Source organism: Chlorocebus sabaeus, chromosome 8 (genome assembly GCF_047675955.1).
Source record: "Chlorocebus sabaeus isolate Y175 chromosome 8, mChlSab1.0.hap1, whole genome shotgun sequence".
NCBI lineage: Eukaryota > Metazoa > Chordata > Mammalia > Primates > Cercopithecidae > Chlorocebus > Chlorocebus sabaeus.
The window spans coordinates 52,814,689-52,886,777 of NC_132911.1; the positions used below are offsets into that span (position 1 = coordinate 52,814,689).

The window sequence follows — 72,089 nt, forward strand, 5'->3', positions numbered from 1 at the left end:
CGTGTGTCTGGGTCTGTGATTACCAGAGGCAACTCGCAACAGGTCCAGACTCGCCTGTGTGCATAGCACTGAGGGTAATGACAACACCTCTGCGTGTGCAGGTGCCTGTTGGAGACATAGAACTCCACAGCAGCAGGTGAGCCAATGCTGCAACCTGCTAAACATCGTTGCTGCAGAGCACCAGGGCCCAGAGTGCACACGGCTCTCAGGCTCCATGAAAAGCTTGCAGCAAGCTTAGCCACTGAAAAGGCACTATGAAGATGGAAAGCAAAATGAAAACCAAGTCCTTGGCACCCTATGTTTATCTGTCTCTAAGAGAACATCCTCAGGTTTATTTTTGATGTGAGTACTTCATAAGAAAAGTAGTATAAAATAGAAAATAATGTGTTGATGTCCTATATAAGTGAATCTACTCAGTACAATGTATAAAGCATATGCTTCTACAGAAATGTCTTTGTACTTAGAAATGACACTTTAGTTAACTTCTTAGCCAATCCTTGGACATTTGAGGATAAAACAAAATGAAAGTGGTTCCAGCCAGCACCCAGAGGCCCGGGGAGGTTTGCACTGTGTGCTCTGCGAGGGCCAGGTGTCCTTCATCACAGTGGCAGCGTGTATGGCGCAGCACAGCCTGCAACTGCAGAACCAGATCTCACCATGGCTGTTCCCCATTTAGAGTTTATGCCAAAATCTAGGTCACTTGAGTTCTCAAGTGACTTCTTAATCAGAGGGTACATGGATACGGCTTATTTTAATATTTTTCTTTAATCCTATTTAGTTTTGTGTACTTACAGCATTATTCTGAGAAGGAATTTTGTAGGTTTCATAGGAGCCAACATGGTTCACTCACAAAGACAGGCCAAGAACCCCCAAACATGCCATCGGAAGGGCAGCCAGGGTCCCCAGGGTTGACACTAATCCCTTCCTCTCTTCAGGCCACTGCCTCCCCCAACCCCAGGATACCTCAGGCCTGGCACTTAGGCCCACAGCAGAGGGCATGTTCCTCCACTTCATCCTGCCCCAAGACTGGCCTCTCCCTGGGAATACTGACAATGGAAAATGTTTTCTTCTGCCAAGGGAATCCCGTGGCCCTCACAGGAGTGTGGGTTTGGCCTTGGGTCTGAACAGATGGCTGCATGACTGCTTGCGGTCATGCCGCTCAGAGGCTGAGCGCTAGTCTGCAGGAATAGTGGGGGTGGGGTCTACACACCAAGCCCTGGTGGGCTCTGTTGGATGGGGCATTGTCTTCCTCAGTCTGTCTTCAAGGAGGCTGTAAAAAAACTGTGGCTCAATCTCATCCATGGCTACAGAGCTGCATGCAGAAGCCAAAGGTGCCTAGTTTTGCCTTAGTGTTTTTCATGTAGAAAGAGATAAGTACGTTCATTTAGAAGAAACTCACCAGGAAAAGCAAGCACGGTTTGACTTTGTAGGAGCGTGAGCTGGATGGGAGGAGAGGCAGTGGTTGGGTGGAGGAGGGGGTGACTGTTTTGCTCAGAGCCTCCTTCAGTTCAATTAGTCTATCTTCCATCTTCACCTGCACCTGTAGACACCGCTTCCTGGAACTGTTCTGTGCAGAAGCTGAGTGAGGTACTGTAGCGAGCCCTGGATCCAAAAGCCTGTGTGCTGACTCTAGACCCACTCCTCAGCCCCAGGAAAACCAGGATTCTAGCACAACACATACCCTCATTCTTTTCAGTACTGCACCCACCAGCGAGCTGCAAGGCCCAGGAGCTGCTGGCCCTGTTTTCCTGTCTCCAGGACTAGCCTTTGATTTATGAGGTGTCCCCTGTCTCCCCCGATTCTGACCTCCCAGGATGGCATTTGGTGATTTCTTGATATTCTCTTGCTTTGGCATTAAAATATGGATGGGAGTGTCATTTCCAGATCTTTTCCAGACCTGTGCAATTCTTTCCATTCTTCGTAACAGGCCGTGACCCACCTTCCTCTGTTTCAGCCACAAAGCTAGCCATGCCTGTGTGCGCACTGCTGCTTCTCATTGTTAATATTTTAACTGTTATTAAAAAAAAAAAAAAAACTTTTTAAACTGTGTGTGTGTGGTTTTAAAAACTGATGCACTTCCAGAGCTCTCAACTTCTGCAGTCTTTCTGAGGTCCATGTTCCTTTTCTTCAGCTGGGAAGCAAATGCTTGACTTAATCCCTTCCCAGGTTTTCTTCTACAACTCCACATGGAAAAAAAGCAACACACTGAGCCGGAAATGCCTCACCCAGGAGGATTTGCTGCCAGGCTGCATGGAGGGGCGTCCTTAGAACCTGGGCAGCCTTCACCTCTCCATTCCCGTCGCTCCCACGCAAGTCTTCCTTGGATGGCAGGTTGGGGCATTGTTCAAAGAAAGTCCCTGCTAACGAACAGAAGATGGCTTCCCTCATTATTATGGCAGATTTCCCCCTCACTTTTTTCTTTTGTAAAATGGAGAACTCTTCACACTACAATTTTTATGGGAGATATTCCTTCTACCTTGGGTGGATGTGTGAAAAGCAGCCAGAGGAAAATGTAATTAAAGAACACGGTGGCAAAAATCTTGGTCAAGCGAAATATTTCCTGAGAGCCCTGTCTCTTCTTTCCAGGTCTCCAGTCTCCGGGCAGGTTGCATGGGAGAAAGGGAGGTGTGTTTGTGCATGCAAGGAAAGAGAACAAAGCCCGAGGGACCTGACTTCCAGGAAATCCCTGCTGTGGCTGGTGCAAAGGAAAAATAACCCCTGTTCTCCTCTCAACTTAGATTTTTTTTTTTTTTTTGGTTTTAGTTTACAGAAGTCTAAATATTAAGCAGTTTCGTGGTGATAATGATGCAGTCACTTTTTAGATAAATTCTTTGAACTTTTTAAAGCCCTTTGTGTTTTCCTAATAGTTACTCATAGAAGGGCTGGGATAGGAAAAATGCAGGCAGGCCAGCGCCTGCTCCTGAATGCCCGTTTGAGCAATCGTATACCCTACAAATTCGGCTCGTCACTTTTTTTTTTCCCTGGTGGTGGCGGCAAGAAGTTGGACAGGTTTCTGGGTACATCTCGTCCTGTGGTGAAATGAATGATTTCCTTTCAGCCTTGTATGTTTGAAATGGGTTCCTGACACGGTGTCTGCCCTGATGGGAGCTGCTTGTCTGTATGAAGACAGCCAGCAGGACACAGAGGGTTCCGGACAGCCGGGGTCACTCCGCTTCTAGCAGGCTTGCCTGCACCTCCCTCACCTGGGGGCCCTGGAGGGAGGGGCTCACACGGCCCCCTTCCCTCCAGATGTCTCAGGTCAACTCTGGGCTCTGATGTCCTGGGCCATGTGCTGCGTGCTCCTGGCAGGAGCTACTGTCGCGTATGAAGTGTCCCTGTGGCTGGGGCTGGCAGGCAAAGGGCCAAGAGATGTTATCTTTATAATGTCTGCCGTCATCTCTGCTGTGTGGGAACTAATGACTGCGTTTGAATAATTAGGCCTTTGCACCGTAGCACAACAAAAGCCAGCATTGCTCCATTAAAGCAAACATAATTATTGTAGCTCACACATTCAGAGCCCCTTTCATCCCTCCAGAAACTGCAGAGTTGGGAGGATCTGAGTCTCTTGCTCAGGTCCCATGGAGCTGGTCCACTGGGTGCAGTGTGGGCATCAGGGCAGTCTGTCTTTTTGTCTCCTGTGTGCTTCCTGAGCACTCATGGCAGACCTCTGCTTTGGCCTTCTGCATGCTTCCATTTGGTCCCATAGGCTGTTGTCTCTTGGGCCCAGCGCTGCATCTTGCTCACATTCATTTCCCTTAGGCAGATGTCGGGGCTGAAGTCTCCTGACCTCTCTGTGCCTCAGTCTATTAATCTGATAATCACGATATCTGCCCCATCAACTTCCAGGATGGTTGTAAACATCAAATGAAGTCATAGATATAAAAGTGATTTGCAAAGTATAAAAATGCCACACAAATAATAAAAATCTTACCGTCACTCAGGTTAGGGCATGGATACTATTTAACCAGTCACCAGTCCTGGGACTCAGCATGTGGCCCTTCCACTGACAGCTTTTGGAAATTAGGCTTCATTTTCATGGTGGTCAGGATAACCCTAAAGACTGATGGTCATGTTCACTACAAACTCTGGCCTTCAGCTTCCTGGGAGATGTTTCCTTTCTCTCAGTGATCAGTGTGTTCTTTTCATTAGCCAATTAATCAATATTTTTGAAACACCTACATCAAATAAGACACTGTGCTAGTCAATGTTGCAATATGAACATGTGTGAGGGCAATGGTTAATACAAATCTCTCAAGTCTCCTATCTGAAAAAGTTGTGCCAAATTGGTGATAAAGACAAAGATGGCTCTGGATTTGGAGAAGGGAATTCCTTCATCCCTCTCTTATTTTCAAGTTCTGTTTTTTTTTTTTTTTTTTTTTTTTTGATGAATCTAAGGTTGGGGATGTGTCATGGAAGAAGTGGAAGTTGACGTACACCTTCAAAGAGGGATACACTCTTAGTCGACAAAGGAAAGATAGACTCGTAACATCATTCATTGAGAGTTCAGATGGGAATCATATTTTGGAATTTGCCCTAAGACACCCAGCCACCCATTGCTTTCCTGGGTGGCACACCTCTCACAATGGATGGGTGAGAATCCTGCAGGCTGTCAGTTGTAAGAAAACCCAAGATTAATCTGACATAGTCTTTAAGGAGCAGTGATTGCATTGTGGGCGAAAGGGGAAATATGGGTAAACTCTTCACACCAACTTCTGAATGGAGATGTGTTGGGTTCTCCCATTTGAATTTCAAGCCTGTAGAGAAGGACACACATGGGTTTGGTTTTCTTTACTTAGCAATCTTCCTAGAGTGCTCTAACTTTCCAAGGATCCAGCTCTCTAGCCTCTGCAAAGCCCTCCTCTTTACAGACCCGCCCCAGGCAGTTTGTAGAATCTTCACACACGGCGGGGAGCTTAACTGTCATGTATTGACATGGAAATTGCAGGTAAGTGAGATCTATTTTGTCCCTTGAGGAGTTTATATTTTGTAGAGTATAAAGATACACTAACAGGAAATTGCACTTTACAGGGCCAAGTACAGCAATAGGGTAACTGGGGAGTGTGCTAACCCTACTAAGGGAACACAGCACACCAAGAGCCACCAGAGAGAGTTTCTGGGAAAAGACAACACCAGGAACATGTCTGGTGCGTGAGAGGGAGTCACTCAGATGGAGAAAAGGCACAAGGAATGCCCAAAAGGGAGGAGGGAAAGAGGCCAGTGCAGGCTGGAAAACCGGGAGAAAATGTCAGGACTGAGGTAGGTAGTAGGGGCGATTACGACATGGAAGACAAAGTGCAGTTTGGGAGGAAGAAATTGAGGAGATGGTGTTCAAGGTTTAAAATAATGAAGATTCAGATTCTGGAGGGGAACTCATTCCAAAAGTGGCCAGGTCGATGGGGTGCATGCTTTCTGAGAGGCCCTGGCACTGTAAGGCTCCCACAGATGGTTTGCTACAGGACATTTATCATTTGCAAAGGAAGAGCTGAATTCTGGGGATGTATGGGGAAATTTCTGAGATTCTAGCATCACAAGTTTGAGCTGAGCACGCTCTTCATTTGTCATCAGTTTAATGCGGGCTTATTATATACCAGAAAAAGGCTCTATGGAGAATGTGAGTCCCAGGCTTCATGACATCAAAGTTGATAGTAAGTGTGATGCTCTCCCAGGCTGTAAGAGATGCCTGGACAATGCATTCAGGGTGGTAAGACTTCTTGGCAGAGGCTGGAAGGGCTTCACAGGGGAGGGAGAGCAGAAATTTGCCAGGCAGAAGGGAGAAAAAGGGAAGGAAGTCCATTCCTGCAAGAGGCACGGAGGTGTGGGAGCATGGACAGGCCTAGGGTTGCAGCATCATGGCAAAGGTGACTTAAAGGATCTCCAGAAATCCATTGTCTTTCAGAGAGTTGTAGTGTGTGCCAAGAACCTGAACAGCCTTTCAGAAGCACCAAGTTGCCCTAACACCCTCTCCTAACCTCCTGACCAGCTCAGAACCTATCCTGTCTAAGAATAACAGTGCCTGCTGAGGAAGGGAGAGAGTTTCTCAGTCAGTGTAACGTTTACCGTATAATTTCCTATCCTGTTGACCTGCACATTTGCCTCCTTTGAAAGTTACGGTTTTGTGGTTAGCCGAGTGCTAAAAACCTATAGGTTTCAAACCCCTCATCAACTTTACCAGGAGGCTGAAGATGAACAGAATCATCACCCTAGTGAAATCCTTCAGTTACCTGTGCCTACAGGGGCCCATCTTAGGAATCATAGAATATCTCATAGCTTGATTTTTAAGTTTCACATGATGCTTATTTCTTAATGCATTGTCACAGTTTGTTATAACCTTATCAATATAATAATCTATTTAAATCAAACCAAACTTATGATACACTTCAGTTAGATAGTCTGTTTACTTTAGTTCCATTTTTTGGAGGATATATTCAAAGTAATAAAATTCCACACGCAGAGTTCAAATAAAGGCATTGAATCAGCCCTCGCTGTTCTCCAGGCAAAGACATGTTATTCCAGTAACTTTGCCAGGTGTGCGAGTGTCTGCGGTTAACTCCCTTTTGTTCTCCAAGGGTCTTGCTTTATCACCCAGCCTGGAGTGCAGTGTTACGACCTTGGCTTACTGCAACCACGACCTCTTAGGCTCAGTGATCCTCCCACCTCAGCCTCCCAGGTAGCTGGGACTATAGGCGAGCACCACTGCGCCCGGCTAATTTTTGCATTTTTTTTGTGACACAGGGTTTCACCATGTTGTCCAGGCTGGTCCTGAACTCATGGTCTCAAGCAATCCTCCAGCCTTGGTCTCCCAAAGTACTGGTATCACAGGTGTAAGCCAGCACACCCAGCCTACAGGGGCATTTTTAATACCAAATGAAACACGACCAAAACGAACGGGCTGCTACTGCAGCTATGCATGGATGAGTAGAATGGAGACATTCATTTCTGCTCTTGGTTTCACACAGCACATCAAAAACTGTCAGAGGTGTAGGCCGTGGAGAGCTACCGAGCCCTGCAATTTATATTTGTTGGGTGTACAATGGCGTCACATCCGCTTTCTTGAAAAACAACATTGCCTTGAGCACACACACTCCATTGACATCCAGGTCAAAATAAGTTTTCCACTAATGCTGTACTGTGGGGTTCGATCCTTCACTCATTAAGCAAATATTGACTGAGTGCCCACTACCATATGGGAAGACAGCACTGAAGAGGACTGACTAGGGCCATGTTTTCATGGATTTACATTCTATAGAAGGGAAAAAGAGAGAAACATAAACAGAAAAAATGCAGCAGGGCATGGCATCAGGGGTGCGTGACTGAGGCCAGCCATGCGCAGTCCCCTCTGTGGGCATGGGTCAGACCCGGTTCTCCCTGCGACCACACTGACATGGCTTGTCATAGCAAACTGTGGTGATGGCACTGTTAGTGTCACATTTATCTTCTAAAGTGTTGCGAGCTTAACATGTCTTCCTTTTTTTCCACAAAATAATGGAGGGAAATACTAAATACTGGCCAAGGACTGAAGCCTGTTGCAGACAGTGAGGACTGGATCTGAAGGTGTGTAGGGCTCCCCGTCTAACTTTCCCAGACATCAGGAGAGAGGGGTACCCTCCTGGGGGAAGAGGAGCTGCCCCAGGACTGGCAGAGGAGTCCCTACCCCGCCTCCTCTGGCACAGGGTCAACCAGCCCACACCAGCCCATTGGGATCACCCCACCTCCTCCCACTGCCCCTCACTTGGAAACCACCCCATGTGTCATCAAAGCTACCAGAGCAGGAGACTCCACACACCACTCCCTCCCTCTCATCACCTCCCAATGCACACCACCATCTTGCAGCCAGACAATGAGTATAGGACAGCTATTCAGAAAAGCGCATGGCTTGGGAGGCTCAGGACATGTCCTGACGGCACCTGCAGGTTTTCTTTTCCTGGGGCCGCAGGCACTGGCGGTGCTGCACCTGCCGTGGGCCAGCGCCCTGCCTGTCAGCCGCATACCTGGGCACTGGTGCAGGCCCTGGCCTGCTCTACATCCTGCCCTGCTGCGATTCTGTCTCCCCACTGCACCACCTCTCAGTAGACTCTGTGGAGCAAGGCTGTCCCTCCTAGACCTGCCATTTGATTTTCTAGAATCCTGTGGCCATGAAAGGAGAGAAAAACACCGCCCTTTTTGCCTCTCCCTCCCGGCCGCAGGCCAGGGCGAGACCTTGCTTGCCTTCATTCAATCTGTTGTCAATTTCTTTCCTTATTATGGTGTTTCAAGACCATAATAAACCCATCTCACATATATGGGCTCATGCTGTGTTTATACTAGTGGGTATCTCGGAAGAGAGGTGAGACCCATCGTTTGGTGAAACAGGCATTTGTTGACATGAGAAGGCCAGTGTTCATCAGAATCAACTTGTAAGCTTTTTGTAAAATCAAAGGCTGTGTGCTACTGGATCTTGAAAAATTTATATAATCTTTTAAAGCTGTAAGAGATGTCTGCAGAGATGAGCCTGTTCAGAGAGACAGGGAGATGCAGACTCAGAAGTAAGTGGCAGCAAACAACTCCTGAGCAGGGCCCTGGCTGAGAGCAGAGGAGGGGTATCCCTGCCGGTGCGGGAGGCCCATCCTCTGCCCCGGGAGCTGCGTCTGGCTTGCAAGGCTGGACTCCAGGGTCTGCAGTCTTCGCACCCCTGTGATTTGTTCCTCGGTGCTGGAACAATGAGGAAATTTTGCTATTAGTGGTGGAGCAGGTGCCACTGACTTTGTGACCACAGCAGTGATTGAAATACTCCAAGTATTCTCCAGTGACAGGAGTGAAAAATCTCGTTTTCTGCTTTATTGGACCTCTTCACACAGGCTGTGCATTTCATGTAGGGTACGAGAATGTTCTGTCCACTGCACAGGTGACAGGCAGTTAAGTGACCATCGTCTAGTCAGTGGATGTCTGGTGGCAAAGGGAGGGAGGCGGTGACAGTGCACTTCAGTGGGGAGGGCACTCGAGTTTCATCCATGTAGACTAATGTCCTCTCACCTGGCAAACTGCGCAGGCCCAGAATTCTGTGTGAGTGGCTGAGGCCCCATAACAGGGGCAGTGTGGAGCAAAACAGGCAGGAGGGAGGCAGAAATAAACAAGGGGATGTGTGTTAGGGGGAGGAATGTTTTCTTCAGGTACTAAGTGGCAGCATGAGGTGCACAGCAAGCCATAAATTACAGAGGAAGGGGCCACGCCGTGTAGCACCCATGCTGGGGCGTTGGCGTGCCGATGTGAGAACACATGGGGGGTGGTCTGGCAAGTCCTGGGCCCTCCCCGTGCTGCCCCTGAACTTTCTAGTCAGAGACCCATGTGTGGCAGTGCATGTGTGGGTGAAAGGTGGTGAGGAGGCCTCTGTCCACTTGATGGGCACAGTGGGGATAAATCTCTTTTTAATATTAGATGTACTGACAGGCCTTCCAAAGCAGATCAGTCTTCTCTTCCCAGCCAGCAAACCCACTCAGCCCTCCAGGACTGCTGCAGAGGGATGCTGAGGAAGGTGGTCTGCTTTACTGCTGGCAGGGCCCATCAATGTTCTTCCTCATTGTGACTGGCCACTTTATTTCTAGCTGCCAAAAAGACCATTTGCTTTACTTTCCTTGCTTTCTGCTCATGCTCATCCAGCTTGATGCTGTCCATCAAAGGGCAGTTCTAGGTGCTACTAGATGGGCTTGTATAGTGAGTGCTACTGTGGTTCTATATTCGCACTCTTTCTTGATTGTTTATAAGGAACCAACTTAGTATGACCACATAGAGTTTGTGTGGCTTAGGGGACTAGGGCATTACTTTTCTACCCTCTCAGCTGTCAGCATCAGCCAGCTGGTCTGCTCACCTGTGCCTGCCCACCTGGGTCTGCCCACCTGGGTCTGCTCACCTGGGTCTGCTCACCTGGGTCTGCTCACCTGCACCTGCCCACCTGCACCTGCTGCCATCAGAGCCGAGAGCAGGGCTGCTTTTGTAGGTCAGCCTTCAGGAGCCAGTGGGCAGGAGCAACCTGTGGCCTGAGGCTGTCATCAAAGGCCTGAAGGCAAATCTGCTGCTCATGATCTCAGGACTGTCCAGCTCACCTTTACCATGAACTCCATTTTCCCATAACCCTCCATGACGTGACTGGAATAGTCATAGGGTGAGTAGAAAATCATGTGCATTAATCTAGAGGCTTCCTCAGCAGGACATGCAAGTAAATGCAAAACCAAGTGGAGCGGAGGATATGAGAGATCCAGAGAGGAAGTCTCACTGCATGCGTGAGCTCATGCATGCATGTACGTGTGCATGGAGGAATACACAACACACGTGCATGCACACACAATCCAAACTTAAGACTAGATAACAAAGTGCTCTAAAACTCACATAGCAATAGGTTTCAGTTGGGTGGTTAGTAACAGGTATAGGAAAAGATTTCTTCACAGTAAACTGTGAGTTTATGGGGCACTGTTTTCCTAAAGAGGACACCCCTGGATGCTCAGCCAACAAGGATACTGATTTGACCAAGAGTCAGCATTCTGTGGAAGTAGACACTGCATTCTTAGCTTGGCAGTTTTGCAGGGAAGGTATTTGTGTATTATACAATGAGGAATCTCTTAATCACCTACTTGTGGCAGCTGAACTGCACCTTGGCTCCTGCCAGGCCTGCCCACTTAGGACGCGGATCTCTGGAGGAATTCCAGTCCTGCCCTGGAATAACTGCAGGTGGGCTGGCAGCCAGCAGCACGCACTGAGCGTTGCCTGAACACTGGGAGGTGTGACCCAGGTGGCATGCAGGACCAGCATGGCTGTTCTCGAGAGTGTGACACTGAACAGGAGAACACAGCAATGCATACAGACTTTTGCATTATGTCATAATCACGAGAGTTGGCAAGTACTGAACATCTCCTATGTGCTGGGCACTACTCTAGGTGCTTTCAGTCTATTCACCTAAATCTTCCCCACTCTGCATGGCAGGTGTTCTGAGGAAACCCCCACCCCCCAAAGACTGTGTAAAGTGAAGCACCGAGTGCTCCAGGCACCCAGGGTGCAGTCCCACCTCGCCGCCTCCTCTGCGTGTAGGGTGCACTCAGGGGCATGGTGGGTCCTGGAGGAGGGATCCCCGGCATGGCGCTGAGTTCTTGCTCAGTGGCACAAGCAGAGGTGTACTTGCTCCATCCAGGGGGATCAGCTGTGAGAGCTGGGTTCAGAGCACACAGCAGGGTGCAGGGCTCAGAGCCCCTTTCCAGGGGGCTGCAGCAGTGGCCCTCTGAGGCTGGAGAAGGAAGGAAGGGCTTGGGTTCACCTCTAGCTGGGGATCAGTACTCCTGTCCCTGGGTCTAGGTGGGAATCACTGCCCCTGTCCCTGGGTCTAGCCGGGAAGCACTGCTCCTATCCCTGGGTCTAGGTGGGAATCACTGCTCCTGTCCCTGGGTCTAGGTGGGAATTACTGCTCCTGTCCCTGGGTCTAGCAGGGAAGCACTGCTCCTGTCCCTGGGTCTAGCTAGGAGCACTGCTTCTCTCCTGGGGTCTAGCCAGGAGCACTACTCTTGTCCCTGGGTCTAGCTGGGGAGCAGCTTTTCCCTGGATCTAGCTGGGAGCACTACACCTGTCCCTGGATCTAGCTGGGGAGCAGTGCTCCTTTCCCTGGGCCCAGCCGGAAGCACTGCCCTGCCTTCATGCCTGCCTCCTTGCTTCTTGGCTGCAGTCAGTACGACAACCGCCACAACACAGAGTTAACTTTCCACAAAGGCAAAATGCCCTTCTATTCCCCACTCCCCCAAAATGTATGCCAGCCCTTTCTGAGGAGGGTGGGAGATCCCCTTGATCAGGTATTCAGAGCTGGCAAAAGACAAGTGGCTACATTGCAGTCTCCTGCATCCAGCTGAACGTGATAATTGCTTGTTTTTAGAACTGCCTCTGGTGACAGGTCATGAGCAGGCTGAGAGGTAACTCCACAGAGAAGCTCCGGAGCACCCACAGTGTGTGCTAACCCATGTGCGCTCATGGGATGTGCAGGGACTCAGGCAGCATTTGGAAATTCTTGGGACTGTGAGCACTGAACTGAAATGCTTAGAGCCACTGTGCTGCAGATGGCTGAAGGTGGACAGAGGAGAGTCCCGGGCATGTAAGGACAGTAGGTCATACTCACAGGGGTGCTCCGCAGCCAACAGACTGCCCACGTCCATGCAGCCTGGGAGAGAGGGCAGGGAGGGGCGCTCTCCTGGGGGAAGAGGAGCAGCCCCGGGACTGGCAGGGGAGCCCCCACCCTCGTTCCTCTGGCACAGGCTCAGCCAGCCCACAACAGCCCCCTAGGATCCCCAGTGCCTGCCCCACCTCCTCCCACTGCTCCTCTCTCTGAAGCCGCCCCTGTGTGTCATCAAAGCCACCGGAGCAGGAGACTCCACACACCACTCCCTCCCTCTCGTCCCCTCCCAATGCACACCATCATCTTGCAGCCAGACAATGAGCATAGGACACCTATTCAGAAAAGCGCGTGGCTTGGGAGGCTCAGGACATGTCCTGACGGCACCTGCAGGTTTTCTTTTCCTGGGGCCGCAGGCACTGGCGGTGCTGCACCTGCCGTGGGCCAGCGCCCTGCCTGTCAGCCGCATACCTGGGCGCTGGTGCAGGCCCTGGCCTGCTCCACATCCTGTCCTGCTGCGATTCTGTCTCCCCACTGCACCACCTCTCAGTAGACTCTGTGGAGCAAGGCTGTCCCTCCCAGACCTGCCATTTGATTTTCTAGCATTCTGTGGCCATGAAAGAAGAGAAAAACACCAATCCCTTAACTCTCTGCTTACCTGTTTCCTTTTATAAAAAAATTCATGGCATGAAAACTTTTTTCTCCACTCAGTTAATCTTTTTCTTTTTCCACCTCCCCCTCGCCCCACTCCGTGGTTTTGTTTTCCTCGTCCTTTTTTCCTTTCCCCTCCTCTTCCTCCTCCTTTCGTTTTCAAGACAGCAAACAGCAACTCTGTTCTTCTAGACTGAGTGCTCTATGCAGGTAGGGGCAGGACCGCTTCTGCGCAGCGCTGTCCTTGTCTGAGATGGGGTCTGCTGGCGCTGACTGCAGGGGCTGCACACATCACGCACACATCCCACGGCATAACCGTCAGGGTCCCCGGAAATACGGAGGGTGCACCCACTTCCTGGTTAGCGACTAACTTGAATTCCTGGGGCTACTATGCTCTTTTCTGTGTTTACATGGATCAAAACACAGTACCAAGTAATGAGAGATATGAAGAGGGAAGCAGCTTGCCTTGCACTTAGTCAGATTCACACTATCCCAATTAAGAACGCAGAAAGTGGACCACGGCATGAATGTGGCTTGTTGGAGCTCTCGTAACTTGGATGTAAATTCATGTTTATCTAATGGGATTTTAGACTTTTATGTCTTCATACAAATCATATCTCATTAATTTCCCTTTGATATTTTAGCACGTTAGAGCCAGCATAACAAACACATTAAATCTTGCATGTGGTTAATCAGAATCTTAGACGTGATCAGTGTGATGCCAATTGCTTTAGAATTAGTGAACTCTTGATGGGATGAGAGAGAAACTCTACTGCATGTGGTAAACAGGATACACTATGGTTTGTATGTCTGTATGTTCTGAGTGTGTTGTGAGGGAGATGTGTATGTGTCTGTGTGTGTGTGTGTGGAGGGGGGAGGTAGTTGCACTAATGCTGACTCCAAGAGGGTAGCATTCAGGAGCGTTCTCGTGATGTTTACACCAGCACTTTACCCGACTTTCATGAAATTTGGTTTTCTAAATTCAATTATTAAAGATATTTTAGAAATATCCTACAACTTCCTTATACTAGTAAGAGACTTAAGCAATGCCATGTGGGTTCCCCATTTCCAGACTTTTGATGCCCATACTTAATCATTACACATGAACACCTATGAAGAACCTAAGCACGCTCCAAGATAGGGCACACATGTCACTGTCCTGACACACCTACCATAACCGATGCATTCAGATAATACTTACAGTTTGTTCAAAGGGGGAAACAGCTTCCCTCTTTGTAACATGATGTAACAGACATTATCTCATTCAATCCTGCCTTACAGAAACCCTGTGAGGTAGAGGCAGAGAGAGCAGGTGTTATTCCCATTTTACATAAATGTAATTTGTGGAGTAATTCATAACCTATAAATAGGGTGACAATACATCCTACTTTGCCTGGGACAATCCCAGATTACACTGTGCTTATGTAACTATGAGCATCTCCTTTCACGACAGCATCCCATTTGGGATGATAAATGCCATGGTTCCTACCAATCTATAATCACTTTTCACTTATATCAGACTTTCAAAGTTCATGTGACCTGTGCCATGCCAGGTGGTATCTTGTAACAGTAAGAGGCAGTCAGGGCTAGAACATGGGTAAGGGCCTGGGTTGCAGGTCAGATCTGGTGCAAATCCCAGCTCTACCATGTCCCAGCTATCTATTCTTGGGCTAGGGACTGGCACCTGAAAAGCACCACATTATAATTTATTATGTTTGCCACTTCATCTCATGATCCCTTATCATTGGCATCTTCTTCTTCTCTAGGTAGAAGCCTTTCCCTGACATCATCCAAGATGGCTCAAAGAAGCATTCCTTGTCCCTCTCTAGTTGAGGAGTCCAGCTTCCACTATTCTCCTCACAAACAGGCGGTGGTCTCCGCCTCTCCTCCCTCTTAGCATAGTCTGTTGACACTCCTCTCACTCTGCCTCCCTTGGTGCCAACAGAGTTTTCCAGCCTACTGACCACTCCATGTTCTCCACTACATCTGAACTCTTGGTAACGCCAGGTCCCAGCCTAATGTCCAGATTCTTACTAGCACCAAACATGAAAGGCATTACATCCAAGCCGGAAACTCCCACTAAAGAAAGCAAATCCCAAGGTATGTTCAGATGAGAAGAGTGGATAGGAGAGGAATCGATGATCTCACAATACATGTATACCACATAGCAACTCTGCCTGCAGCCACGAGGGTCCGTTGGGAGATTCTGGAGCTGGAGACACTCACTCACTCTACAGGAGTAAGTGGAGGATATGTGGCGAGAAAGGATTTGCTTTAGACAAAGGTCTTCAGCATTAGAACTAGATAAGGTTCTTGGCTTTTGCCCTTTTCCAGGTGAGACACATCGGAGGTTCCTGATTTTCTTAAATCCAGTTTGTAGGTTGAAAATAGTAAGAAATGTTTACTTCTTAGGATAATTGGGAGAAATTAGTGAGATAATGCATGTAAAATGCTTAGCCCGATATTTGGAACAAAAGCGCTCATTGGATTTTCGTATCATGTATTATTGAGATTATGAGGATCTTAAAAATTTCATTTATTCCATTTTCTGACTTTATCATGTTTCTGAAGGATTCATGAAGGAAGACATGACTAAATGGTTTTAATTAACCTCCCAGACTTCCCAGTTTTTGGGCTAATTATTTCTGCTGGGAGGCAGTGACTCAGGCTCTAAATGCCACTCACAGAAGATTCCTAAATCCTTCCACTTACTTCCACACTGTTCTCTGTCTTCGGGCTGTGTGGCTCCGAGTGGTGGTGTCCTCCCTCAGGGAACAGGCTGCTCAGGTACCCTTCATCCACATGAGGCCTTGGAAATGCAGATGGGAGGTGGACAGGTGCAGCTCAGGCTAGGAGAAGGCAGCCTGGGTTTCAGCCAGTGCATCCAAATGTCCTCCATGCTGACAAGATCTCACCCCAGGGACCTCTGTGGGCCTAGCTGGGACCACATAATAGGGGCAGTGTGGAGCAAAACGGAAAAGAAGGAAGTAAAAAGAAATGAGAGAATGTGTGTTTTAGGTGGAGAATATTTTCTTGATGGGTTAGGTAGGAAGCTTGAGGTCCACAGAAAGCCACAAATGACCAAGTGGTGGAGCTGGGTTAGTGAGCTGCTGCCCGGGCAGTGATGCCGATAAAGGTACTTCAAATGCTGACATATGCCCAGCCTCACTGAGGATGCCTTCATTAGATTTCCTGCCTTTTTTACTTTCCCATGAAACTGAGCAAGTTTGGCCGGATGCGGTGGCTCACACCTGTAATCCCAGCACTTTGGGAGACCAAGGAGGGCAGATCATGAGGTCAGGAGTTTGAGACCTGCCTGACCAACATGGTGAAACCCTGCCTCTACTAAAAATACAAAAAATTAACCGGACATGGTGGTGCGTGTCTGTAATCTCAGCTACTCAGGAGGCTAAGGCAGGAGAATCGCTTGAACCCGGGAAGCGGAGGTTGCAGTGAGCCGAGATCATGCCACTGCACTCCAGCCTGGGCGACAGAGTGAGGCTCCTCTGTCTAAAAAAAGAAAGAAATAAATAAAGAAAGAAAGAGAAACTGAGCAAGTTTACTTGAGATATATCTGTGAGAAGTGTGCTTTGATTTACTTGCTACGTGTTTGGGAGGGCTTCTCCCTCAATGGCAATTTGGACTGGAAAACACTGCAAGACACCATCTGCCTCAATCTCTGACAGACAGGGCAGTCACTCCATCAGAAAATGCAGATCTATTACTTCTGCCTCTTTTGGAAATATAACCATACCATCCTCACAACTTGCTAAATTGTAATTTGTATATATGTGGGTTAAATTTCTATTTTATTATGTATCTTTTGTAGTCTATGTCTAATGCAGTTCACAATCCTCCCTTGGTCGCACTTGGTGAGATTGGTGAGAACTAACCACTAGCTGTGAACGACTGGGTGAGCGTCAGAGGTGACTCTGGGAGGAAACGGCCCCCTGAGATAAGACACAGGGTCAGGAAAAGCATAGGAGCTACAGAGCAGCTCAAAGGAACTTTCTCCAGATGGTTGTCTTCATAGTTTCAAAGTAATTGATTTGAATCCCCTTTAACAACCTTCTTTAATACAAATGATACAACTTTGTGAGGGGAGGCAGGAGAGGTGCTATTACCATGAATCCAAGCAGTGACAGGTGACGACACAAGTGGCACATGGAATTATCACTTTACATGGTGAATGGGGTTAGGGCAGGGATAACTGACTTAGACTATATTAACCCTCATGGTGTTGCACAAAGTGGGAACTTAGTGAGTGTTTTGGATGATTTTATGGTGCAAGCAATTGCAGGCCTGGTTTCTTACAAGTGCAGTCTTGTACACAGAGATATTTGCAGGTTAAGAATGCAGGACTACCAGTTTTCAGCGGTGGTTTTAAAATCCTGCAGTTAAAAAAAAAGCACTTAATTGTTTCCCAAATAGAATCTCTCCATGCTGCTTGCGAGGTGATGTCTACCTCTCCTAAAGGAGCCTAACCTGGCTTTCTGGTACTCCACACAGCGTGCTGGGAGGAGAAGGGGAAGCCAATGAGAGGAGCCAGTTAGAGGAAGACTATCACTAATCCCCAAAATTATAACTGCTCATCCACATTCTTAACCCAGCCCCCTGCAAACCCAGGCAAAGACCAAGGTCAGCCAGTTTGGCTGTACTGAGAGGGGAGAAAAGTCAGGCCAAAGCCTAGCAGTGCGGAGGCGAGGGCATAGAATGGGCAAGAGGGGAGAGACAACTCTTCCTTTAAGCTACCTCAAGGGTACTCAGATACCCTTACTATGTGGTGAGTGAATTTTCAGCGTTACAATCATTTCTGAGTTGGTACAGTAGTGAAATTAAGAGAATCCATCAATCTAGATATAGCAGCACAAGGAAGTGATTTGGCAGTTTATGATGAACAGCAGAGGAGACATGTTCTAGTTATATTGAGAGGTTCTTGGACAGAGCTTATGAATTCTTAGAGTCAAGTGCCATGATCATCTTAGGCCAGATTAAAATTATTTAGGATTTTTCTTGTTGTTAACATCTTTTAGGTTTAAATAATGGCAAGTAATAAAAGAGGGTTATTCATAGGGAGGTCAGTATACACTCAACATACAGTAAAAAGTTTAGGTACAGATGTCTAAGATTAGTACTTTAAATGATAAATTAAAATCATGCTCATGATGGTCCGTGATACTGGTAAGGAAATTAAAAGAATGTATATTGCAGGGAAAGGGAGTCTCATACATTGGGGATGATAGTTCAGTTGGAAGCCTTTCCTGATGAGTGATCTGGCAACATGTGCTAGAAATCTCAGAATTATGCAGAGACTCTAATCCAATAATTCTACTTTTACAAACTTACTCTAAAAAAGTAAGCACTGCATTATGTGAAAAGGTTTATCTATAGGAGGTGTTCAGTATTAGAATTATTTATAACAGCAAAAATGTGGAAATACCTGACATGTCAATGACAGGAAAGTGGTTTAATAAAGTCAGTCATGATGGAATACCAGGCAGCCATTACAAATCAAGCTACAGACAAATAATGACCTCAAAAAAGGTTGACAAAATAGTACTACAACAAGACAAAAGCGAATTTTCAATATAATCATCTGAAAAATATAGTATTCTCTTTGCAAAAATGTAGGTGTACTTACAAATGCATTATAAAAGTCTGGAAGGATATACACCAGAATATTAACCAATATTTTCATGTTATTTTAAATAACTTCCTAAATATCTGAAATATTCTTCAGGGAACTTAAATTACTTTGTAATCAGAAAAATTAGTTAAAAAATTAAAAGCATGCAAGTAATATCAACAAGATGATACACTAGGAGATCCCAGCTCTTGTCTCTCCAACAAATGCAAGAATTTAACAATTAATTGCCAACAAAAATAGCTCTGGGAATACTTCAGAGTACAATGAAGAAGCTGTAGGAACCCATTAAAGCAACCCCAAACCAAGGACAGCTGTATATAAATGTGTTGGAAGCATTTTATCTGCATCACCCCATCTTCTACCCTGGCACAGCTTGGAAACAAAGGGGATCTTTTTAGCTGTGACCTCTCTCTGTGGGGAAAAAGAAGAGCAGAAGTCTAGCAGCCTTCACCTCTGAGGACCACAGCAGTTTTTGTCACCATCATGGACACCCACAGTTTTTATGACTGATGGTGCCCACAGTCTTCACTGATGTTGATCCCAGCTGATTAAGCTGCCCAGAGTCCAAGTTGTATCCACCTGGAGCTAGAGCTGTCACACCCCAGCTGGTGACTTCATACTCACCAATAGGTGAAGGTCCTTCCCTACCAAAGCCAGCCCATAAAAGTCTGGAAGAGGTGACTGCTCCTTTGTGTGCAGATATAAATGCAAAGCTACAAGAAACATATAAAACCAATGAAACATGACAGATTTTCCAGTAACCAACCTCGAGGAAATGGAAATCCTTGAATTTCCTGACAAAGAATTCACAATGATTAGTTTAAAGAAGCTTAGTAAGCTGTGAGAGAATATGGTCAGACAACTCAACATAATCAGGAAAACAACATATGAACAAAACTAGAAGTTCAACAAGGAGACAAAAGTCATTAAAAAACCCAGAATTTCTAGAGCTGATAAGTACAGTGAATGAAACAGAAATTGCAACAGACAGCCTTAAGAATAGATTCAATCAAGCAGGAAGAGGAATCTGTGAATTTGAAGACAGGTCATTTGAGATTATCCAGTCAGGCGAGAAAAAGGAAAAAAAACAATAAAAAAGAATGATGAAATCATACAGGATTTATAGTCCATAATCAAGTGAACCAATGTAAGCATTGTGAAAGTATCAGAAGGAGAAGAGAAAGAGTCAAGAAGTTTACTTAAATAATTAATGACTGAAAACTTCCCAAATCTTGTGAGAGAAATGAACATCCGGATTAAAGAAACGCAAAGGACCAGCCTGACCAATCAACATGGAGAAACCCCATCTCTACTAAAAACACAAAATTAGCTAGGTGTGGTGGCATGTGCCTGTAATGCCAGCTACTTGGGAGGCTGAGGCAGGAGAACCTCTTGAATCCGGGAGGCAGAGGTTGCAGTGAGTCGAGATTACACCATTGCACTCCAGCGTGGGCAACAAGAGTAAAATTATGTCTAAAAAAACCCAAAAAAACAAAAAAAGAAACACAAAGGGCCTAAAATAGGGTCAACCCAAAGAAGGGTACAATGAGATACATTATAATTAAATTGTCAGAAGTCAAGAACAAAGAGCATTTTGAAAGCAGCAAGAGAAAAGTGACATCACATATAAGGCAATGTGAATAAGACTATCAGTGGATTTCTCAGCAAAAACCCTATAGACCAGGAAAGAGTGAGATAACAAATTCAAAGTACTGAAAGAAAATAAAAAACCCTGCAAATCAAGAATACTATACCTGCAAAATTATACTTTAAAAAGGGAGAGATAAAGTCTTTCCCCAATAAACAAAAACTGTGGAAGTTTGTTACCACTAAACCTCACTTACAAGAATGGTAAAGAGAGTTCTTCAATTTGAAATAAAAACATGGTAAGCAGCAACATGAAAACACATGAAAGCATAAATCTCCTTGGTAAAGATAAACATGTAGACAAATACAGAATAATGCAACACTGTAGTATGTAAATTACTGTTAACCCTAACATAAAAGTTAAAAGATAAACATTTAGTAAGAGACACACAATGTACAAAGAAGCAAACTGACTACAAGAACACAAAATGTGTGGGAGGATTAAAAGTATACTTTTTGTGTATAATCAAAGTTAAATTGTTATCAACTTAAAATAAACAAGATATTTTATGCAAGCCTTGAAATAACTACCAAAACCCCTATAATTGATATATACACAAAAAACCCAAAACCAATCATTACAAAACATCAAATCAAAGAGAAAACAACTGCCAAACAGAAAACAATAAACAAAATGACAATAATAGGTACATATTTATTAATGGTTGCTTTAAATGATTATAGATTAAACTGCCCAACCAAAAGGCATAGAGTGGTTGAACAGATTTTAAAAAGATCCAGAAATATGCTGTCCACAAGAGACTTGCTTTAAATGTAAAGGTACATATAAGAAGAAAGTTAAAGGATGGAAAAAAATATTCCATGCAAATGGCAACCAAAAGAAAGCAGAGGTGATTATGCTTATATCACATAAAAGAGATATTAAGTAAAAAATTATCTTAAGACAAAGGACTGAGAAATGGTCAATTCAACAGGCACATATAATAGTTTTAAATATATATGCAACCAATATCAGAGCACCTAAAGTATATAAAGCAAATATTGACAGATCTGAAGGAATAAATTTATAGCAATACAGTAATAGTAAGGTACTTTAATATCCCACTTACAATAATGGATAAAACATCCAGACAGAAAATCAGTAAACAGATGACTTGCACACACTATGGACTAAAAAGACCTAAGAGACATGTACAGAACTTTCTATCCAACAACAAAAGAATACAATCTTCTCAAGCACACATGTAAGGTTAGATCACATGTTAGGCCACAAAACAAATCTTAACAAATTTAAGAAGACAGAAATCATTACAAGTATCTTTTCCAAGAGTAACAGAATGAAACTAGAAATCAATAAAGTAAGAACATGGGCAAATTCACAAATATATAGAAACTAAACACATTTTTGAACAGCTATTTGTTCAAAGAGGAAATCAAAGGGAATTTAAAAATTATCTTAAGACAAACAAAAACAAAAGCACAACACAACAAAACTTATACAATGCAGTAAAAGTAATACTGAGCAAAGTTTACGATGATAAATGTCTACATTAAAAAAGAACAGAGATCTCAGGTGAACAAACCTAACTACATACCTCAAAAAACCAGAAGAAAAGAACAAACTAAGCCCAAAGTTAGCAGAAGGAAAGAAATAATAAAGGTAAAAGCAGAGATAAAACAAATAGAGAACAGAAAAAAATTAAGAAAACTAAGACTTGGTTTTTGGAAAAGATAAACAAAATTAACAAACTCCCGGGCAGACTAAGAAAAAAAAAGGAGCCAAAATCATAAATGAAGGAAGAACCATTACAATGGATGCTTCAGAAATAAAAATGATCATAAAAGACAATGAAAAATTACTATGCCCAAATTGGATAACAAAATAAATGGATAAATTCCTAGAACTATATAACCTACCAAACTGAATTAGAAAGAAACAGAAAGTCTGAACAGGCCAATAACAAATATGGAGATTGAATCAGTAATCAGAAAGTTCCTAACAAAGAAAGGTCCAGACCAGGTGGCTTTCTAGGTGAATTCTACCCAACATTCTAAGAAGAATGAATACCAATTATTTTAATTTTTTAACTCCTCTAAAAATTAGAAAAAAAGGGCACACTTTCAAAAACTTCTTTCTCGAAGCCAGTATCACCTTGATTCCAAATCAGACAATAATAGCACAAGAAAAGAAAACTACAGGCCAATATCCCTGATGAACATTGGAACAAAAATCCTCAATAGAACACTAGCGAACTGAATTCAACAGTGCATTAAAAAGATCATAACGCCATGACCAGATGGAATTCATCCCTGGGATGCAAGGATGCTTCAGCATATGCAAATCAATTAATGTGATACAACACAATAACTAAAAGGAAAGCAACCTCACGATCATCTCAACAGATGCAGAAATAAAGCATTTAGCAAAGTTCAACAACCATTCATGATGAAATCTCTCAACAAAATGAGTACACTAGGAACTGACCTCAACACAAGAAAGGCCATGTATGAAAAGCCCACAGCTAACATCATTATTAAAATTAAAAAACTTTCTGTCAAATATCTGGTAGAAATGGTGCTCATTCTTGCCATTTCTATTTAACATAGTACTGGAAGTTCTAGCCAAAGCAATTAGACAAGTAAAAGAAGTTAAAGCATTGTTGTGGGAAGTCAGGGACCCCAAATGGGGGGACCGGCTGGACTCACTGCAGAGGAACATAAATTGTGAAGATTTCATGGACATTTGTCAGTTCCCAAATAATACTTTTATAATTTCTTATGCCTGTCTTTACTTTAATCTCTTAATCCTGTTATCTTTGTACGCTGAGGATGTACGTCACCTCAGGACCACTGTGATAACTGTGTTAACTGTACAAATTGATTGTAAACCGTGTGTGTTTGAACAATATGAAATCAGTGCACCTTGAAAAAGAACAGAATAACAGGCCGGGCGCGGTGGCTCAAGCCTGTAATCCCAGCACTTTGGGAGGCCGAGACGGGCGGATCACGAGGTCAAGAGATCGAGACCATCCTGGTTAACACGGTGAAACCCCGTCTCCACTAAAAAATACAAAAAACTAGCCGGGCGTGATGGCGGGCGCCTGTAGTCCCAGCTACTCGGGAGGCTGAGGCAGGAGAATGGCGTGAACCCGGAAGGCGGAGCTTGCAGTGAGCTGAGATCTGGCCACTGCACTCCAGCCTGGGTGACAGAGCGAGACTCTGCCTCAAAAAAAAAAAAAAAAAGAACAGAATAACAGTGATTTTTAGGGAACAAGGGAAGACAACCATAAGGTTTGACTGCCTGCGGGGTCGGGCAAAAAGAGCTGTATTTTTCTGCTTGAAGAGCACCTATAAATGGACGTGCAAGTAGGGAAGATATCGCTAAATTCTTTTCCTAGCAAGGAATATTAATATTAATACCCTGGGGAAGGAATGCATTCCTGTGGGGAGGTCTATAAACAGCCACTCTGGGAATGTCTGTCTTGTGCAGTTGAGATAAGGACTGAGATACGCCCTGGTCTCCTGCAGTACCCTCAGGCTTACTAGGGTAGGGAAAAATTCCGCCCTGGTCATTTTGTGGTCAGACCAGTTCTCTGCTCTCCAACCCTGTTTTCTGTTGTTTAAGACGTTTATCAAGACAATACATGCACCGCTGAACATAGACTCTTATCAGTGGTTCTGGTTTTTCCCTTTGTCCTGTTCCCTCAGAAGCACGTGATCTTTGTTAGACCCTTATTAGTAGTTCTGTTTTTTGCCCTCTGAAGCATGTGATCTTTGTACCTACTCCCTGTTCTTACATCCCCTCCCCTTTTGAAACCCTTAATAAAAACTTGCTGGTCTGAGACTCAGGCAGGCATCATGTTCCTACCAATATGTGATGTACCCCTGGTGGCCCAGCTGTAAAATTCCTCTCTTAGTACTGTCTCTCTTTATTTCTCAGCCAGCTGACACTTATGGAAAATAGAAAGAACCTACGTTGAAATATTGGGAGCGGGTTCCCCCAATAAAGCATCCAAGTTAGAAAGGAAGGAGTAAAATTACCTCCATTTTGAAACAGTATCATCATATATGCAGAAAACCCTACAAACACAACAATGACAACAACAACAACAGCAACAACAACACACTGTTAGTACTAATAAGTGAATTTCATAAAGCTGCAGGACATGAAATCAACTTACTAATCAGTCATGTTTCTATCCACAAATGAGCTTATCTGAAAAAAATTAATAAAATTCTCATTCCTAATAGCAGCAAAAAAATAAAAAATAGTAATAAACTTAACCAAAGAGGTAAAAGTATTATACACTGAAAATTATAAAGGCAATGATGAAGGAAATTAAAGAAAATACAGACTAATAAAAGGGCATCTCATATTCATGAACTGGAAGAATTTATGTTATTAAAATGTTCATACTACCCAAAGTGATGTACAGACTCAATACAATCCTTATCAAAATCCTAATGGCATTCTTCACAGAAATAGAAAAAACAATCCTAAAATTCATATGGAACCAGAAAAGACCCTAAATAGCCAAAGCACTCCTGAGCAAGAGGAACAAAGCTGAAGATGTCATACTTCCTGATTTCAAAATACAATGCTTTACTAATCAAAACAGCATGGTACTGGTATAAAAACAAACATATAGACCAATGGAACATAAGACAGGCCTAAAATAAATCCAAGTGTCTACAGTCAACTGATCTCCCACAAAGGTGCCAAGAATACACAACAGGGAAAGGAGAGTCTCTTCACAAAATGGTGTTGGGACAATTGGATTTGCATGTCAAAAGAATGAAATTGGACCCCATCTCATAACATATACAAAAATCAACTCAAAGTGGATTAAAGACTTAAATGTTGACTTACAACTGTAAACCTATTAGAAGACAACACAGAAGAAAAGCTTCATGACATTAGTCTGGGCAATGATTTTTGGATATGATGACAAAAACACAGGCAGCAAAAATAAGTGGGATTGAATTAAACTTAAAAACAAATCTGCACAGAAAAGGAAATAATCAACAGTGAAAAGGTAACCACTGGAAAAAAATTTGCAAATCATATATTTGCTAAGTGGTTAATGTCTAAAATATATAAGGAACACCTACAACTCAATAGCAACAATAAAAACCAAACATAAAACCCCGCAAAACCTGATTTAGAAATGGGCAAAGAACCTGACTACATATTTTTCAAAGATAATAGCAATGATCAACAGGTCTATGAAAAAGTGACCAACAGGTCTATGAAAAATGCAGATCAAAACCAGAATCAGATATCCCCTCTTACAGAGGCTACTATCACTAAGATAAACAATAACAAGGGCTGACAAGGATGTGGAGAAAAGAGAATCCTTGCTGGTGGGAATGCAAATTGGTACAGCTAGTATAGAAAACAGTATAGAGACTCTTCACAAAATTAAAAGTGGGACTATCATTCGATCCAGAAATATCACTTCTAGGTATATAACTAAAGAAAATAAAATCAGTCTCATATAGAGAAATCTGTGTCCTTATGTTTATTTCAGTGTAGTCACAGTAGCCATGACATGGAAACTGCCCTAATGACTGTCAATGAATAAATGAATATATGAAATACATATATGTATATATGTGTGCATATACACATGACACAGTTTTCAGTGTATCCCTAGAGTCCTTCTAGACAATCACTGCCCCGTGCATTGCAGTTGGTTGCCAAAGCCCCACCTGGCACCCAGTGTCCCTCCACCCTAACTCCACAATTCGCCCCATGCCACTGCCTAAGTGCATCATAGTGTCCCTGTCTCCCCATTACACACACACACACACACACACACAATGAAATATCATTCTGCCTTTAAAAAGAAGGAAATTATGTCATTTCCCACAACATGGATGAACCTGGAGGACATTATGCTAATTGAAATAAGCCAGACACAGAAAAAAACAAATACTGCATGATCTCACTTATATGAGGGACCTAAAAGGGCAAAACTCATAGCAGGAGAGAGTAAAATGGTGGTTTCCAAGGGCTGGGGATAGTATGGTGGGGAGAAATGGGGGGATGTTAGTCAAATGCTACAAAGTTTCAGTTATGAAAGATGAGTAAGTTCTGGAGATGTAATACACAGCAATGTGACTATAGTTAACAGTGTTATATACTTGAAATTTGCTATAAGGGTGGCTCACACACACAAAAAGAAAATGGTAACTATGTGAGTGGTGTATGTGTTAATTAACTTGATTGTGGTGATTACTCCACAATGCATACAAATATAAAAACATCAAGTTGTATACCTTAAATATATACAGTTTTAAATTACCAATTATCCCTCAATAAAGATAAAAAAGCATTGTGTGTTGCATTACTTATATTTACTGCAAATAGAAAAATTGTGTCAAAGTCCATCTGTGTCAGAATCTAAAATATAAAAAAAAACTTGCACAGTAAAGTATGTTTTCTTTTATTTCCTGTATCTGTTTATTCCATTTATTAGTAACAGTGCATTTTTTCACACAATATTCTCTTTTACTTTAACTTAATGCATATGTAGTAAGAAAGATTTCCTATCCCACCTAGCCTTTCAGTATTTAGATGAGGATAGAACAGATACGGTGTGACACCCCTCTCCACTGCTTACTGTGTGTACCAAGAAGGCAAAAAGCAGCTCACACAAGCCTAACCTGGCCCTCTCTTTCTCAGGCTTCTCAGGATGCCCACAGCACGTGCGGGGGAGCCAGATGCAGGGAGAAGCCAGGTCTGTCTTCAGGAGGTCACAGCCAGCAGGGTACAGTTAGGATGTGCCCTGATAAAGGGGAACACAAGGGGAACTCCAGGCAGTGGGGGGATGGGGACACTATGGTGCACTCAGGCAGTGGCAAGGGGGCAATACGTGGAGTCAGGATGGAGGAATACTGGGTGCCAGGACAGAGGGGGGCTTTGCCAACCAACTGCAATGCACGGGGCAGGGACTGTCTGGAAGGACTGCAGGGATAACTGAAAGCTGTGCCAATGCATTAGCCATGAAACCTAAGAAACTCAGTACATGTTCTCCCTCTGCTCACCAAGAGTTTGCATTTATCTTGTGGTACTTTTTGGTTTTCTAATCTACAGTAATTATGGACTGCCCTTTGTATGCAGAGGACTAACTGCTATGGCAGACAAAGATGTGTGTGGATAAAACCCTTGCCTTCAGGCACTTACAATCAGTAAGGTTATTTAGCCAAAGCCTCAAACAATAATGCAAATCGTATTATATTTCAATATAATATGATTTCTATGTGTCTTTCATCTCTCTGGATCTCCCTCAATGCCTACCAGAAAGGTGTTTCAATGCTCAATAAAAGAATGTTCTTATTCTTTTGATGCTATCTTCATTATTTATTGTTTCAAAGGAAATCCAGTCATTTCAATGATTTTTCAGTGTACACCCAGCTTCTTTCTGACACAGAATATTTGTATTAACAATTCATAATTACATAATCTTTCCATTCATTTAATGAATCCAAAGGTTTTATGCCAGTTATGTGCTTCGACAGATAGTCTATGTGATAAAATATCTCTAGAAAAGTTAACTGTCTTGCCAAACCCATCATCTAATAAGGGACTTCATGTCTTCCATCTATTTTAATTGCACCTCACACTGATGTTAAATGATATATGTAAGTGAACCTCATCTTCACCCTGAAACACACAATTCAACATCATTTTTCTGAACTAAATACAAAAAGTAAGCAATACATATGTGCCTCCTTTTTTACTCACTTGAGACAATATAGACATTTAGGTATTCACATATCATTGAATTCATTTGGATCTTTGAATACTTGAGCTTCAAATTCCATCTGGCTCTGTAAAAAAAGGTACTCAATTTAGTATGGATTTCCAAAAAAGGTAGAACAACACAAAATATTCTGTATGTCTCCTCAGTGTGTGTAGAGACAGGATAACTGAGGGTGAGTGAACATCGAGAACTTCTGGTTCATGCATTTCACTCACAGATCTCATGACTACACTCAAAAAACAGTGCTTGGTTCTGTGGCCACAAAGATGAGCAAGATCAATTGACTGAGCTCGCCAAAAGTCTCCAGCCCGGTGGCAGAGACTGTCCAGAAACTGGAAAGAGTCAGTCAGGGCTGCATGGGCTGTGGTAGGGAAAGGCACATGGTGGACTATGGGAGTCCAGGAGGACCAATCAAGGCACAGCCAGGCCTTGGTTGGTAACAAGGCACTCTCTGGAGCAGGAAGGCTGTACTGAGAGCCGAGGGGAGGGGGATGTGGTTCAGTAAGGCAAGAAGCCAAGAGCATTCACGGGATTTATTCACAAGGTGGGAGGGTGACCTTGCAAAAGCAGATTCAGGGGTAGATGGGAAGAAGTGATAGTAGTTAGGTATTAAATGTGGACAATTATTTCAAGATGCTAGGCTTTGAAAAGGAAAACCATTATACAAGAAATAGAAGTAATAAGTGTGAAATTAAGGTAAGTTCTCTCCTTTTCTTTCCTTCTTTCGCTCGTTCTTTCATTTTGCTTTTCAGATGGGACAGTTTTGAATCTTTTAAAATTCTAATGGCAAGGTTTCACTAGAGAGGGAAGAGATTGAAGATGTGGTATAAAGATAAAGGTAAATGATGAAATAGTTCCTGAGGAGATGGAGAGACCCAGAGCTCCCCATCAGGAACTTCTGAGACCCACCCACACACCTCACCCATCCATCCACCTCATCTCTTCATCCATCCACCCATCCATCTACTCACCCACCTACCTCACCCATCCACCCATCTCACCCATCCATCCATCCACCCATTCATCTACCCACCCACTCCATCCATCCATCCATCCATCCATCCATCCATCCATCCATCCACCTACCCACCGACTCATCATTTTATCTACCCATCCATCTATTCACCCACCTCACTCATCCATCTGCTCACCTCACCCAACCATCCACCCATCCATCTACCCACCCACCGACCTCACCCATCCATCCATCTCATCCATCCATCCATCCACCCACCCACTCACCTACCCACTTCAGCCATTGACCAACCTCATTATCCATTCATCCATCACTCATCCATGCATCCACCCATCCATCCACCCATGTATCTATCCATCCACCTACCTCACCCATCCATCCACCTCACCCATCCATCAACCCACCCACCCACCTCATCCATCCATCCATCCATCCATCCACTCATCCATCTACCCGCCCACCTCATCCATCCATCCATCAATCCATCTGTCCCCCATCCATCCATCCATCCATCCGTCCATCCGCCCACCCATCTATCCACTCATCTACCTACCCACACATTCACCTCACCCATCCATCTGTCCTTCCACCCATCCACTCATCCTTTCATCTACCCATCCATCTACCCACCCACCTACCTCACCCATCCATCTACTCACCTCACCCATCCATCCATCCATCTACCCACTTACCCACCCACTTCACCCATCAACCCACTTCATCATCCATCCACCCATCCATCCATCCATTGCCCATCCATGCATCCACCCATCTATCCATGCATCTATCTATCTATCTATCTATTCACCCACCCATCCATTCACCCACTCATCCATCCAACCATCCATCTACCCACCCACACACCTCACCTATCCACCCACCTCATCCATCCACTCATCCATCTATTCATCCATCCATCCATCCATGCATCCACCCACCCATTTGCCCCATCCACTCATCCATCTATTCATCCATCCATCCATCCATGCATCCACCCACCCATTTGCCCCATCCATCCATCCATCCATCCATCCATCCATCCATCCATCCAATCCACACACTCATCCATCCATCTACCCACTCACCTCAACCATCCATTCATCCATTCACCCATCCATCTACTCATCCATGCACCCACATCATCCATCCATCCATCCATCCATCCATCCATCCATCTATCCATCCATCCATCTCTCATTACTAGACACACACCATGTGCTACACACAGGGTGTGGGGAAACACAGTGAAACAAAGACTAAGTTCCTGGCCTCAGTGAGCTGACATCTACGTGGTGAGACAGATATAGTTAGGTGATAAAAAGCGCTGCTAAGAAAAAGAAAGAAAGCAGGGCTAGGGGATGAAGAGGGAGGATTGTTAAGATGGTCAAGACAGGGCTCTGTGAGGAAGTGGCATTGGAGCAGAGACTGGATGAAGTGAGAGAATGAGGCCCAGGAGAGTCTGGGGAAAGGGCTTCTGGACAGAGGCAGCAGCAAGCGCATAGGTATGGAGGAGGCACATGAGCCAGCTGCTGTGGCTCCAGCAGCAAGAGAGAAGGGAGATGATAGGAGATGTGGGTGGAGAGAGGGAAATGGCCCACTGGGTCCACTTCAGAACCCTCTGGCGGGTTTTGAGCAAGGGAGGGGCTGACAACATTTGCATTTTAAACATACTGGATACTGTAGAGAAAAGTCAGTAGGGGATGACAGTGGAAGCCAGAAAGCTAAGAATCTAGGCTAGGTAACATATGACAGTGGCTTAACTTAGAGTGGCGGTGAACAGATGTGAGGAGAAGAGGCTATATTCAAGGACATATTTTGGAGGTGTAGCTAATAGTGTTAAAAGAGATAAATTAAAGATGGCCCCTAGGTTTTGACTGAACAACTGGGCATATGTGCTTGCCACTTAATGAGACAGGGAAGACTGAGGGAGGGGTGAGTTTTGGGGAAAAGTCAAAAATTTGTTGCGGAGATCTAAGTGGACATGTTAAGTAGGCAGCAGGAGATACATGCTAGGGCTGGGAAGAGTGATACTATTTCTATATCACATCACACCGCCTGCCTCAATCTTTCAGGGATGCCTTGTCACCTTCAAGACTAAACCTGAGCTCCAAGCTCCACAAGCTGTGCTTCTGCAGCCTCATCGCCAGCCTCAGAGCACACCAAAACCTCATCCAGTGCAGATGCATCTGCATCTCCTGTTCCATCTCTCGCTCCATCTCTCTTTCTGTCTCTCTTTTGTGCATACATGATTGCTCAGATTGCTCAGATTATTTTTTCCCATCTGACCTGGCTATTTTGTCCTTTGAAAACCAGTTATTCTGATAAGTTCCCTGCCCTGCCAGCCATTTACCAGTCCTCCCATACATCTGTTTAGATGACCTCTTCTCAAGTTCCACAACACTCTACACATATCTCTATGACTCTGGCACCAGGGTACCCAGGGTATTCCACTAATAAGTGGGTAAACTTGGACAAGGTGCCTAAACTCTCCAAGCCTTGGTTTCCTCATCTGGAAAATGAAGCTAATATTACTACCTACTTCACATGGTTGTTATGGGGATTAAATGAGACAATGTGAGGCTTAGTGTTTACAACGTTGCCTGGCATAGATGAAGCACATACAAGTAATTAAGTATCATTATAATAATACATATCATACTCTTGTGTAATTATTTTCACCGGAAAATATGAGCCCTTGAGTAAAATCACTGAGCCTTTCATCTGTGCTCCTGGCACACATTAAACCTCATTAATTGTTTCTGACATGAATGAGTTAATGAATGAAACATAGCACCAGGCCACAACAGTACCATGAAATGAATCAGCAGGTTATTCAGTGTGCTTTCTGTATTTAAAAGACATTCTTTCTGGGTGGACAGGATTTGTCTGATCCACTACCCATTAAATCGAGAAGTCCTGGGTTGTTCTACATTGTACTTTGGTTATCATTCAGGGAAAGTTGTATCAGTACCTTTGGATCAGGAAGACATGGCCCAAAGGCCTCCAGTAGAAGAGTCTCTTCTCTCACAGCCAGTTCATAGTCTGTAAAAGACAGTTTCCCATCATGGTCATGATCCTAGGGGAATGAGAAACATGTTAGGCAACAACTAAAATGATTACTGCAAATACATGCTCTTTTCATAGTCAAGAGTTAATTTTTTAAAATGTGTTAGGCTGGGGACGGTGGCTCAGGCCTGTAATCATAGCACTTTGGGAGGCTAAGGCGGGGTGATTCCTTGAGGCCAGAAGTTTGAGACCATCCTGGGCAACATAGTGAGACCTCATCTATATTAGAAAAAAAATTAGCTGGGCATGGTGGTGTGCGCCTGTAGTCTCAGATACTTGGGAGGCTGAGGCAGGAGAATTGCTTGAGCCCGAGAGTTTGATGATGCAGTGAACTGTGATCATGCCACTGCACTCCAGTCTGGGCGACAGAGCGAGACCCTGTCTCAAAAAAAAAAAAAAAAAAAAGGAAGTGCTAGAAAAATAAGAGGTTGGGTGGTGAAATTGAAAAGAACTATTAATATTATAATGAGGAGCATAATTTATGTGTTTTATTTAAGCAAGCAGGGAACTGAAAATTATTATAATTTAAATTATTATTTCTAGCCCATATCTTGCCCACAAATTTTAATGAAAAACTTGACATTACACATATTTACCATTTTCTTAAGTGTAATTTCAACCAAATCTTTAATTCCTTCATCAGGGTCTTCCTCAGATGGCTGTTTGAGAAGGCTGTTCTTCAACATGTGAAACATTTCCTCCTTTGAAATGAATCCATCACCATTCAAATCAAACACTTCAAAACAATCTTTAAAAAAAAATAACAAATTATGAATTTGATCCTATCAGTAAGGTAATATTTTCTCTGATAAAGTTTTCAGGGTCAAGTTCTATCTTGATGCTGTACCAACCCCACAGGTCTTCGTGCAGCCTGATTCCATTGTAAGTGTCAATGTATACTAGGATATATACAATAATCTTTAGAAAATATTTCCTGACTCTCAATTATGAAAAAGCATACCAAGGAACAGTAACTTGAATATCTTCACCTTGAAAATCTTGGAAAACTGATTAAATATGGCTCATAAGCAGAGTTCATCAGAATTAATTGAGAGTTAATTAAGAATAAGAACACTGGAATCAATATTCTCTAGTTTTATGGTTACAATTCAAGTAAAATCTGTCAAATGCTTAATACGTAAATGTATATGTACATAATTAGCATGTGTAGTAATGCCTATGGAGTCTTCATTGGCATAAATTACTCCTCGGAATCACTTGAATTTTCTTTTTATTAACTTTCTTTCATATTTTATTGACTTGAATTCATTCCATAAAATAGGCCGGTGGGATTCAAACCAACTAGCCAGCCAACCAACAAACCCACTTTACTGTCTGGGTTGAAGGACACTGATTTAAGTGCTTTAGATATGTTATTCATAAAGTACAAACCAATAGGACAATCTGCAATCTTACATTTCATTTTTTCTTCCAAAGATCCTCGAAGAAACAGTGATAATCCATGAATCCACTCCAATACATTTACACAGCCATCATTATCTTTATCAAAACCTCGGAATACTAAAGGGAAAGAGGTTAAATGGAACACCTGTCCTGCATGATAATTCTCAGTAAAGAATCTACATTGGCATCACTCACTTTTAAAATTAAGAGAACACTTCAGTTTGTACAGTCCAATATTCTCTTCTCATTTGATGAAAGAGGAAACTAAGACATCATAATATCATGAAACTGTTTTATTAAACATTCAATTTTTAAAATGTTTTTGTGGGAACAAATACAATTCTCAATGTCTAAGTATATTGATCATTAATTAATAATAAGTATGTTGCTATAAAATAAGTTGATCATATTAATTAGATATGTTAAATACACTAATATAAATAAAATACTTTATATTTTTGTTACTCAAGTCATTACTTGATGCATAGAATTATATCTTGTCACGGAAATATTTTCTGTGATGGAAAGAATTTAAATGTCCTTTTAAAACTATTCTATTTATTACGTTTATTAAGTAGAAATCGAAATGTTTTAGGTTTTCTGATATAAGGTAAGAGAAAGGTAGTTAGTCAACATGACTTTGTCTTCTTCTTAAATACACAAAATAAAGCTGATATTACCTCCTTTTCTGTGATCTTTTCAAAATTAAATTTGTATATTTCAATGACACTGGGAATGCAAAACACTAAGCTTCCTACCAAGAGGATATCCAAGAACCAAACCTTTTTTTTTTTTTTTCCCCAGTTATGGCTGGATTTGGCTAATTTGAATCTTGCGTGTCTCTTACCTCTGTCCATAATCATGTCATCTGTCATTCCAAATGTCACATGCAGGATATTTCGAAATGCATTACGATCCAGTCCAATAACCAGACCTTGCCTCTCTACTGCTCCCACCAAGCTATAAAAAAGCTTTATAAGACAGTTCACTTCAAATTTATTAACTGAAAGAATAAAATAGATATAACAAAAGTGAATCTTTAATCTTTAATTTCTAACTTAAATTTTGCAATACGTTTACAGACAAACAACATCAAAGACATCAAATAGGTAATTGTCAATAGAAGACTCTCCTGTTTTGAGATTAATGACCCTTAACTTAATAGAAATTAAAGAAGTAGCATACCCTCCAAACAGGAATTCTTATGTTTAGGGAAAAAATATGAAAATGTTAGCCAAGTTACTGGAATAATGATAGTGGTGTCAGATTCTAAACTCTACAAGGCAGGTAGAAATATGACTCAAAATAAGAATGGTAAGATTAAAAAACGGTAACTTTTTCTCAATATTTTTACTATGGCATTCATGAGATTTACAACTTCTTTTCCCTGGAAATAGATGTCAGGTTCATGAGAACTAGGTAACGATTTTCATTTCACTTTAGGCTTCATGAATTCATAAGCCAGATTTTGGAAACTAGAGTCACCAGTTTTCCAACATAAAGCTTTAAAGCATATTTTAGCACCCAATATGGCTTTTCTTGAGGATTATGTAAAAATTGACATGCAAGTATTCAGTAATAGTTTGGAGGAAGGACATTTTTATTTAAAGGATATATACACTCACAGATACTTGCTCATACACAGTATTGTATAAAGGACCATGGTTATAAATACCGAGTTAATTATTTGTGTTCCAAACCCCATTTGAGAATGTAGGTGGAAGGGTTATTGCCTGGTCTTGATAATATAAAAGCCCAAATACCAAGTATGGGAGGAAGTTGGGGAAAATTTATTTAGAAACCAGACAAAACTATGATTGAGCATTTTAACAAACAAGGACAAAACCTGCATGTGTATAACAGAAGACAGCATCTAGGAATGGAAAAATCACACCTCATCCTAGAGGTCAGTACAGGTTTTTGTGAGATATCTGGTTTGGAGAACCACATTTAAAGAGAAACACTAAAAACTTTGGGAAAAAAGATTCAGCAAATAAACCGTAGGAAACAATATAATGGTTATGATTTTAAAAACAGCTGTTAGTCACTGGAAAGCAGTATGATGATGGCGCTTCATAAAAATTAAACACAATTATCGTATGATCCAGGAACTCTACTTCTAAATACATACTCAGAAGAACTGAAAGCAGGAACCTGTACAACAATGTTCATAGTGTCATTATTCACAACAGTCAAAAGACAGATGCAAGAGTCCATCAATGGAGGAATGGATAGACAAAATGTGGCGTATTCATACAACGAAGTATTATTCAGCCTTAAAAAGGAAGAAAATTCTGACACATAGATGAACATTTATGGACATTGCACTAAGTCAAATAAGCCAGGCACGAAAGGACACATATTGTATGATTCCTCATATATGAGGTACTTAGTCAGATTTATAGAGACAAAGTAGAATGGTAGTTGCCAGGGGCTAGGATGAGGAGGGAATGGTGAGTTAATATTTAATGGGTAGAGTTTCCATTGGGGACGATGAAAAAGTTCTGGAGGTGGATGTAAGCACTTAAAATGGTTAAAAAAGTAAATTTCATGTTACATGTAACCGCATATACACACACACAAACCTCTTAAAAAGCAAGAGCTATTAGTGGTTGGGGAAGAAAAACCTGCATGAAGAATGATGTACTCTGTTCATGTATATAAAATAGTAGCAGAGGGGATGTTGGTTAGCCATTTTTCCATCTCAGCTGAAATAAAAATTTTAAAAAGTTAGTTTAATTTATTACCCAAAGGATCAAAGGTTAGCCATAAGAAAACTTTTATTGCTAAACATTTCTTAAATTCTAGAATACAATATTAAATGAAACTGAAGAAAATTCAAGAACAGATTTTCATCTTCTTGGAATGCTCTAAATGTGTCCTGCAGAACATATCTGTAGAATGGTGCATGAACTAGATGCTCTCTTAAGATCTTTCACTCTTCTTTGATTCTACAAAATTTATCCATTGACTCTTGATAGTTTTATTGTCTTGCGACTAAAACAAAATTTAACTTTAGGGGAAAGTTCTTCTGTTAAAGAAAATTTAAAATTATTATAATGCCCATGACTTATAACTATTTCTATAGACTTTAATAATCATCTAAGTTTGTAAGACTCATCAAAATTTTTTTAGTAAATAAAAAAACCAAGAGTAGACTTTTTCCTGCCGTATTTTTAATTATCTTTAAAAATATACACTCACCTTTTGATTGTTTACAGAATGATTGTTTGCAATGCATTCAAATTTACTGAACAGAGACTAAATCAAATTCAAACTTATGGAAAGGGACAAAATCAGTATTGTGTATAGCAGCTATTGAATTGTTTTTGAATATTTATCAAAAATGTTTACTAGATGTTTACTAGAAGAATACCTATTCTCCCAGAAATGAAAGTGTTTTAAGAAAAACAATAACAGAACAAAACTCTCATCAGAGTATAGTAGTCATAATAATATCTTAAATTACAGGATTTTTTTTCCTAAACATTTTAAGATGCTTACACATACCATAACATTCATTTATGTCACCATCCCACTAAGAGAGCATTTCATACCAGGTATTAAATCAGATACTAATGATAATTAGGATGCACTAGATCTTATGATCTCTAAAACTACATCAACATTTTTATTCCTTCTTCTTTGAGCAATGCAGATATTTGGGGAATTGTTGCTTCTGTTTCTTCAAGGGACCAGTAGATTTGCAATGAACACACAACTTCTAAGTTTGCTCAACAGGCAATATCTTCCTCATCTAAACCATACCCACGGTTTCCTTGCTCAAGTGCAATTATGTTTTTCAGTCTGAATATAAACTCAAAGTTTCCTATGAAATTCCAGTACCACCCTTTCAAATGCGAGATTAGAGCAGGTGCCTTCAAATAGGGCTCATCTTGTCACCTGCAAAGTCTCCTTTATCTTTCAACACTAGGAGCCACAGGAAAGTGGGAGTCTAAAGTTGGGAATCCATTCTTTACCGCGTGTTTAGTTGTGCTGAACTCTGGTTTCCAAACAAATCTTGTTCTGAGGCACAGATGAGATGACACAACTGACATCTCCTAAAGATGTTGAGAAGTTGAGCACCGTTTTCTCCTATGGGTCTCTTGGTAAGCTTCCAGAACTTGTACCTGCGAGTGTATATGCGAGCTAGAAAGCAGGGTGAGTGCACGTTGGTGGTGCTACTTTTCTTGAGACCAGTGGGTTTTAGCATTTATTTTACACCTCACTGAGGCTAACATCACATGTTTCTATCAGGTAAAATAAGAGGCTTGGAGAAGCAAGTAAATGCATGTGTGGGAGTGTAGGTAGCACTAGAGGTGGAGGCCTGGGTTCCTAAGATCAAACCCAAGGAGCTAGCACCCCGGGGATTCACCCACTGACTTACGCCTAAGGGGCGGGAGTGGAGGGGCGGTAGGTAGCCCACACAGGCCCAGGAGGCCGGAAGCAGGCAGAACAGCGGACCCTGGCACCGGGTGGGACCCAGGTTCGGTCCAGGAGCCTCGACTTGTCCAGCACTAGATTCTTACTTACAATGCTTGCAATTTTTAGCTAAGGTGTCTGTCAGCTTCTGCAGCTTCTTGCGGTTCATGCCTGGCCCTCAGAGGATCGGGCCGCGGCGGGGGTCTCGGGGCGCACGGCTGCCGAGACCCTCCCGGGACCCCCGCGAGCCCTGGTGCTGGGGCAACGCAGTGAGGTCTCTGTCACTGATAGCGTGCGCTGCCCTAACAGACGGTGTAGCCAAGGCAACGGCTCGATCCGCCGCGGATTGGCTCCCAGGCTGCCCGCGACGTGGCCATGGCAACAACTGAGCTCCGCCCATCGGCTCAACTGCGGCGTGCGCTAGGTCCTGCGTGCGCGGTGCTGCCTGCAAGGTCCCAGCTGGCCGCCTTGAGGGCTGTATTCTGATTGTGGACGTTGGAGTTTAAATGTTCAGTTGTTGCTGGCTTTTGAGTTCACAACCTTTTTGCTTGATTGCAGTGTAAATCATTAAAATCTGAAATGTGGTGTGCACGCTGTATGAGAGGTGTTTCGGGTGGTGAGCGTCACGCGTCAAGGGGAAGCCTAAGATCTTGGACATCCTGGGGGCTGGAGCAGCGTCACAAAATAGCAAGGGTGCTGCCCAGAGGACTGTCTCGCCGGGCCTCCCGTCGTAGGGCGAGGAGCTTGCTCTTTGGGCGGAGCCACGCTTAGGCTGTCAGTCTTGGTGCGGTAACAGGAGGCAGTCTGTCACCTGAGGTCTTCAAGCTTTTAGTTGTGTTTCTGACAGCAAGGGGAAATTGGAACACAGCCACGGGTTGTCTAAGGATGGGGACGCGTTCTGAGGTCACGAGGAGATTTCATCACTGTGTGCACATCACGGTGCACCGACACAAACCTAGATGGCCTCGCCTACTGCACGCCGGGCTGTATGGTACAGCCCATTGCTTCTGGGCTGCACACCTGCACAGCAGGTCACCGCGTGGAATGCTGCAGGCAGCTAGGACAGAGTGCCAAGCACTCTGGGGAAGGAGCAGTGTTCCAGTACAGTGTTAAATCTTATGGGACCACTGTCCTAATGTTGTCTGACATTGACTTAAATGGCGCTATGTGGCTTGTTTTTTTTTTCTTTTCCCACTGCCCTCATCTCACTCTCAAAAGGTGGAAGTTGTCTGTGGAATCTGAAGAAAGTCACTAGGAATTTTTATACTGCTTAAATAGGCATTCCCCCCAATGAAAACAGGGGCTGACAACTACCACTTGGGTGTGGGATACAGCCCAACCTTACTTTTCTGGAAAATATCTCAGTAACCTTGGTCCTTTACTTATTTGAAAGACAGGTTCTGTGTCTGCAGACAAAGGATAGTCCTTACATCTTCAGTGTGGGAGGACTTTCTGCTTTTCCTGACCACAGAGGGGATACCCCCTTTCAGCTAAGGCAGCAACAAAAGGGGGGGCTCAGCCAAGAGCACCAAAATCTACAGTATTCTCCAGAGTGCCTGCTTGTTTAACTTCAGAGGGGAAAATGACAAACTATGTTATTGTACACATACTGGCATTTTTAGACTGAAGCAGAAAAATTCTACTAACCATGAATAATAATCCCGAATGAAATAATTCCAATGTCGGGGCCTCTGGTTTCTCTTTACTGTTTCATTTGTTTTTGGAATGAAGGATTGGGATGCTGTTTGAAACTAGAGCAAAGGGTGCTTGGTAAAGGCATGGACTGTATTTTATCCTAAAGCAAATGACCTAACAACAGTTACCTGATATGAATTGATGGTGATTATGAGTTTGCAACAGTAGCCTTTTTAAATAATGTTTCTACATATCCCCTCGTCTAGAAGAGTGAAATTCCTGAAACCATAGAGAACAAAAGGGAAAGACTGGACATATTTGAATTATACTTACCTGTGACACCTTATTGATTTCTGTTAGATCGCAGAGCTGTAGCAAATACTTAATTCCTAGAGATTGCTGCACTGCTCACTTCAAGAGACAAGGTACTGAAAGAGTGGTTGTCAGTAATTACTAAGAGACACTGTGGGCTCCCTGTCTGACGTACTAGGCCTGTATTGGGGAGCAGGCCTGCGCTGCTGGTGAGCACATTGGTGGTTATTTCTGGGGGCCTGGGGAGATCGCACACACTGGGTGCTTGCTACAGCTGAGCGAATTAGTTATTCCTTCACGAGTTTCATGCCCAGAGCCCATCAACCATATTCTCTTAAAGTTAAAAAAATAATAAAAAGATGTAGGGGCAATATCACAGATTGTTGAAATTAAAATGCGCCAGGCCAAAACTTCTTAACCTGTTGAGCAAACTTTTTAAGTCACCTCCTCCTTTTCCACGTCTTTCCTCCTCCAGTTCTTTCTTCCATGCTGTTCTTTTAGCCAAAAAAATCTCTGTATCTCTATATCTATCTATCTATCCATGCAAATGCATTGTTTTGTGAATCTCACTTATCTAAGAGAGTGGTTTGCAGAGTTGACCTTATAATAAGGTCTTACCATCTTTTTCAGGGAAAGTACAGTGTTTATTTGGGGTATGTTTTGTCAACATATGGGTAAACTTCAGAGCTTTCATTACATTCTTGTGAAGTTTTGGAACTTAATATTTTTAGACTTTAAAAAAAGTTGCAGGCCTGATTGAGTCAGTGAATAACATTTCAAAGCCAGTTGAAGTTTCTATTTGTAGTTTTAGTTGCTTATGCTGAGTAGACACAGGACTGCTTTCCACTAAGGGCTTTCTCAGAGGAAGGCAATTAAGCCTAAGAGGCTACTTCATATTAAATCAATCAATAATGGAATAATAAAGGATTGTGTTTAATTTGTATTGGACATCAATTTTATTGTGCATGAAATGATCATATAACTTTCCAAAAGTCCAAGGAACCTCAAGGTGAATAACTTTGTAAACACAGAAGTACATTAAAGTGACTATTAACGCTATGTTTCCTTTAGTTTTGTGTGCAAAACAATCTTCCCTTTGACTCAGCATTCACTGGATTGTTGCCATGATAAACAGCTTGGACCTTGACTTGATGAAATTGTTTTCCTTAATGTGGACCTTTTATGATGAAGCCCTTGGAAACTGTTGAGGAAATGACATCATAGAATTGATCTCCAAGTATATCACAAATCTATTATAAAATTGCTTGAATAAAAGGAAAATAGAAAGGTTAGTTACCTGCATAATACAAATTCAACTTTACTACTTTTATTTGTGGAGACAGTGATACAAAAGTCAGAGTTACTCGTGTGACCAGTTGTTTGGGTGGTAGAATCTCCAAATCTCCACCGCTTGTCACTCTCTCCTTTGCTCTAGGGTTGTGGTGACAAGCTAGAGTCTCTGTATTCAGACCATAGAATACTGTCTTATGCACAATTTCTGCATATTTTTCACCCCAACCACTCCCAGGGGCGACTCTTCAAAGAGCTCTTTCTGCTCCCCTATGTGGAGTGAACCCTTCCCCACCCAGCCATTCTCTTCCTTGGTACCATTTTTTAGCACTTGCTACTGTGTGAAACAACTTGTTTTTTCTAACTTCTCCTTCCCACTAGACTAAGTCTCATGATATCTCTCTCTCTCTCTCTCTCTGTCTCTCCCTCCATATATTTAAGTCTATTTCACTTGCTGTATGTCTGCATTTGTTTGTTTATCATCTGTCTGTACCTCTGAAATTTCATCACACGGTCCGTGTTGTGTGGTCTGTACTGATGGAAAGTGGTGGGAGAACCACTCCAGCAGGAATGAACCCCAGGTTTCCCTGCAGCACCCTGGGGCTGAGTCCCTGGTACAGTAACCACAATGGAGCCTTTAAAGGGAGCCGGGCAATATAGAAGAGCTTTCATTTAAACTGACCTTTCTCCAAAATTCACACAGTATTCACTGGTGTTGACGTATTTCTAGACTTTTTTTTTTTTTTTAAACTGTAATCAAGTGACCAGCCAGTAAGACAAATGCCTAAGGTTTACTAAGGATAGGATTCTTGTATCTTAACATGTAATTTACAAAGCTGTAAATTAAGATGTGGCCTGTGCCGGTTAATTTTTATGATAGCCATAATGTCAGCAGGTTTGATGGTTTCAGTAAAGAATCTGGCTCTCCGAGACCTGGCAGAGCTGACCAAGAAATCCTGCTGAATGTGCTGGGCTTGATCCCCTCAGCACTGGGTCATGAGCTGCTGTAGCATGTCATGGCAGAGTCATGGCAACTGTACTACCTGCAAAGCTGCCTCAGAGATGTTACGCACACCTTTTTCTTACCAAGCCCAGAGCATCTCGCAACATTTGAGCCCTAACCAGGGAATTTTCAGCAGCATCACTAACCACAGAACAGGACCCGACCTACCCATAGACCCCACCAGGCAATGTCTGGCCCTCTTAGCCAATGTCAACCAGAAAATAACTGGCATCAGTTCTAATACTTGCTACCACTGTTTAAACCACTTCCCCCAACTCCATAGTTCTTGTTCCCTAAATGAAAAGGAAGCACCACCCAGGATCGCCTACCTCGAATCATCCTACCCCTTTAGTAGACTCTGTTTATTAGCCTGCACTCTCTAACTCCTTTCACTCATATCCAACAAAACTCATTTCAACTGTGAATGTTACCTTACCAGATCTATCTTTGCACAAAGCCAGCTCTCTACCTTTCTTCCCTAAACGTGCTACTCCCCTGAAAATATTGCTTGTACTATAGATATTCTCCAGAAAAAAAACTACCCATTTCTTCAAATCTACCTACTCACAGCCAGAAGAAAGTCAAAATCATCTGGATCGTCCTCAACTTTCCATGATCTTATGAGCTCTATCCATTCTGTTCTACACTTCTTAGAAAGTGCAAGTGCTGCTCCCCGCTCCACTGCTGCACCTCTTGCTTTGTTCATCCTCTATGCTTCTGCCTGGTTCCTGAATTTGCCTGCTGTCGTCCATCTTGTGCTCCTCAAAATGGCCTGCTGGCTTGCCAGAGTGATCCAACCATTTCTTCCTCCTGCTTAATAGTGAAAGGCCTTCCCAGTGCCAGCAAGATGGAGTCTCGACCCAGTAGCATGGTTTCCATGGTTTTCCAATATGTGGCATCTGCCAGGTTTGAATGCCTCTTCTCTGACCAGTCCCTGTTTTTAAAGGCTGGAACCCTAGCAGCCCTGTTAGACTATGAGGTTCACTGGGACTTAGGGCCACTCAGAGTGTCACATTAACTAGAAAAGGCTGTGTCTTTCACACTGTGGGCACTCCTCAACAGGCATGTGAAATTAACTTATCTCAGTTATCCCACTGATATTTGGGGGTTTTCAAAAACTTTCATTTGCACCCAGACCTGCAAATGCAAACTTAAAATGAGAAAGTTGGACTTCATTTATTAAGAGTCCTTTGAGCTTTATGATTCTTGAAAACAAAACTAAAGTTGATATCCATATACTCTCATTGTCCTTTCACCAGATCGACCTTATGAAAATGTAAGCAGTTGACCATTTTGACTACAAAAAAACTGCAATTTCATATCAACCTAATGCATGACTGTATCTTTTTATATTTATTCAATATTTATATTTACTTTTTATATTTACTCAATATTTCAGATCATCTAAGCAAAGATTCATCTGCAAATTTAAAGTAGCTGTGTTATTATCAGTCATTCAGATTCCCCGTGATTTCCACTCTAGATGTATGTCGTGCTATAGGAAGGAATTTCGGATTTGTTTTTTCTGCTTGTCTCCTGTGTTGGTGGGGAATACCAAATAGCTGTACCTGAAGCAAACGCCTTGGCCTGTTCTCACTGCCCTAGGGGGCTGCCACCTCTCTGGTGATGTCAATATATGTATATATACACACACACATATATATAATTTCTCAGCAAGTATAAAAGTATATATATATATACACACACACATACACATACTTTCATTAAAATTAATGTTGCCAACCAAACCACTTAGAGCACACTTTGTCTAGCACTTGAGAAATGCAAGAATGTTTTTTAAAAAATTCTTTTCCTGCTCTGCTCTGATGTAATCTTTAACATGGGATTACATTTAGGGGGATTCAAAGGGGCTTTTTTTTTTTTTTTTCTTTTTTTAGTACTAGAAACTGGAAAAGCGATTTCACATCCACGATTGTAGGAAGTATTTGGTCCACATTGTTGTCTTTATGTTTGTAAACATGTGTTTGGTCTGTTTCAGGGTAGGCGTTTTTCATATGATCCAAATCCTAGAATCAAGTGTCACGTGGTGCACTTGCTGAATCCACACATCCATCTACACAGTAGTTTCAGGTGCCTGCTCTGAGCCAGGTGTGTCATGTTAAGGCCTGACAAATTACCCCTGCTTTTCACCTGCTGGGCACTGACCCTTTTTTGCTGGAACATGGGTAACGTGGTCTATATATATGAGTCTGGGAAGATCAAACTCTGCAAAGTATGGTTCCACAAAGGAATTCAGTCCTTGGGACATGCTAGTCCAGGGAACACTTTGTAAACTCTAGAGTGTGGGAGGGCTCAATTTGTTCACTTACTCAAATGTTATAATGAAATAAGATGTGATGGTGCATTATGATAAAAGATTGGAATCTCTGGGGGGAGCAGGGCCCTGGCAACTGCTGTGCACATTGTCTTTTTTTTTTTTTTTTTCGTGTCATATTAATAGCGTCCTATGGTTTCATATCGGGCTGTTTTCACTTAGCATGCTTTTGAGATTCACTCATGCTGTTTCATGTGTCATGGTCTATTTTATTTCTCAGCAGCACTTATACTTGCCAGTTTTTTAGTCATTCTGGTGGGTGTGCAGTGGTATTTCATTGTGTTTTAATTTGCGTTTCTCTAATGTTTAATAGATTATTTACCTTTTTTTTTTTTTTTTTTTTTTTTTTTTGAGACAGAGTCTCACTCTTGTCACCCAGGCTGGAGTGCAGAGGTGTGATCTAGGCTCACTGCAACTTCCACCTCCCAGGTTCAAATGATTCTCCTGCCTTAGCTTCCCGAGTAGCTGGGACTACAGGCACCTACCACCACGTCTGCTAATTTTTGTATTTTTAGTAGAGACAAGGTTTCGCCGTGTTGGCCAGGCTGGTCTCGAACTCCTGACTTCAGGCAATCCACCCACCTCAGCCTTCCAAAGTGGCAGGATCACAGCCAAGAGTCACTGGCTGGGCGCATTGGCTCATGCCTATGATTCCAGCTCTTTGGGAGGCCGAGGTGTGCTGATCACTTGAGATCAGGAGTTCAAAACCAGCCTGACCAACATGGTGAAACCCCATCTCTAATAAAAACACAAAAATTAGCTGAATGTCTTGGTGGGCACCTGTAATCCTAGCTGCTTGGGAGACTGAGGCATGAGAATCACTTGAACCCAGGAGGTGGAGGTTGCAGTGAACAGAGATCTCACTACTGCACTCCAACCTGGATGACAGAGTGAGACCTTTTCTCAAAAAAGAAAAAAAGAAAGAAAAAAAATGAAATTTTTGAATTTTGATGAAGTCCAATTCATATAATTTTAATTTTATAGTTCATGCTTTTTGCATCCGATCTAAAAAAATCTGTCCCTAACCCAAAACCACAAAGATTTTCTTTCCTTTGTTTTCTATATGGTTTGTAATTTTATCTCTTACATTTAGATCCCTGGTACATTCAGTTAATTTTTGTATATGTGTGAGGTAAGTGTTGACGTTCATTATTTTTCATGTGGCTATCCAAAATCAGAAAATCAGAAAATAAGACAACCCATATTCCTTGAATTACCTTAGCATTTTTTTTGGTCAAATAACCTAGTAAGTATGGATTTAATTTTGGACTTTCTATTCTGTTCCATTGATCACTGTGTCTATCCTTATTATAGTATTGTACTGTGTTGATTTTTGTAGTTTTACTGTTAGTCTTTAAATCAGATAGTGCAAGTTCTTTAAGATAGTTCTTTTTCAAAATTGTTTTGCCTAGTCAATATTCTTTTATTTTATATGTATTTTAGAGTCAGCTTGTTCATTTCTCAAAAATACTGCTGAGATTTTTTTTGGATTGCATTATACCTGTATAGTAATTTGGGTAAAAACTACATCTTAAAAACACTGATTTTCTCATCTATGGACATGGAGTATCTCTTCATTTATTTAAGTCTTCATTAGTTTCTCTTACCATTGTTTTCAGGCTTAAAGTGTACAGGACTGCACATCTTTCATTATGTGCATTTTTTATATTCATAGTATTTTTGATGCTAATATGAATGCAATGCTTAATATAACTCTATTGTTCTTTGACAGTACATAGAAATATAATTGATATTTGTATATTGGCTATGTCTGTTGGAACTGTGCCAAACTCACATATTATCTCTATTAGATGTTTGTAGTAGATTACTTAAAATTTCCTAGCAAAGGCAGTTTTACTTCTTTCTTTCCAATCTGTATGTCTTTTAAAATTTATTTTCCTTTATTAACCTGGCTAGACCCTGTGGTACAACATTGAATGGCAGTGGTGAGAACCGTCATCCTGGCTTGTTCCCACATTCAGGGAAGGAAAGCATTTGCTTTCTTTCCATTAAGTTTGATGCTAGCTGTAGGTTTTCTCAATGCTCTTCAAAAGGTGAAGAATAGTCCATCTATTATTATTTTGTTCATACTTTTTATCCTGAATGAATTGAGTTTTGTCAAATGCTTTTTCTGTATTTATTGAAGTTCTGTATCATAGGTTTTTCTCTTTTAGTCTGCTAATGTGATATATTATGTTGATTAATTTTAGAATGTTAAACCAACCTTGCATTCCTAAACTCTTGGTAATGATGTCTTATCCTGTTTATATAATCTTGGATTCAATTTGCTGTATTTCCAGTAATGATTGTCACACCTACCTTCAGGAATATTGGTCTGTAATTCTGTTTCCTGATAATAAAATTGGTTTGCGTTTCAGGGAAGTGGTAATTTCATTAAGTAAATTTGGAAGTGTTGCCTCTTCTTTTAGTTATTGTAAAAGTTTGTGTAACACTGGTGTAATTTCTTCCTTAAATGGCTAGTAAAATTTGTAAGTAAAATTATGTTCCTGAAGTTTCTTCTAGGGAAAATTTTTAACTAACATTTTAAATTTGAGTTATATATTTTTTTATTAACTGAGCTTTGATAGTTTGATTCTTTTAAGAAATTTGTCAATTTTACATAAAATGTGGTTTATTGGCATAAAGTTATTCATAATATTCCCTTATTGTCTTTTCAGTGAACATAGGATCATAGTGGTGTCTCTTTTTTAATTTTTATTATTGGTAATCTGTGTCTTCTTTCTTTTTTCATGGTCAGAATCTGGATAGAAATTTATCAATTTTATTAACATTTTCAAATAACTAACTTTTGGTTTTGTTGATGTCCTCTTTCTATTTTCTGTTTTTTAAATTTCTGTTCTCATCTTTTATTTTCTTTCTTCTTCTTAATCAAGATTAATTCTCTTTTTTTCTTTTCTTTTTATTTATTTATTTATTTTTGAGATGGAGTCTTGCTCTGTCACCCAGGCTGGAGTGTAATGGTGCAATCTTGGCTAACTGCAGCCTCAGCCTCCCGGATTCAAGCAATTCTTGTTCCTCAGCCTCCTGAGTAGCTTAGAGTCGCACACCGCCATGCCTGGCTATTTTTTTTTTTTTGGTATTTGTAATAGAGATGAATTTTCACCATGTTGGCCAGGCTGGTTTCAAGATCCTGACCTCAAGTGATCTGTCTGCCTTGACTTCCCAAAGTATTGGGATTACAGGCGTGAGCCACTGTGCCTGGCCCTGTTCTTCTCTTCTTATTCTAGTTTTCTTGATGGAAACCTCAATATTACTATATAGAAGCATTTAATGTTCTACATTTCCATTTAAATACAAAATTAAATTTGCATCCCACAAAACTGACATTTTGTGTTTTTATTTTCATTCCTGGCAAATTGGAATAGACACTGAACATTGTGAATCTTATATTTTTTGTTGCTGGCTTTTGTTATGTTGTTTTAAGTGAAGCTGAATTTTGTTCTACCACCCAGTTATGTTACTTGGAATCAGTGGGATTCTTTGAGGTTTTTGACTCTAGAGCAGTTATTTTCTAGAGCTAATACAGTCCTACTACAGGGGTAAGAGCTGTAGTATTCTCTGAGCATTCCACCTGATGCTTCAGTTAAAGTTCTTTCAATCAGACTTGTGAGACCATGGACTATTCTCAGCTTTATATGATCTCTAGGGATGATTAGGATATTTGTTTGCCCAGTCTGGGGTAATTTCCTGTCAGTTTTCACAGATCAGTACTCAGCCAAAAATCAAGGTGACCCCTGTGTGATGCTGTTCCCAACATCCAGCCATGTCACTCTCTATGAACTGCTATCTGAGTCTCAACCCAGTGAGAAGCTCAGCCTGTTCATGCACTTTGGCCTGGACACTGTCTCCAAGGGGTGAGCTGTGATCACTGTGGGTTCCCAATCCTTTGCTTACCTTTTTCCTGGGGCCATGATCCTCTGCTACCTTCTGTCCAAAGCCCAAGTCATGTTTAATGTATTTTGCCTGCTTTTCTAGTTAAGTTAGGAGAATAAATCTGATCCCTGTTCCTTATCTGAGCCAGAAGAGAAAGTCCCATTGTATTTTTTTTTCTTTTTCTTTTTCCTTTTTTTGAGATGGAGTCTCACTCTGTCACCCAGGCAGGAGTGCAGTGGTGCGGATCTTGGCTCCCTGCAAGCTCCACCTCCCGGGTTCACGCCATGCTTTTGCCTCAGCCTCCCAAACAGCTGGGACTACAGGCTCCCGCCAGCATGCCCAGTTAATTTTTTGTATTTTTAGTAGAGACGGGGCTTCACCGTGTTAACCAGGATGGTCTCGATCTCCTGACCTCGTGATCCACCCGCCTCAGCCTCCCAAGTGCTGGGATTACAGGCGTGACCCACAGCGCCCAGCTGTATTTTTTTTTTTTCTTAAAGAAAATTGTGTATTAGGTGCTTGAAGCCTGAGGTTTTTGGAACTTGTAATAGAATAAAAATAATTCTTTAATATATAATAACCTCATGAAAAGCAGCCTTGGTATACTTTCCAGCATTTAAAACTGTTCTAGATCTCTACACTTTTATGGTTTCATAATATCCTTTTGAGAAAAAAATGCACATATTTTCAAGCATATATTTTTACATACTTATATATTATGCTCATTCATATACATGTATTTTATATTAATATATTTATGAATTATAAAGCATATATATCTATAAAATCTGTCTATATACATTTATAAAATGTATAAAAGCATATACATTTTAAAATCTTATTTTTTTGTATCTGATAAAAATTATTGCCTAGTGAGAAATGTGATCAAATGTGCTTTGCATTTCAAGATCAATTTTGGAACCAATTTGCCAGATTTTGTGTAAAAATCCTGCCGGTGTTATGATTGGGATACCTTCGAGTCTATTGACTAATTCTGAGAGGACTGAGACCATAACTGTATTATATCTTCCCGTGCATATGCATAGGATATCCCTTTTATTTTGACCTTCTTTAATTTTCTCAGCAACATTTGATAGTTCTAAAAAGCATATTCTTAAACGTTTATGTTTTTGCTGCTGCCATATATGTAATTCTTTGTTCAAAAAGTTTGTTTCCGATTGTTTGTTGCTAGTATATAGAAGTACAATTGATTTTTGTTGACTTCTTATTTTTCAAACGTGCTAAATATCCTTCACTTACTAGTTTTGGTAGCTGTTTAGTAAGTTCCTCAGGATTTTTAGAGAAGAAATCATGTTGTTCATATATGTTGACAATTTTACTTATTTCTTTCCAAACTTGACGCGCGTGTGTGTGTATGTGCGTGTGTGTGTGTGTGTGTGTGTGTGTGTGTGTGTTTTCTGGCTTTATTGAACTGGTTAGGGCATCCAGTACAATGTCGATAAGCAGTAAAAGTAAATATCTTTCCTTTGTTCCCTTCACCACTAAATATGTTAACTGAAGATTTTTCATGGATGTCCTAGAGCAGAGCACATTGAGAAATTTGTGCGCTATTCCAAGCTTCCTGGGAGTTCTTATCAATGGATATTGAATTTCTTATCACTCACCCCCATTTGCTGGAAGCAGCACAAGTATCTATTAGGTGATAGCTACATGTTAGAGAAAGCATTAACAAATCTCAAATATTTCTCTTCTAGTAAAAAAAAAGATGCATAACTTACTCTTAAATTTGACAGCTCTTTGAAACTGCCACACTGTGATCAGCAAACATGCGTGTGGCACAAAAAAGACACATAATCTCTCCCTGTCTTGTTATGAATTGTCAAGATTTTACAATTTTTTTAAAGCTCTTGTTTTTATAAAATTGACTATGTCATTGGCTTTGTTCACTTTGGATTTAATTTCCTTACTAAAGTAAGGAATGCCATGACTTATGGAATAGATTCACTTGACAGCCCTACCTAGTCATTTTTGTTTTCATTCTGGTTAAACATTCACAATTTTTTGGTAAAATATTGTTTTTATTTACTACTTCCTTTTGTGTTAGAATATACTTTCTTTAGCACATCTGTCCCTTAGAGGCTCACAAAATTTCCTTCCTGAAATGAATTGATCACATACTATAAGCTTATACATATTAGAAATATATGCGGACAGGTTGAAACACACCTTTATATTTCCTTTGAGTCATATGGGAAGATTACTCTTCTCAGCCCCTTTGCATCAAGATGAGACAACGTATCTGGGTTTTGGCCAATGGAATATAAGCAGAAGCAAGAGAAGTTGCATCTAGACCTGGCCACACAATGTCTCTTGATCTTCTGCTTAGTTCTCCATCTCTGTGCAGCCAGAAGCAAAGGATGCTGCATGGTGTGGGCACATGACAGTAGGAGCTTGGGCCCCTTTGGTTAACCCTTGGAGGGCAGCCATTCAGGATAGCTTCACAGTCAAGGGTCCCCAGTGGACACTGGATAAGTAAGAAATACTCATATATCTTCATTCCTTTACAACACTGGGATTTGGCGGTTGTGTATTACAATAACCTATCCTGACTAATACATACATACATATACACATACATATATATACACACACAATACATATGTGTATATATAGTATATATACATATGTATACATATGCATGTGTATATAGTATATATACATGTGTATACATATGCATGTGTATATAGTAAATATACATATATACATATACATATACATGTACACATAATATATATATGTGTGTGTGTGTATATATATAAAAAATTAGTGTAGCTAATCTTCCAACCAGGTAACAAAATTTACTCCTTCTTTAATGCTTTAAATAAATATATTTATTTTATATGCATCTTCTAGTAGTATTTACTGGCGAATTGTGATGTTTAATTTTAGGTGTCAACTTGACTAGATTAAGGAATACTTACAGGACTGGTAAAGCATGACTCCTGAGTGTGTCTGTGAGGATGTTTCCAGAGGTGATTGACACGTGAGAAAAGATCTGCTCTGCCCTCAATGTAGCAGGCACCATCCATTTGGCTGGGAGATTTGAATGTGTCCCCCAAAAGAAGCATGTGTTGGAAACACAGTCCTGAGTGCGACAGTGTTAGGAGGCATTTAGGTCATGAGGGTTCCCCAATCATGAATAAATTTAATGCTGATTATGGAAGGGCTTGGGGTTATGAGTTTAATCTTTTTTCTCTCTCACAATCTCTTGCTCTTCTGTCTTCCTTCTTGGGATGATGCAGCAAGAAGGCCTTCAATAGATGCCGAGCAGATGCTGACATCATGCCCTTATACTTTCCCACTTTCGGAACTGTGAGCCAAATAAGCTTCTTTTATAAATTGCCCGGTCTGTGGCATTCTGCTATAGTAACATGAAACAGACTGAGACAGAAAATTAATACTGAGAAGTGGGTGTGTTGCTAAAACAAATACATGAAAATGTAGAAGCAGTGTTGGAACTAGGTAATGGGTACAGGCTAGAAGAACTGGGGGGACAAAGCTATAAAAAGCCAAATAGCTGTGAATAGAATGTTAACAGAAATTCTGATGAGGGATCAGAAGAAGACAAGAATGTTGGTACTTTTGATTACTTAAGTGGTTGCAATCAGAATGTTGGTAGAAATATGGACAGCAAGGGTCATTTCTATGAAGCCTTAGGTGGAACTGAAGAACAAGGGTATTGAAAACTAGAGTAAGGGCCGTCTTTGTTAAACAGAAGCAAATAACTTGGCTTAATTGTGTCAATGCTTGAGGGCTTTATGGAAGGCAGAATTTAGGAGTGATGAACCAGGATATGTGACAGATTAAATTTCTAAGCAAAATATTAAAAGAGTTGCATGGCTACTTTTAAATCACATATAAGATGTGAGAAGAGAGAAATGATTTAAAGATGGAATTTACAATCCAAATAGATAACATAAAAATTTGGAGAATTTTCCAAATTCTGGTCATGTAAGAGTGAAAAGGCATCTTTGGGAGAGCAAACAAAGGGTCTGCCCAAGTCATTTTTTTTTTTTTTTTTTTTTTTTTTTTTGAGACGGAGTCTCACTCTGTCACCAGGCTGGAGTGCAATGGCATGATCTCAGTTCACTGCAACCTCCGCCTGCTGGGTTCAAACGATTCTCCTGCCTTAGTCTCCTGAGTAGCTGGGACTACAGGTGTGTGCCACCACACCCAACTAATTTTTTTTTTTTGTTTTTTTAGTAGAGGTGGGGCTTCACTATGTTGGCCAGGATGGTCTCGATTTCTTGACCTTGTGATCCGCCCACCTTGGCCTCCCAAAGTGTTGGGATTACAGGCGTGAGCCACCGCAACCGGGCTGCCTAAGTCATCTTTTGCTGAAGAGATTAGTATAGATAGAAGGGAGCCAGATGCTATTCATCAAGACAATGGGAAAATGACCCTTAAAGCATATCAAAGATCTTTGAGGCAAGTTAGGATCTTGAGGGCAAGATTTCCAGAGGGGCACCTACAGGACCTTCACATGTGCCTCCTCAGGACTCTGTTCCTTGCATTCTGGTGCAGTGGTCCTTTGCCACTCTAGCCTTGGCTCAAGTGGGTCCACATGCAACTCATTCCACTGCTTTGGAAGGTACAAGTTGTAAACCTTGGTGGTGTCCACATGGTGCTAATTCTACAGGCATGCAAAATGCAAAAGCTGTGGGCCATGGTGAATTCCACCTAGATTTCAAAAGATGACAGTCTGGAGATCCAGGCAGAGTCCCCACCAGGTCAATGACTAGTGTATCATGGAAGCGAGACCACCTCTGAGATCCCAGAACTGGTGTTCAACTTTGGCTTGGGAGAGTTGCAGGAAAAACATTCCAACTCATGAGACCTGAAGCATGGGCTGAACTCAGCAAAGCCATGAGGATGGAGCTTTCTGAGACCATGGAGGCCCAAACCCTGCACCAGTGAATGAATATTATGGAATTTTAAGTTTCAATGTTTGCCCTGTTGGATCTTAGCCTTACTTAGGACCAATTACCCTTTCTTATTTCCAATTTTCTTTTTATAGAATGGGAATGTCTGTCCTATTCCTGTCCCACCATTCTATTTTGGAAGTAAATAACTTGTAGATTTAACAGACTCAAAGATAGAGGGGAGTTTTTCCTGTGATGAATCTTGACTTGAGTCTCATCTGTATCTGATTGAGATGAGACTGAAATTTGGACTTTTGAGTTGATGCTGGAATGAACAAAGACTTTTGGGCCTAATGGATGGAGTTAGTTTTGTGTGAGAAGAACATACAAACTGGGGACTGAGGACAGAATTCCATGGTTTGGATGTGTCCCCCAAAAAGCATGCATTGGAAACTTAATCCCTGATGCAACAGTGTTGGCAAGTTGTGCTTAATGGGAGGCGTGTAGTTCATGAGCGCTCCATTTTCATGGATGAATTGATGCCAATTATAAGGGGCTTGAGGCTGCCAGTTAAAACTCTTGCTCTCGCTTGTGGTCTCTTGAACCTGACTTCTGCCATGGGATGATGTAGCAAGAAGCCCCTCACCAGATGCCAAGCAGATGCTGGGACCATGCCTTGGACTTTCCAGCCCCCAGAACTGTGAACCAAATAAATTTAATTTCCTTATAAATTTATCTGTCTGTGGTATTTCATTATAGCAACATAAAATAGACTAAGACAAATGAATGATTAAAACATTGTTAACATTGACATATTCATTTCCATGTATTATTTCAATAATTTTTCAGTGACAGGAAGAACAAATGTTTTCCCAAAGCTTTTTGACTTTTCTTGGCCTCTTTTATTATCTAGTGAGATGCCATCAGCGAGACTTACACATATTTCTCATTAAGTTAATAAAAATTTGTAAAGTGCAATATTGAGTATTCACGGCTTTACATATCTTTCAAAATTTTTAAAGATTTTTCTCTATATTCTAGATAGCTATTTTTAATTATCTTACTAACCATTCTATCATTAGTTTGTATTTTAAATCACAGTGCACAGTTCAGGTTTCCTCTTCATTGATTCCACTTGAATCCCATAAATCAAATGACCTTTCTAATAAATTTGTATTTCTTTGATCAGCATCTTACAGATCTGGCTAGATCATCACTGATATGACCTCATGTTATTGACAGTGAGCTTATGCTGGGAGAGGGAGAGAAGATGGTTCTACCACTCTTGTTGGCTAGTGCTTTGAGTGTCAGTATTAACCTCAACTCAGGGTTTCTGTGAAGGAATGATTTTAACATACTTGTCCTTTTTTGTCAGGGTTAGTTTAGTTAAAACCAGGTAATCTAATCTGTACATTTACTTAGCCAGGCAATGCCTATGATATTTCAAAAGCAAATAGACAAATGAAGATGCCATCGTTACTTCCTCCATGTTCTCAGAATACTTGTTTTAAGGATACTGTTGTAGAATGAATGTGTTTCCCTAAAATGCATCTGTTGAAATCCTCATCAGAAATGTGACAGTGTTAAAAGGTGGGGCTTTTAGAAGGCGATTAGGTCATGAAGGTTTCACCTTCATGAATGGGACTTGTGCCCTTATAAAAGTAACTCCAGAGGGCTCCCTCACTCCCTCTGCCACGTGAAGACACAGTGAGAAGATGGCCTCTTAGGAAGCAGAAAATGGACCCTCACCAGAGACTGAATCTGCAGAAGCCTTGATCTTGGGTTCCCCAGCCTACTGTGAATGATAAATCTTTGTCGTTTGAGCCACCCAGTCCATGGTAGTTCATTATAGCAGCCTTAATGGTCTAGGACAGGTATGACTATTCTCTATACGTATAAGAGCATGTTATTTTGAGAGTCTGCCTTAAAATACACCCTATAACTCAAAAACAAACAAAATGAAAATCTCGACTCATTCTAACTTAATAACCAATGTTGGAGGAATTCTCCTCTTAGTAGTTTGTGAGATGTGTCACTGCATTTTGTGTGTTCCTCGTGGCACTCCATAGGTGTCACATCCTTTGCACATAGCCTTGCCCCATGCTTCAAACAGGAAGTAGAGGTCACCCTACACAGAGTCCTGAAACTCTTCTCTCTTTTCCTCCTCCCTGAGCAATCACATTTACCCTTCCTTCCTGACGCATGGGAATAGTATTATCCCCCTGACAAAAAGAATAATCTTAATGTTTCCAAAAAGCACATAAAATTCTCTTCAGTGTTTTAGCTTATTTTCAAGTGTGCTTTTGAATGACGTCCTCGACGCTTTGAAAATCAGTTTTCTATTTTTTTATTTCTATTGTTTTTGAGCATCTGCCTACCTTGAACCGTATTGTATTCTGTAAGGTGATATCACGTCCTGTACTAAAGATATATCATATTAAACAATAAAAAGTTCCAACTAGAGCTTTAGTTATAATGACATCATTTGACATGTCAAAGTGGGGTTTGAATTTGCAGATAATTAGTTTCCTGCCATTATTCGGTTGTTCATCATCCTGCTGTTGAAGCCTCAGTACTGAGCCAGCCTCAAGATCAGCGAGGCCTTCACTTTCTTTTTCACATTCCACACTGAATGCAACATGAATAGAAATAGAATTACTTGTCCTGGCACTGTGGCTCACACCTATAATCACAGCATTTTGGGAGGCCGAGGCAGGTCAGCAGTTTGAGACCAGACTGGCCAACAAGGTGAAACCCCATCACTAGTAAAATGGCAAAAATTTGCTGGGCGTGGTGGTGCATGCCTGTAATCTCAGCAACTTGGGAGGCTGAGGCACGAGAATCACTTGAATCTAGAGGCAGAGGTTGCAGTGAGCCAGGATGGCACCACTGAACTCCAGCCTGGGTGACGGAACAAGACTCTGTCTCAAAAAAACAAAAAAACAAAAAGTAGTAGAGCTTCTTGTCTTCTACCTCCTTTTAGCTATACACACAGTTTAGAGCCAAGAGATTCTTTACTTTATAAAATATTGACTTTTGTAGGGGCCGCACAATGACCTTGGTTTGTTTAGGGAGAGCTTAAGAGGAATTAAATACATTTTTCTTTTTCTTCATTCATCCCTGGTGAAATCAGTTCCTCATTGAGGTCAAGTTTTTAGTTTGGCAAATCTAAGAGTCTCTTATTAAAACCCTGATGGCATACACATGACTGTTCAAGAGTCATAGTAGGCAAGGGGTCATGGCACAAAGGCTGATGTTGTTTCTGCTTCTTTCCCCCAAAGCATCCAGCCTGTGGAAAATGTGTATCAACTGACCCTGTGTCAGTGAAACCTCGCAATGGATGTGTCTTTTGAATTCCCCTGAAGCAGTGCCATTCAATTTAGACCCGTGGTTCTATGAAACAACGTGTGACTAATTCTGATTTTAGAGGGCATAGTTAACAAGGCAACTGCTATAGGTGATTTCAGGGAGAAAGGCAAAATGCCTACCTAGGCAGTGTTGTTTTATAGTCACTATGACATCAGCTGATTTTCTGTAGATGGTGATGATGCATTTGAGAAGCTGGCTTTGAGGCTGGGAAGTGTAGGTTTTGTTAAGTTTAGGAATCGTTATGGGGCTAGCAGGGACTTGAGAAATTAGAGGAGACTAGTGAATCTCTGTATAAATAGATTCAATTTAATGTCTGCTTGGAAGCAACCAATGGCTCATCATTAAAAAGGGTGTCTGTGATTGGGCTGTGCTGCAGTAAGCTAATTGGGGAATCCTGTAATTTCAAATTCAATCTATGAACTTAAATATCATCTCCTTTTAGTGGTCAGAGAGCTGTGCATGTAAACAAAAATGAGCCAGTGTTGTAGAAGCCTCTTATGTTGACAGAATCCTACAGTGTTTCTTGTTCTGGATTTCAAGTTTTTAAATGTCTTTGTTTCAGTCTTTTGTTTGAATTGTTGATGTCTACAATACACACATTAAAACTTATTTTACCACTCTGTATATATCGATATAACCAGGTAACAGTTAATCAAGTCATACCTTATTTAGATTAAAAATTGGTTCATTTTGGTATTTCCTTTTTACTAGAAAAGCTCTGGATAATGGAGCAACACAGCACAAAGGGTAACTGACTTATAAAAGCACTTTATGATGCCAGGAGCAACAGAACACAGTTAACGTACTCCCCTTCCTTGCTTGGGTCTTCACGTAAAATCTTCTGTAAGGCTTTGCTTTCAAAATAATGCCAGCCTTAATAGTAGAATTGTGAGTTTTGTGTAAACAAATATACTTTACAGCACTTTGGGAGTTATTCTCCTAACAGTTGTTGAACAATTGTTACTTAAACTAAGCCACAGTGTCTCCGCGACGAGTGTCTTCACTCCAGTTGGCGCTGTAGTGGCTGTTACCATTTCCTTTTCATAAACAGGGCTGTAGGGTTTCTTCAATGTAGACAATGGATTGGGCATGGTCAGTACTCCTCCTTCCCACGCCACCTTTGATTTCTTGGGCCATATTTGGACATAATTGTTTGGAAGTATTCCCTTTTCTTTTTCTCTTGGGCTTACAGACCTTTAAGCAAGCCTGGTCTGTGTGTGTGTGAGTGCTTCAAATAAATGTAGTAGCTGTGTTTACATTTATAGTTGCATTAAAAAGAAAATAAACCATAAAATCGTCCAAGTGTTACCTCTATAGCAGTCATGAAATGTCCTACATTAATTTTTCTTCTTATCATGAAACAGTAAAAAGGATGACTGCCATCTTAAGGAAAATGTGCTAATTCAGAGAAATGTGTATTTCCCCAGGACCAAATTCACCCTTAGCTGGTTGCTGTGTGCCTCCCCACATGGGTCCAGGTCCTTTCCAACGTTTCTGCCGCCTCTAGGTTCCAGTCTACTTTCACTGGTCATTACTTAATTTCATCCTCAACAATACCCTTTGAAGCAACTTCCTGCTTTTCTAGGGAAATAAGCCAGTGATCAAAATGGTGAATTGATTAGTTCACAAACCAGCCAGCCAGTGACAGGGTTGGGCTTTAATCGGGAAGGGCCTTGCTGCTCACCCCAACCGCGCGGGGCTGTCTCTCTCTCTGCTTTCCTGTCTAATTGACATTGGATGCTTGTTTTCTCTTTTCTGATGTTTGGCTAGACCTCTATTTACTGACTTTTGGTAGACGCCATCAGCTAATCCACCATGTCTCTCAGTTAAACTTAAGGAGCCCTAGAAAGAGGGGTGCATGTATATCATCTATTTCCCCTTTTTATTTTAAATTTCAATGTTAATTATTTTCGTGCAAGTTCCACAAGCACAATTCCTGGGAAAGCTATTAATTTCTGATGGAACTAGGGCCAAGTCAGTTGCTGATATTCAAAGTCTCTTCTTTCACCAGTCATAGGCTTATAGCTGGGCACACAAATGCCCTGCCAGGCCCTGGCTCAGCCTGTCTTGTGCGTACAGATGGCTATAGGAACAAATGGATCTGTGCATCCCAGGGCCTGTGATGTGAAACATTGAAGCAGATTCACTCCCCCACGAACTGAGACGAGGGTGTCTCATGTCACTCAGCCTCAACCACGCAGGGGATGGTGGAGAATTTAGATGAAAGAGCTCCAGTTCCTGAAGAATCTCATGGCACAGAGCTCCCTGCCGGCCTGGGACACTCACCTTGGGTCTGAGAGGAATAGCCACTTGTCCTAGTCTGTTTAGTGTTGCAACAAAGGAATACCTGAGATAGGGCAATTTATAAAGCAAAGACGTTTATTTGGCTCATGATTCCACTGGCTGGAAGATCGGGCATCTGGGGAGGGCCTCGGGTTGCTCCCATTCCCCATGGCGGGTGAAAGGAGCCGTTGTGTGCGGAGCACGCAGGAGTGGGAGGCACCGGGATCTTTTTAACATGGCGACAGAGGACGCTCTTTTTAACCACCAGCCCTGGCACGAACCAACAGAGGGAGAATCCACTCACTCCCCACCTTCAGGAAGGGCATTCATCTATCCACAAGGGGTCCGCAAGATGACCCAAACGCCTCCCATGAGACCTCACCTCCCGCCAGCCCCACAATGGGGTTACATTTCAAAAGGAGATTTGGGAGGGTTGAGTATCCAAACCGTTGCCCTGCCTACCTGTTTTAAGCCACTAGGTTGCCGCTAGATCTCTCTCCAGCGAATACAGTTTACAGTGCGTGTAGTATTCCAGGACCTAGCCAATGAAAACTTCCCTCATGGAATTCTCCTGCCTGAGACAGACGCAAACAACCAGAGTTGAAACTTGTACAATGTGAGATAGTGGTGAGGGCTGTGGGGTCAAGGAGCAGCCTTAAGGAAGGAAAATGAAAATGTTAGGGAAAAGGGTTGCAGTTTCAGATGAGGTCAGGGAAGGCCTCCTTGTGCCTGAGGCGCAGTTGTATTGGTTATCTGTTTCTACAAAACACATCACCTACACTGTGGTTTAAAACCACAGTCAGTTATTAGCTCTCTATTCTGTGGGTTGGCAATCTGGGCTGGGCTCAGCCAGGTAGTCCTTCTCCTGGTCTCAAGTGAACAGAGGCTGCACAGGTGCCAGATGGCTCAAGATGACTCCAGCAGGATACGTGCTGTTGGCCTTGGTCTCTCTCACCAGGTATCCCCCTCATCTTCCAGGAAGTCAGCTCGGGCTTCTTTCCATGGGCATTGCAACAGCAGAATGACCCCAAGTGCATTCTACTGGCCCCTTGAAGGCATGCTTCTGAAGACCTCACATTCTAATTGTTGAAACAAGCCACAAGGCCAGCTCAGACTCAAGGAGTACAGAAGTTGCACCTCTGGTTGGTAGGAGTGGCCACTTTGGAGGGGTTGGGTTGGGGGAACCACCGTGGCCCTCTTGACAGCCTTTCTACTGCAAGAGTAAAGGAGGCTGACAAGGTTAGAATGAACCAGGACCCAACCATGTGGTTCTATGAATTCCAGTCAAGATACCTTCTTCAGGTTTTGGCCAACTATTTTACAGAATCTCCAAAAATTACTGGCAATAGATTGAGTGAACACTATGTAACAAGGAACTCTGACTGGTGGCAGGCAGAAAACTACCACTAAACAGATAACCTGTATGGCTCACTCTGCCGGCGCCAGGAAAGACGTTTTAAACATTACTGCACTTAATTCCGGGCAGCACTGCAGGTAAGGAGGGGTAGGGGCGTTCCAAGAAGGCCTATGTGGCAAGGCTGGGACTTCCACCCCACCCATGTGTCCAGAGAGCTTGAGCCGTCCGCGAGACCCTCTGTGGTCGCTGAGATCCCACATGATCCAGAACGTTCAGAAGGCATGAAGTCAGAGGTCTCACCCTGGGAATACTCTCCACAAGGAGGAAGAACTCCTAAAAATAACCAGGAGAGATTCTAAAGGAAGAGCCAAGAGGCGGCCCTCCCATGCTTCTACTAATATGGACTTTCTTCGCCACCAGGAAGGACTTTGTTTCGAAAACAGCTGGGGCTTTTCCCAGAGGAACCTTGGCACTGTCAGCATCTGCACCAGGCCAACACGCAAGGGCTGCTGCGGGAGGAGGGCGGCCTCTGGGACTGCCAGAGCCGGCTTCCTCATTCCTGCTGCGGCTGGGATTGTCATGCCTGGGGAAAAGGGGACCTGGAGACCAGCAGGAGGGGCTTCCCCTCTTCCTTTCCTAAAGTTGGAATTGTTAGTGTGGAGCAGGCATCTGAAAACAGCTGAAAAACTGGACAAGTTGGCTAAGGCTAAGGATTTGTCCTAAGAGCAAACTTTGAGCTTGCCTAATTGGAATTTAGCAGCATTTGTAATAACGGATTCCTGTTTTAACAGGTAAAAAGTTGGAGGTAAAGGGTAGACACCACAAAGGTGGCAAGGAACAATGAACATTTTGTTCTAAGAACAAGCTAACTTTTAGCAAGTGCTTACTATATGCTAGACACTGTTCTCAGCATTTTATATGCACTAAAGCATTTAATCCTCATGAGGACTCCAAGAAGTAGGTACTATTATTTTTTCTGTTCTGCATTTGAGGAAAGTGAAGCTCAGAGAGATTAGTAAGGTGCTCACTATTACAAGCTAGAAAAGGCTATCTTTAACTTCAGAGGGGCTATGGTATCCTGCCCAAATGGACTGATGATGGTTTTTGTGCCATGTATGTGTGCATGTATGTGTGTACACATGTATACTTTCATATATGCACGTGTGTGTGTGTGAGAGAGAGATGTTTTTGGCAGGCATGCATTTGCCTGCATAACTTCCATCAGCATTGTACTGGCTTTCCCATCCTCAGGGGGCCATTTGTCCTTTGATGCTAGTGCTCCATTTATCACTTGCCATTTCTTATCAGCCTGCAGTCCTTGGAAAGCTATTTCCCTGGGAAGATGGATGTGGACAGGGCTTTTTGGGGAAAGCGTATGTTCTGTTTCCACATGCCCCACTGCAGGGTGTCTTTAGCAGACGTGTATGTGCTGTGATCTGAGCACCAGGTTCTGCTCTGAGTCAGGTTTGTAGACTGCCTTTTTTTTTTTTGTTTTAAGCTTAGGTGCAGATTTAATTTATATTGTATGCATTATAAAGCAGGCTTCTTTCTGCAAAGAGAAGTTAAAGGTGAACAGTAGAACCCAAGTGTCTGAAAAATAACATATATTGGTGTATGAGCGTATTTGTTTCCTTTGTATACTTTATCACATTTAGTATTATGCTTAGACTTGACCTTTCTTGGTAGCGTGGAATTATCTTTTTTAAAACGAATAAAAATTTTATTTGTGTTTATAGCTGCAATGCATCATTACACTCCATCTTATCACATAGCTTAGCTTGGTTACAATTTAAATTTGTAATATACCTGAACAATTACTTGCTTTAAATTCATAATACCAGCAGAGTTTGAAGCTTACATAGAACATATTAAAGATAATATTTTTGTGTTCTTCTGTATATGCCTTATATCCAAATCAATGTAACTAAGTACAGTGTAGAATTAATTACTCCTTAGCTTCTTGTGAACTAACAGTTCAAATTACTAGATGTGCAATTACTTGAAAGAACTAACACAAAATTCGGTTAAAATGTATTATAATCCAAAATATTTATTATTTAGACCCTATCACTGCCTACTCTGTTTTCTTATTATTTTTATCCATATACTCATTTTGAAATGCTTACCAGGCCCTATTTTAATTTTGATGGGGTTATGTCTCATAAACTCATTGTTAGTTGAAATTATTGTAAGTCAAAATGCATTCTCAACCCCAATAAGCCTGTTGTAAGGTCAACGAATCAAATCATCGTGAGTTGGAGATGATCTGTATCTTGTTCTACATCTCTCTTTTTAAAAATTTTATTTTTAATTGACAAATAATAGTTGTATACATTTATTATTGGTCTTTATGAACACACACTGATTACTTTCAGTAATGGCTCAGTTCGGTGTGTTCTGAAACTGAGAGGCTCAGGGGACCTACGTCTTCTTGGATCCTGGCATGTGCTCAGACTTTGTGGTTCTCTCTGCCTGGGAATGACATGGTACCTTCTTTTTTTCTAGAGGAGATTATACGAAACTGTTGTTGATTCTTAAGTGTTTGGTAGCATTCTCCATGGAAACTGTCTGTGTCTACGATTATCTTTTTAGGATACTTTTGGTTACAAATAGAATTTTCTTACTAGTTATAGGGCTATTCAAATTAGATATTTCATATGATTGAGTTGTGGTAGTTTGTACCAAGGAATTTGTCCATTTCATATAAGTTGTCAAATTTTTGTGTGCAGAGTTGTTCATTTTACTCCTGTATTATCATTTTGATATCTGCAGGGTCTACAGTTATATTCTCTATTTCATTACTGATACTTGATAATTTGTGTCCTTTCGTTTTTCTCTGTAAATCTTTCTAAAGGTTTGTAGATTTTGTTGATATTTTCAAAAGAAAAGTTTTTTATTTGTTTGTTTTATTGATTTTCTCTCTTTTTGTTCTGTTTTTAATTTCATTGATTTCTGTTCCTTCCCTCTGCTTTCTCTGTGTTTAGGTTTCTAGGGTCTTGAGATGGGAGCTTATTGATTTGAAATTTTCCCTCTTTTCTAATAAAAGCATTTAGTGCTATAAATTTCCTTCCCAGCACTGTTTTAGCTATGTCTCTCAATTTTTTTCTTTTTTCTTCTTTTAAAAAATTCGTATAAATATGAGAGGTATGAGTGCAGTTTTGTTACACGAATATATTTTGTAGTGGTGAAGTCCGGGCTTTTAGTGTAACCAGCACCTGAATAGTGTGCACTGTACCCAGGAGGTAATTTCTCACCTGTCACCCCTTGTACCTACCCATCCTTCTGAGTCTTCAATGACCCATGATACAAACTGTATGTCTGTGATGTGTTGTTGTTTCATTTTCATTTAGTTTGATGTATTTTTTACTTTTTCTGAGATTTCCTCTTTGACCCACAGATTATTTAAAAGTATAGTCATTAGTTTCAAGAGTTTGGAGATAATTTTCCATTACTGATTTCTACTTTGGTTCCATTGTAAGTGATGTGCTGTATGATGTCAATTCTTTTAAATTTGTTGTGTTTTGTTTTCTGACAGAAGATATGGTCGCCTTTGGTGTGGTGACTAGATTTTGTTGGTTGATGGTATTGAGTTCTTCCATATTCATGGTGGTTTTCTGTCTAATTGTTCTATCAAATATTGAGGCAGGGTATGTGTTGAAATCTCCCACTGCAATTGTGGGTTTGCCATTTCCTTTTTCAGTTCTATCAGATTTTGCTTCGTGTAACATGCATCTCTGTTGTTTGATACACACATTCAGATCTTTCTGCCTCAGCCTCTCAAAGTGCTGGGATTATAGGTGTGACTGCTGTGCCCTGCCTGTCTTTTTAAATCATATATTTAGACCACTTAAACTAAATTTAATGTAATTATTGAATTGGTAAAGCTTAAGTTTGCTATTTTATTTTTCTTTCTGTTTCTTCTGGTTTTTCATTTTTTTTGGAGGGGTGTGTCTTTTTCCTAGCTTTCCATGGGTTAATTGAACTGATATACCAACAAACAGGCTTTGAGCTCCTCTTTTTCTCAAGGCGTGAATGTACGAGTCATTGAAGAATAAGAAGCTGTATTAGTTTACAAGGGCTGCCATAACAAAGCACCACATACTGTGGGGCTCAAACAACAGAAATGCATTTCCTCACAGTTCTGGAGGCCAGAAGTTAAAGGGAAAGGTGTCAGCAGGATTGCTTTCTCCCGAGGCCTCTCGCTGTGGCTTGCAGACGGCCGTCTCATCCCTGTGCCTCACATGGTCTTCCCTTTGTGTGTACCTATCTTCTTATATCTTCTTATAAAAACACCAGCTGGCCAGGTGCAGTGGCTCATGGCTGTAATCCCGGCACTTTGGGAGGCCAAGGCGAGTGGATCATCTGAGTTCAGGAGTTGGAGACCACTCTGGCCAACATGGTGAAACCCTGTCTCTAATAAAAATACAAAAAAATTAGCCAGGTGTGGTGGTACACGCCTGTAATCCCAGCTACTCGGGAGGCTGAGGCATGAGAATCACTTGAACCCTGGAGGTGGAGGTTGCAGTGAGCCGAGATCGCACCACTGTACTCCGGCCTGAGCAATGAGGTGAGACTCTGTCTCAAAAAAACAAAAAACAGAAACCAAAACCCATCAGTTATATTGAATTAGGACCCACCTTAATGATCTTATTTTACCTAAACTGTCTCTTTTAAGGCTGTCTCAAATACAGTCACAGCATGAAGATCTGGGGGTTAGGGCTTCAACATGTGCGTTTTTAGGGGACACAATTCGGGTTTGGCTCATAACTTAGGATTCTGAGACAGCTCATTTCAACGGAGGACACGGCACCAAACCTACTTGTCTGCTGCCCCTGGATTCAGAGGTCAGCCAGGCCCAGGTTGCCCACGGAGGCTGGCTGCCTGAGGTAAACGTTATGCTGGGTGTTCAAGGGAGATTAGGCCAGCTTTCAGGAAAAGATGGCTCCTAAGTGAGAGAAGTCCTCTCACTCTTGTTCTGCTCAACCTCCTGCTTGAATCAAATAGGGTGTTTTTCTCTCACCATAAAAGAGACGGAGGACCTGGGGCATGTGTTCCTGTGCACTGGGGTAGCTGCAGGCTTCCTAGAGCCCACGGTTATCCAACAGTTCCTGTACTCATAAGGATATTTCATAATTTTTGAAACGATTGATGGTTTTTTTTTTCTGTTTTTTAAAAGAAAATTGATTCTTAAATTTTAATGAAATAGAAGACAGATGATGTATTGCAATAGATCCTTTTGCTAAGAATTCACATATTCTGAGGATAGGTTCTTGTTTTTTGTTTGTTTAATTTTAATATCACATCTGCACTGAGATTTAGCAATTGGATTTTCTTTGACCTCAAAAATCCATGTAAACCAAAGCTCCAAGTATGAACTGCCTCCCCACCCCCTTTTTTTTTTGCCTCCCGCCTCCAACACACACACATTTTCTGTTGGATTCAAAAAGCCTAGTGAAGTCTCTGAGCGGCAGTTGGTAGGGAAAAAATAGCAGCATAAAAGCCTCCTTCCAGACATGTTTAGCAAATTCTTTCTTATTTTAATCTTTCATTATGATTTATTGACGTATTCAAAGTTTGTCCCAGCGACCCATCCCAGCAGCCCCAGCCTGTAGAGATAAACATCCCTGCTGACTCTTAGCTGCATTTGGCCATCTATTCATGGCTAGTTTTTACTGCACCCCTAAGGAAATAAGAGCACTGTGTATTCTAGGGAAAAAAAACACTCTTTTCAAATATCCCTTCTTTCCGCAGCTCTGTGTGTATGCCCTGCAAGCAGTCCTTGGTGGCAGTGAACAGAGTGGCTTTCTGTGGAGCCGGCGCTCCTGTCTCAGGCCGCCGACTCAGTGTCTGTCCGGGGAATTCCTGTTCCTGGCCCAAACCCGCAGGCCTTGCTCGTGAAGGCCTCTCACACACTGTCTTTTTCTTGCTTGGATAAGAATCTGTGCTCTGGAGACTCTTCCATGGAACCCAGAAAGAAAGAGAGAGAGAGAGAGAGAGACAGAGAGAGAGAGAAGTTTTCACTCACATCCGTGGCTGGAAAATTCAACTTGCTCTTTGTAAAGCAGACTTTCCCCTGGACATTTCTACTGGGCAGCAGAATGCAGATAAAAAGCCACATACCTACCAGACCCTGCTTTCTGGAGGTTGAGCCAACTGTGGAAGCCATAATTCCTTCTCCTTGTCCACAGCCCTGGGGGTGCTGCTCCCACCCACACCTCTCTCCTTTCCCTTACCCCAGGATCTTATCTGAGTGGCCAGTGAGTTATTCTGCCCTCTGAAGCTGACCAAGGCTCTGTCTCCAAGGACTGCTTCTTGTCAGATTTAAATCGACTCACCCAGAAACTTCTTGTTTCCAGAGCTGTGTGCTAGGGTCACAAAGTACACGCTGCTTTACGAAGCATTGGCCTTTGAGCACAGCTGCATTCTTTACCTCTTTAACCATCCACGGCCAATCAGTGAGCCCCTCCACCCCCCTTCGGATGAGAACTCTCTGGTCCCTGATAGTGAACCCTTGTCGCTGTGTCTTGTGAGTCGCGGGGTGAGAGGAGGAAAAAGCAATCCTGGAATCTGGAGCCAGTTTTTGCTTGTAAGTTTTGCTGGTAGCTATCTTAAAGATAAAGGGATCAGGTGATGCTGTGGCCTCCACACCTTCCCTGGCTCATTAGAATTCCCATGGACACTTTTGAGAAATAAAGACTCCTAAATCCTGGCGTAGGAGAGGGTGATTCTTAAACGTGTTTGGGAAGTGTCCTCTGAAAACGTATTTCTTAAATGCTCCAAATGTGATTCTAACTTCAGCAAGATTTGGGAACCATTTATTCTGGTGAATTCTAATGTCCTCTGAAAAGTAGTTGCCTGGGAAGGAATGATTCAGAAGAAGAATCCTTCTGAGTCCAGCCCAAGCCCCCATGACTCCTTCTATTTTTCTTTGAGACAAGGTCTTGCTCTGTTGCCCAGGCTGGAGTGTAGTAATCATGACTCACTGTAGCCTCGACCTCCTGGGCTTGAGTGATCCTCCCACCTCAGCCTCCTGAGTAACTGGGCACATGCTATAGGTACATGTCACCATGCCTGGCTATTAAAAAATACATATTTTCAGTAGAGATAGGGTCTCACCATGTTGCCCAGGCAGTTCTCAAGCTCCTGACCTCAAGCAATCCTCCTGCCTCTGCCTCCCAAAGTGCTGGGGATTACTGTGAGCCGCTGTGTCTAACCACCTCCTTCTATTTTTGATGAACGACTGGGAGTGCCATGGAACAAAAAACCCTGAGTGGCTGCAGAGCTGACATTTCCAAGGGGACCCTTTCAGTCTGCTGACAGGGGCCCAGGAGCAATGATGGACAAGAAGGCTTTTCTCTGCAATGCACTTGTATTTCCCTCGGCACGGTGGGACTGGGCACATTCACATCCACTCAGCAAATGGTTAGTCCCTAGGAGACTTTATCTTGGTAACCTCAGGTATGCACCAATTGTTATATTTTTAAAATTCTCTTCTGTAGAGCCTAACACCTTGAGAATCAAAAACCTCTTTGTCAAGTTGCATTCTTTTTCTAAGCTTGTTCGCATACACTTTGGGACAGGGCCACTGACTCTCTGAGGAAATGCTTGGAAATATGCTGAACATTTCTCTCACCTGCATATCAGGGATAACGCTGCATCTCAGGAAGTGAATTTTATGCTATTGAGAGGTCTTTGCCATTGGGATAATCATATAAGCTGTTCACTGGTGATATTTTAGTGGAAACTAAAATATCTTTATACAAGCACCTGGAATGCTTACACAGAAGTAAAAAGAGGTAGCCTGGTGCTGCCACATTAACACTTTAATGCTCACTAATATGAATTGATCAATATCATGGGTGGCCTGAGATCTAGGGTAGCTTAGCTGAGTGTTTATTTATGCGCTTATTATTCATTCCATTTATTTATGAATTAGGTAACTTATTCATTTAGCATAACTGGACTGAATGGTTACTAAGTTGAATTAACTTATTTATTTAACTCTTCTGTGTTACTTAAAAAACTGGGAATTCATCCTGAGACTTGGGAAATATTAAATCCTTGCTTCTGAGAAATGACATGATTCTCTCTGAAAAAACAACCAAACAAACCAAATAATCTAAAATCAAACCAGAAATGGTGTCCCATGAAGACTGTTAGAGAACTGAGGACAGGGTTGAGAGAGGCCACAGCAGTGAGCTGTGCAGGTGGCTTCAGAACCTTTCTTTAGCTTGAGGTGTCTGGAAAGAGGCCATCTTCTTTGTTCAGACCTGATGTGGTTGCAGAGAGGTTGAGATATTAGAGTGGCACTTGTGCTTCCTGGAAGGTGAATTAGATGTGCTTTCCCTATTCCTCTCACCAAGAGCAGCTAGAAGCAATGGACATCATACATCAAACAAACAAATGAAGACTCAAAGGTGGAGAGAAGAAGGCGACGGACTAGGGACCTCAGGACCTGCAGGAGCTGTGACAAGTTCCCTGATGTTGTGATCTGAATGCCTGTGTCCCTCCAAAGTTCTTGTGTTGAAACCTAACTCCCAAAGTGATGGTATTAGGAGGTGGGGCCTTTGGGAGGTGATTAGGTCAGGAGAGTTGGAGCCCTCATAAATAAGATTAGTGCGCTTATGAAAGAGGCCCCCAAGAGTCCCTTCCGTCATGTGAGGATGAGGTGAGAAGGTGCCATCTCTGAGCCAGGAAGCAGGTCTTCACCAGACACCAAGTCGGCCAGTGCCTTGATCTTGGACTCCCCAGTCTCCAGAACTGCGATCACTTAAAGGTCTATTGTTCATAAGCCACTCACTATATTTTTTTGGTTACAGCAGTCCCAATGGACTAAGATAAAACTTGGTACCAAGGAGTGGGCTGCTGCTGTCAAGTACCCAAAAATGTGGAGGTGGTTTGGAACTGAGTAATGGGTAAACAGCTATAAGAGTTTTGAGGTTCATGTTAGAAAACACCTACTATAGACTCTGCAGTATCAAAATGATAATAAAGGTATAAAATGAACAATTTCACACACACACACACACACACACACGTTACAATGTAGATGTAATGGACCAGTTTCTTGAAAAAAAAAAAAAAAAACCACCACAATTCACTGATTATAAGATATATAATTGGAATAGCCCTTTAAATATTAAGAAAATTTAATTTGTAATTAAACCTCTACTTCTTTCCAAAAATCTTGAGGCAGAGGGTTTCCATGGAGAATGCTACCCAAGCTTCAAAGAAGAATTAGTGTAAATTTTAAACTACCTATTCCAGAAAATAGGAGAGGAAAAGACCCTACCCAATTCATCATACTGAAATCACAACCAGATGAAACAAAACAACAGCAACTGTAGACCACTATCCCCTTGAATATTGACTCAAAAATCCTAACAAAATATCAGCAAATCAAAATCAGAAATGTATAAAATGAATTATATACTATTACCTAGTGTGGAGGCTAGGCTAGCTCAACATTCAAAAACTGACCAAGGTTATATGTCCTATTAACAGGCTAAGAAGAAAAATCACATGATCATGTACATAGATTCAGAAAAAGCATTTGATAAAACTTAACATTCAGGATAAAAACTCACAGAAAAATAGGCATACAGGAACATTTTTAAAATTGCACATGAAGATCATCTACAAAAATGCTATAGTTGACATACTAATGGTGAAAGACAGCTTACTTTCCCTTGGGACTGAGAAGAAGCCTGGCATGTCTGCTGTCACTGCTGTAATCCTGCATAGCAGTGGAAGGTGTAGTCACTGAAATAAGGCAGGAAAGGAAAATCAAAGGCATGTATATCAGAAAGGAAAAAAAAATCACAATTCTTCCTCTTTACAGATGGCAGGATTGTCTCCTTAAAAAAAATCAAGGAATCTACAAAAAACTCTTAGAACTAAGTGAGTTCAAGTTCACAGGATGCAAGATCAACATACAAAAATCAATTATATTTCTTTATTCTAATAATATCTCTTCATACTAATATTTCTTTATACTACCACATGGACAACAAAATTAAAGATACAAAACTACAAAAATACACACAAAACATGCACTGTATAGAGAAACCTATAAAACACTGATGCAAGAAATCAAAGATTTAAATAAATGGAGAGACATACCATGTTTATGAATTGAAAGACTCAACAAAGTAAAGGTGTCAACTCTACCCAAATTGATATACACATTTAACACAATTCCTATCAAAATCTCAGTAAGATTTTTTGTAGATATAGACAATATTATTTTAATACATATTTCTATATGCATATAGAAAAATTAAATATAACAGCTAAAACAAGGTTATAACTCTCAAAACTCAAAAGCAATGAAAACCCCCCAAAATTATTCAAAATGGCAAAAGACATGAATAGAAATTTCACTGGATATGTAGATGGTAAATCAGCACATGAGAAGCTGTTCTCAACACTATTGGCCAATGAGGGAATGTAAATTAAAACCACAGAAGAGAGATCATTCTATATATATAAGAATGGTTTTAACCATTTTATTTTTGATAAAAAATACCGGCAACATCAAATGCTGATGAGGATGCAGAGAAACTGGGTCGCATATATGACAGGTAGGAATGTAAAATGGCACATCTATTCTTGCAAACAGTTGGGCAGTTTCTTAAAAAACTAAACACTCAACTAACCTACCAACAAGAAATTACAATCCTGGGCATTTATCCCAGAGAAGTGAACATTTATTTTCATTTCACCCAAAAACCTGTACCCAAATGTTCATGGCAGATTTATTTATAATAACCCCAAACTGGAAACAGCCCAAATATTCTTCAGCAAGTGAATGGTTAAACAAACCATGGTACATCTATACCATGGAATTGTACTCAGCAATTAAAAGGAATGAACTATTCACGCAAGCAACAACTTACATGAATATCCAGAAAAATAGATAAAGAAAAATCTGATTCCAAAAGGTTACACACTGTGTGATTCCATTTATTCAATGTTATTGAACTGACAAAATTATATAGATGGAGAGTAGCTTAGTGCTTGCCAGGGTGAAGGATGGGAGCAGTAGGGAGGGACATGGGTTCTATTAAAAAATGCAGTAGGAGGCATGGTTGTGGTGATGGAAATGCTCAGAATCTTGACTGTATCAACATCCACATCCTGGTGGTATTGTACCATAGCTTTGCAAGACGTGAATACTGGAGAAACTGGACAAATGTGTGTGAGATTTGCCTGTATTATTTCTTGTAACTGCATCTGAATTTACACTTACTTCAAAATAAATATTTTCATTTAATTTAAAAAATGATTTTCTGGCCAGGTGCAAATCCTTCAAGTCCTGCTTTATGGGGAATGCCTGGAAGTCACATGCCAGGTGCTGCGGGGTCCTTCACTGATGACGGCTGTCTCTTGGTGCTGGGGATGGAGACTCCTGCTTGATGTGACTGTTACCTCATAACAGTGCTCCTTATCTTTAACAACAAAAGGTCTGAGTTGGGGGCTCTTGGTTTTGACAGTTGTGGAGCCTGGGGTTGGGAGGGAATGGGGAACAGTTCTATACATACCTGAATGAATGGTGTGTCCGGTGATCTTGGAGTAGATTCCATCCTGTTGAATGAAGTTTTTATAGTTCTTAGAACAGTTGTGACCACTCCCCTCGACGTCTCCTCCCCACACTCACATTTAAGTGCTTATTGAATCATTTAGGCTGCTTTTTCCTGCAAAGATAATAGAAACCTTGCTTGAATCTTCATATAACAAGAATCTTGGAGGTAAGGCACATAGACAGTGCAGATGCATTATCAAGATGCAGGTCCTTCCCTTCTGTCTGCACTGCCATTCTTAGTATTCAGGTGACAACATTCCTCCCCAGTTCTCAACTCCAGGCACAACTCCCTGGGCAGGTGAGGGAGCATGCATCTTGCCTTGTCTCTCTCCTGTATCTGGAGGCTGGCCCTAGCAGAGGGTGCCTCAGCTTCCCATTGCCCAGAATTGGGTGACATGCCTGTTCCTGACTAGACCTCTGCCGAGATGGGTGGATGTCTACAGTGTGTCCTGTGAGGAAGACAGGGGAAGTATTCCTGCTAAA

At 41.8% G+C, this 72,089-nt stretch overlaps 1 protein-coding gene across 3 annotated transcripts; it reads right to left on the reverse strand.

Annotated features, from left to right (window-relative positions):
* Positions 1–26,449: 26,449 nt before the first annotated feature.
* On the reverse strand, positions 26,450–37,950 carry CLXN (calaxin). 3 transcript variants are annotated; one of them, XM_073018643.1, is made up of 6 exons: positions 37,773–37,950; positions 33,252–33,356; positions 32,432–32,583; positions 31,741–31,845; positions 27,775–27,860; positions 26,450–27,693 (listed from the first exon to the last, which is right to left on the reverse strand). In XM_073018643.1, the coding sequence occupies exons 1-5, from the start codon at positions 37,828–37,830 to the stop codon at positions 27,801–27,803; spliced, it is 480 nt and encodes a 159-aa protein (XP_072874744.1). In that variant the 5' UTR covers positions 37,831–37,950; the 3' UTR covers positions 26,450–27,693; positions 27,775–27,800. The 3 variants fall into 3 exon arrangements, with proteins under 3 accessions (XP_072874744.1, XP_007998763.1, XP_072874743.1); XM_008000572.3 differs by adding an exon at positions 34,087–34,242 and having other exon boundaries at positions 26,450–27,860; XM_073018642.1 differs by having other exon boundaries at positions 26,450–27,860.
* Between the last annotated feature and the right edge of the window lie 34,139 nt (positions 37,951–72,089).

Bases quoted from the DNA above. Each gene is read 5' to 3' on its own strand.
- CLXN (XM_008000572.3), bottom strand. From the start codon at position 37,830: ATGAACCGCAAGAAGCTGCAGAAGCTGACAGACACCTTAGCTAAAAAT. The intron at 34,243-37,772 runs GTAAGTAAGAAT...TTATTCTTTCAG, and splicing joins AGCTAAAAATTGCAAGCATT to TTAATAAATTTGAAGTGAAC. The intron at 31,846-32,431 runs GTAAATATGTGT...TCATTCCCCTAG, and splicing joins AAATTACACTTAAGAAAATG to GATCATGACCATGATGGGAA.